General features: G+C 33.0%; 6 protein-coding genes across 10 annotated transcripts; 4 read left to right on the forward strand and 2 right to left on the reverse strand.

The window, feature by feature from the left end:
• Positions 1–2,236: 2,236 nt before the first annotated feature.
• On the forward strand, positions 2,237–12,861 carry LOC105319135 (ethanolamine-phosphate cytidylyltransferase). Its single transcript, XM_066066826.1, has 15 exons — positions 2,237–2,377; positions 2,778–2,820; positions 2,930–2,975; positions 3,828–3,913; positions 4,300–4,375; positions 4,836–4,902; positions 5,276–5,323; positions 5,548–5,629; positions 10,748–10,885; positions 11,058–11,135; positions 11,345–11,422; positions 11,760–11,825; positions 12,031–12,096; positions 12,204–12,292; positions 12,564–12,861. The coding sequence occupies exons 1-15, from the start codon at positions 2,286–2,288 to the stop codon at positions 12,646–12,648; spliced, it is 1,140 nt and encodes a 379-aa protein (XP_065922898.1). The 5' UTR covers positions 2,237–2,285; the 3' UTR covers positions 12,649–12,861.
• Positions 12,862–16,091: 3,230 nt separating this feature from the next.
• On the reverse strand, positions 16,092–20,959 carry LOC105319133 (5-demethoxyubiquinone hydroxylase, mitochondrial). Its single transcript, XM_011416540.4, has 7 exons — positions 20,811–20,959; positions 20,334–20,624; positions 19,864–19,978; positions 19,591–19,675; positions 19,191–19,245; positions 18,404–18,472; positions 16,092–16,354 (listed from the first exon to the last, which is right to left on the reverse strand). The coding sequence occupies exons 2-7, from the start codon at positions 20,517–20,519 to the stop codon at positions 16,277–16,279; spliced, it is 588 nt and encodes a 195-aa protein (XP_011414842.1). The 5' UTR covers positions 20,520–20,624; positions 20,811–20,959; the 3' UTR covers positions 16,092–16,276.
• A 171-nt stretch (positions 20,960–21,130) lies between these two features.
• Positions 21,131–34,052, forward strand: LOC105319134 (uncharacterized). Of its 4 annotated transcripts, none has more exons than XM_011416544.4 (5): positions 21,131–21,431; positions 23,869–23,982; positions 25,061–25,152; positions 25,744–25,927; positions 28,680–34,052. In XM_011416544.4, exons 4-5 carry the CDS (start codon positions 25,780–25,782, stop codon positions 29,777–29,779), a joined length of 1,248 nt encoding a protein of 415 aa, XP_011414846.3. In that variant the 5' UTR covers positions 21,131–21,431; positions 23,869–23,982; positions 25,061–25,152; positions 25,744–25,779; the 3' UTR covers positions 29,780–34,052. The 4 variants fall into 4 exon arrangements, with proteins under 4 accessions (XP_011414846.3, XP_011414843.3, XP_011414845.3 ...); XM_011416541.4 differs by having other exon boundaries at positions 23,869–23,977; XM_011416543.4 differs by having other exon boundaries at positions 21,142–21,238; positions 23,869–23,977.
• A 6,100-nt stretch (positions 34,053–40,152) lies between these two features.
• Positions 40,153–52,428, forward strand: LOC105319131 (epithelial membrane protein 1). 2 transcript variants are annotated; one of them, XM_011416538.4, is made up of 4 exons: positions 40,153–41,008; positions 50,036–50,116; positions 50,673–50,810; positions 51,876–52,428. In XM_011416538.4, the coding sequence occupies exons 1-4, from the start codon at positions 40,768–40,770 to the stop codon at positions 52,127–52,129; spliced, it is 714 nt and encodes a 237-aa protein (XP_011414840.3). In that variant the 5' UTR covers positions 40,153–40,767; the 3' UTR covers positions 52,130–52,428. The 2 variants fall into 2 exon arrangements, with proteins under 2 accessions (XP_011414840.3, XP_034313893.2); XM_034458002.2 differs by lacking the exon at positions 40,153–41,008 and adding an exon at positions 43,448–43,568.
• Positions 52,429–58,296: 5,868 nt separating this feature from the next.
• On the forward strand, positions 58,297–60,659 carry LOC136269858 (uncharacterized). Its single transcript, XM_066065287.1, has 3 exons — positions 58,297–58,645; positions 59,223–59,343; positions 59,670–60,659. The coding sequence occupies exons 1-3, from the start codon at positions 58,616–58,618 to the stop codon at positions 60,101–60,103; spliced, it is 585 nt and encodes a 194-aa protein (XP_065921359.1). The 5' UTR covers positions 58,297–58,615; the 3' UTR covers positions 60,104–60,659.
• Positions 60,660–61,300: 641 nt separating this feature from the next.
• On the reverse strand, positions 61,301–68,163 carry LOC105319129 (transmembrane protein 178B). The gene is made up of 5 exons (XM_011416536.4): positions 67,772–68,163; positions 64,475–64,582; positions 64,144–64,281; positions 63,634–63,734; positions 61,301–62,268 (listed from the first exon to the last, which is right to left on the reverse strand). The coding sequence occupies exons 1-5, from the start codon at positions 67,986–67,988 to the stop codon at positions 61,960–61,962; spliced, it is 873 nt and encodes a 290-aa protein (XP_011414838.3). The 5' UTR covers positions 67,989–68,163; the 3' UTR covers positions 61,301–61,959.
• Between the last annotated feature and the right edge of the window lie 3,926 nt (positions 68,164–72,089).

Raw genomic sequence — 72,089 nt, forward strand, 5'->3', positions numbered from 1 at the left:
AGTAATGATGAAATCTTTGGATATTATGAGGTAGGATACGGTCGGGCGTGATCAAATATATCATATATTATAGCCCGAAGCGCTTTATTAAATTTAATCACCCCCGACCGCAATTGATCACCATATAATACTCAGAGAATAAATCCTTATTCCTTAATTACATTCAGTGTGTATTTTCTCCTATATTACTTGAGCAACCCGATTGTACTTCTACGTTGTAGAAACTGACAGAGCTAAATTTTAAACGATCGAGTTCTAACCAGTTTATCGATTATTAGAAAGTTAACCTTCAGCAACCAGAGAAAAATCATGGACTGCATGCACGAAATAATCATGATGATGCAAGACTGAAATTCCCATTTATGAAGACTTGGCTGTTTCGTTTATGTAACGTTCTGATGTACGTTTTTATTTTTTAAATACATGTTTCTGCATAATATATTACATCGAGTACCTATATACACTTGAAATACACCTACAGTGTACATGTAATCTGTGTACAGAAATGATCGAAATCTATCAATGATATGAGATAACTCGAGGTAATTCTCTTTGAAATTTCATTCTTAAATAATTATCAATGACTTTGGAACACATGGCTGTCTTGTAAGCAATATAAATTCTATGTGTATTGTATCCTTAGGCTTTTGCTCACCTGGCTTAAAAGGGTCAATTTTCATTAATCTAGTTTTATGTATGACCACTTTTCTGCCGTCATAGCCCACGGGGTAAAATTTTCAAAATGTTCTTCAAAACTACTAAGGAAACTTTATGATTTTTCTCCTAAAAACGACTACGGACGTTATATTTTGGTTTTCGTGTTTATTGAAAATTAATTCTGCTATTACTATACATAAGCGCACGTGCATGGACTCGACATTTTTGGCTGACACACACTCTGAAAAAAAGCATCCTAATAGACCAACCAAACGTCCAGGCGATCATTTACGGCTTGAAAACAGAACATTGAATGTTTAAAAATTAGCATTAGGCCACATTTTGAATATAATATTTTCGCCAATATGTAGAGATATCATTCTTGAAAAATATCATTGCATTTTTATTTTATTTAATTAATCATTTTGACTGCTAGTATTATTTCGAATATATTGAATCTACAACCTACGGCGCATGTTACTGCAAATTGCAAACAAACATTATTTAGCAAAAGATGATCTATGAATTTTTAAAATGGTGTCATTATGGTGTTGAATGGTGTTGAATTTCATGTGAATTTTTTTTCATTTGTTACGATCATTTAAATTCGATCACATATATATACTGGTAAAACATTACTGAATAAATGAAAAATATTAAACGCGCAATGTGAATACACGATTTCCACAGCTCACGTAAAGAATTTTCAGCTAACATTTTTTTCTGTTGAAAGTTATGTGGCTGTGTTTGTTTTGTTGATTTTTGAAAAACGATATTTCATAAACTATATGAATAACAACAAGGATATTGAAATTAATACCTTGGAATTCAGTTCTTGTTACAGTGAAGGGTCTATGCATAAATGATGATGTTTAGAAATATGTATCATATATCTATAATTAAATCATCGGGAATATTTGATGGCAAGAATGAAAAAAAAAACTTGATATCAGTTTTCAAATAGGCCTATTGATTTATTTTGGGGTAGCAATCGATAAACAAATACACATGCGCGGATCTAGAGGGGGGGTCGGGGGGGTCCCGACCCCCCTGGAAAATGAAAATTTATTAAATTTACATAGTAAAATTATCGCGAAAATATGCCTCGGACCCCCCCCCCCCCCCCCCTGGCAAACACAATTATCCTTCGGACCCCCCCCCCCCCCCCCCTGGAAAAATTTTCTGGATCCGCGCATGAATACACGTTATATAGTTTGTTACGTGCTAAAAACAAAAATTACAAAATGTTATATGGTAAACGTACATGCATGAAGATTTTATATATATAAAAATAAATTGTTTATTTTTTCAAAAGCAAAACATATCATAAAAAATACAAAACAGTGGTTCAATACATTCTTAAACCCGCATTGTTCTCAAGTCATTGTGCGGATGCAGAAAAATTTCAATGTGAATTTAGTACGTTTTAAATTTTGCAGAGGGTGGGGGTTTTTCAATTCTTTATTCGCTCAAGACCAGTTCACTGGTATTTGAGGTTCAAAATCAGTATATACAAATGTACACCGATTTCAGAGCCCCTCCCCATACATGTAGATCCGCGCATGAATCAGTGTGTATAAACTGGTTCTTGTAAAAAAATATCGCCTGATAAAGGGAACCAATCAAGCATGGCTACGAAGCGTGTATCGGATGTTCAAAGTTCAGCAGAGATGGCTAGCGAAAAGAAGCAGAAGCAAGTTAGAGTGTGGGTCGATGGATGGTGAGTGTGACTGCCATGAATTGAACAATCAATTTGTTTTTTCTTTTCTGATTACGCTTTTGCACGTTTTCTCAAAATGATTGTGCAGTTACCGTGTACCTTACTCAGTTACTCGATTATAAAAATTGTTTTTGAAATTATATTTTTGTGTAATACAAAATGTACACAAGAGCATGATGAAAATTGATTTCTTGCAATGATATTTAATCTGTTTCGATGCATCTTTGTTATTTGAATTGAATGTCCTTCGAATTTAGTTTATCGATTTTTGTGTTTCATACATGATTGTGTGTTACTCGACAGATGACAGCAGGCAGGAAATTCACCGGCAAGTTTTTTTTTAATAAAGATATATTTTGTTTCACTATATTTTGTAACCCCCTGTTATTTTTTTTTACAGTTTTGATATGGTTCACTTTGGCCATGCAAATGCCATTAGACAGGTAATGTATACATCTCTCTCTCTCTCTCTCTCTCTCTCAGTAATGAAATTTAACATATTATACAGTGATATATTATCATGTTAATTGTTTTATTAACTGTATAATTTAGGCGAGGCAAATGGGAGATTATCTGATAGTTGGAGTGCATTCAGATGGTATGTATTACATGTATTCAAAACTCTATATAAAATTTTATTACTACGAAACTCGAATAAAATGAACTCTGATATAGCGAATTTATGGCTATAACAAATTCTTATTCATGTTACAGCAAAATTCTTATATAATCCTTTAGAAAGTTGCGGTACATACTGACTATAATGAATTTACAGCTTTAACAAAGTAATTTTAACCCCCGCTGGCAAACCTTTAGCATATTTTATCATCCATATACCAAATTTTTTCACTTACAAATTTCATTGAAGACTTCATATGATGCATATCTTAAATATTCAAATTAAAAAATAACACAGTGTATTAATCATTAAAAAAACTTATGAAAATGTTATGTTAGTATTATGATTTGTATATGCGTTAATCTTGATTTTATAAATTATGATAGTTTGAAGTACTTTCAGCTGATTTTTTTAAAATGATTCGCTATAAGATTTTATACAAATTCACTATAAACGTATAACGAATTTTGGTTATTGCAAATATTTTTCTACGGTCCTATGAAATTCACTATGAACGAGTGTTGCTGTAAATCTTTTATTCTAAACTGTTCATCAATATTTATGCAAAAGTAAAGATGAAAAATGCTTTGAATGTTTTAACGTCATACAAGTTAGAGTTAATGTAAAACAACAACAAAAATATGACAATACAGTGGCAAAGGAAGTTTGTGAATGTATGATAAAATAACATTTTATTGGTGAGAGTTATTATATAATGTTGTCAACTATAATCAAATTAATGCTCTATAGTAAACATTGCACTGGTTTGATGATTGTTGTGCTGTTCATTATTAATCCATATGTATTAAATTATGTATATTTGATTCACAGAGGAGATATCCAAGCACAAGGGTCCCCCAGTTTACAATGAACAAGAAAGATACAAGATGGTTCGAGCCATAAAGTGGGTAGATGAGGTATATATACAAAATTATGGAGACTGTTTGCCCTAATTATGATAATTTATATCATTAAGATCCATATTATTGAGACCCAGCATATGTTATTGTTCGGTAGGATATTGACAAACTCTTTTGTTGTCTAATTATCTTGCATATGTTACAGCTAGACCTTATTATTTTTATTAAAAGAATTATCCATCACGTGTAGAGCTTCAAAACTCAAGAGTCTTGCAAATATTTAAAATAAAACTTCAATTAGTTACAATGTTTTACTTCTTTTTGAGCATATTTATGCTTATTTAATATTCATCAGTTCTTATTTTGATATCCAGTTCATCATTTGCAGAAATCATGATTTTTCCTAAATATGAAAAATAAACCAAATAAATCTATGTTGACAGGTTGTAGAGGACGCACCTTATGTCACCACATTAGAAACACTGGAGAAATATAACTGTGATTTCTGTGTTCATGGAGGTATGTTGATTGTTTACTCATGTATTAGTTTTATGTGGTGCTTTTGAAATAAATGATAAAATCAAGAATAATTCTTTAAATTTTTTCTTTTGTTAAATTGTTAGCTAACATGGATTATAGCACAATGTATAAAAGCATTGACTACAAATTTGTAAGTCTTACTTGAGTTCAAATCCCACTGGGGTTTTTACATTTTTTAACCTCTCCAAAAATTTTCAAAACATTTTTTTTGGTCAAATATTGACAAATTTGACTAAACCAGTGAAAGTCTTTTTAATATTAAAATGTACTTTCATCCAAATGGTATTGTTTGAAATTGGTCTAATGTTCTCAGAAAGGCAGGTGCAAACTACAATATACAAATGATTTTTTACTGAAATGAAAATATCTTAAAATGATCAGATGTAATGGGGGATAATGATTCTTGTCATACAGACTTTCAACATCTGTTTTGTTTTAGATGACATCACAGTGACAGCTGATGGAACCGATACTTACCATCTGGTAAAAGCAGCAGGAAAGTACAAGTATGTCTTCATTTATCTTTCTTAAGTGAAATTGAAAAATGTCCACACCTTCTGTTGATTGTTCATGGGCGTGTGGATAACAGATGGCTAGCAAGAAATACTTCCATACAAAATCTCTTTTTTAAGCATATAGGAAATCAAAAGTGTTTTTGGCTGTCAAATCAGATCAATCAGAATTAATTATAGCTTCCCTAGTATAGATGTAGTTTTATATTAAAAAAAAAAAAGAATTTTCTTGTTAGATTATATTTCATATTGATCCAGTTTTACCAAAAAAAGAAACTTCAATGGGGCTCCTTCAATTGTGTAGAATGTAAAACGCTATTTAATAAAAAGTTTACAATATTTTCATTATTGTTTCTAACTTTTGTAGAGAATGCAAGAGAACAGCAGGAGTATCAACTACTGATCTTGTAGGAAGGTACATTCTTTATTAGAAATTTTTGATATGGGAAAAGATTTTAAAATCATAGTTACTGTAAATTTAATATTAAAAAAGATATTTTTATCTAATGATTGAAACTGATTAGATTGTTATACAATAATGTTTATACATGCCATATATCCCAAATTTTGTGTGATTCTCGCAATTTGACATCATAAAAAATACGAATGACGTATAAAGTTTTCAATGGACTACTGTAGGATGTTACTGGTGACCAAATCACACCATGAAAGAGACGAAGAGAAGGCTGTGGACAAGAACCAAGCCGGAGACATTGGATCAGTAAGTAAACCTCTCGGCTTATGTATGTTCAGTTTGGTTTTCCCAATGGACAGTATGAGTACTTTCTTGTTAAAATATCATCTATGTATATGGAAAGAAGATTTTGTTATATATGTGTAATTTGCTTTGCTAATGCACATGTTAAAGAACATATTCTTTTGTACCAAAAAAATATTTAGATATTTTATACAAGTATTAAAGCATTTTATATGAACCACATCAGCGCCAGCTTTGCTAGAGCCAAAAAAAATTATGTCAATCATGTGAAAAAAAATACTGAATTGTCTCAGTAAAAAGTTTTTGAATTTCACCCATCATGCATGGACATATATATAAACTCAAAAAACATTTCTTTATTCTATTTAGAGAAAAAAAAACAATTTATTTAAATAAGAATATAATAGCTATAGCTATATAAAATACTGGAAAACTTTTTTAGTGCAAACATGGATGTAGAAAAAATTGCTGATGTTTAGCAAAATATTGTTGGAGCCTTAGCAACATTCTTAACAACTCCCTTTTATGTACTACTGGTGATCTACCAGGACTACTGTCAACACATAACAACTGTTTTTATTATACTTTCATGTTAAATACTGAAATCTGATCAGTTGGTAATCCGTTCTATTACCCTCAGCGTTAGCAACGCACTTGGCAACGGGTAACACAACGAATTGTTACATGCGCGTATTTTATGTGTGTACGGTTCGCCGTAGAATTCACTTCATTTGTGTAAAAAAGCAGTAAAATTTTCTTTAAAATTAAGACATTCAGTATAATAAAATAAATAGTGTCTGTTTGGGAGGGTAACTGTTGAAATTGACACCCCTCGAAAACCATTGTCAACCGATGTCTCGGGGTGTCAATTTCAACAGTTACCCTCCCAAACAGGCACATTTTATATAGTGTGAATATTGTCATTTATTTTTGACAATTAAGAAAATAAAAACAGACTAAAGGGGAGGTCTTGTAGTGAAGTCATTCGATACTGGATGTAGGATCAAATAAAGTAAGAAATGTGACCTCTCCTGTGCAAAACCAAAATGTGTAAATTATAGACAGCATATTCATACAACAAAATATTAATAAAAACAATACATGTTTGCTAATTTAAATAAAATGGTATCATTAAAACAAATAGATATAACCAATTTAATAAATTTTTGTCTCTGAAATGTTAAGAATATTAAAGTTTCCTTAATCCCTATATCTATTTAACAATTTTATTATAAACTTGATAAACACAACAAATAAAGTAAAGTTAATCTACAGATCCCTAGGCCTTTGCTATAAGTGAGTTAATTTTACTGTAAGTTTGTTTTAATTATAATTTAACAGGTATTTGATAATACAATGTAAAGAAAGGGAGGGTAATTACTACATGTACATGTATTTTTTATAATAATGCTTTATTTTCTTATATATTGTCTTTTAGGGAATGGTAACGTTGACTATTTTATTTTTTAATGCCTTTTAACTTTCATAATACACATGTATGAAATCAGTGCAACTTTCAAAAATTACCATACATAAATATATGAGTATATACACATTGATGCTGCATTTAAATGTTTCAGCAATTTTAATACATGTATCTTAAAATCCGAATCTTTTTTTTTTTTTCTTTGGGGAGGGGGGTAGTTACTTATCTTTAATACAATACCCATTAATAGGCATGTCTGTGGTCATTGAGAACTGAGTTAAACCCCCTTGTCTTTCCTTAATGAGAGAAAGCACTGGTTTTGTGCAAATACTTCTACTTTGTTTGAATCATATTGATTTGTGGGGCTTATGTACATGTGTAGTAAAAAAAAAATCATTGTTTTATGTGGCTAGAATTTTTATCAATAACCTACCCAATTAAAATAATAACTTCAGTGTACATAATAGATGCTAAATTTAAGTTTAAATCCGTAGGTAAAATGTATCCATGAATTAAATGAACATTTTTAACCACTGCAAACAATGATTTCACAGTAGTTTTAAACCAGATGGTGCACAACTATCCTTCATTTCATATAACTTGCACGCTCGTTTTATTCAAAATAATAGGTTGATACAGACATGTACTATGTACACATGTGGATTTATATATGGAAATGAATATGATAGCCCAATTACCAGGGACAGCATTGTTTCACATTTTTTTTTCTGTTCAAATTTTTATTGATCAGGGTTGTTCAAGTTAGAAAATCCATCAGGAGATCAATATCTTGTGTTGGTTTCCTTCCCTAATTAATGCATTGTTAATTAATTTTTAAGCTAGAGCAAGGTTTTAAATTGAATACATTTTCTTGCTAGCAATATTGAAAATTAAAAATTGTCATCTCATAAAGTTTCAAATTGTATATATACATATGTGCTTGTATGGTAGTTTCATAACTGAGTTGTATATGCTTGTGTATTCATGTAGAAATTTGATTTTTAAAGATACTTAATTTGATATTCTACTTTGTATGCATTTTATGCATTTGATAGTTTGTTTCTTTTGCTTTTTACTTTTTTTTGGAGGGGTGGTAGAGGTTGGCCCAGTCTGAATATTTTGTACCTCTCCTGAATAAATTAATTACGGTAAAACGGAGTTCATGACATTAAACTAGACAACATTGAGATGGTGACCTTGCATCTCAAAAGGCCCCGCTTCAATAATGGACAGTAGGATAAAAATAATTTCAGAGAATTTTACTTTGACCTTGACCTTTAACTTAGAAATGTTCCAGCTGCTAAAGAACCAAATCAATCTCATAACTCCTTACATACAAGCAATTTTGACCAATCTGCACAAGATCAAGCAAATGGGAAATAATCTACGGTCTAAAAACTGATTATAATGAAATCCGCCATTAACCAAAAAGCTCTGTTTAAGAAAAGTATTCGCTGAAAAGGGCTGGATAGTGGAGAGGATATATATGCTCCAAAGGATTTTTCATCTTCGCTAGCCAAGGATTTTGGTCCACTCTACTCCCCATAAACCCTTGGCAGATCTCATTACGAAAACTCGGTGATGCGGTGGCGCTATCTATCTTGAGTTGTGCCCCTTGCATATTTACATTGTAATCAAATAAAACAATGGTTAATATACACGCTACAGCATAAATACAACTTGAAAAACGTGGACTAGCCAGAATCGGAACATAATTAACAATGCTATCAAATAGGAAAGAAGATATAACCTAGAGAAAGCAAGGAATGTTTTATTTATAGTGTTTGTAGGGACCTGTACCAGGCGTGAGAAAGTCACTAATATATGAAAGCATTCATGCAATAAAACCAGGTATCGTCATGAATTCTGTGGATAATAATTACTTAAAATACAGCTCATTGAACATTTAAAAGAAATAACCATAAGCATAAGGGATATATTAACGGGATAGGCAACTTCTACATTCGCCAGATTTACTTCCCATACTATCACGAAAGCCTTGCATGACAACTTTGTAAATCTCTGTTCAATCCCTTGCAGTCAAATATATTGTTGTTTTTTTAAGTGATCCAGTTAGACCATCGTTAGAAAGACACTGTACTCGAGCACTTGTGCCTCTATTTGTTAAAAGCACCACTTGTTTTTCCAAAGATCACACGTGACACTTGACCTATAAATATCAATCAAGGTCACTGCATACCCTTTGATCAAAGGCACCATGTGGGTGAAGTATGTGGGAGAAGTATGAGACAGATTAGGCAAAGGGAGAGAAGATATTCTCTGGACAAGGATTTTTCATACACAACATTATTTTGTTATGACCTTCACATATGACCTTAAAAATTGGTTTAAGGTCCCTACACACCCTTTATTCAAAAGCTCTGTTTATGTGAAGTATTAGCCAACTAGGGCTAAGAAGAAAGTATATATGCTCTGAAAAAAAGGATTTTCACATGGTCTGACCTACAAATGTCATTCAAGGTCACTGCACACCTTTTAACAATAGAGTGAGTATGAGCCAGATTGGACCAAGTGGAGAAGAGATATGACACTTTCTTCAATCAGCTGTCGCTTGCCAAATTTATTCATGCACTCTCATTGGTTAATTTTGTTGATCAAGATAACTCGTATTTTAGAGGGATATTCAAACGATGAGTGAAGAAGTTCTTATAACATTGTGAGTATATATGTGTTCATTTTCATATCTATGTAGAACCATTTTAAGAAGACCTGGGACATTCAGTAGGATGTGACTGTATTTCTTGCATCAAAGCAAGTTTTAATATCATTTGAATATCCCTCTAAAATAAGAGTTTGTATACATGTTATCTTGATCATGCAACATTAAATTGGCCAATGAGAGCACAACAGATGATCGAAGAAAGTGTCACTGGAGCGCGTAAAAACTTCTAAAATTGTTGCTGATGTTTAAATTTTGCAGGACTGGTATTTCTAAAAACTATGGTCCTTTACTGATATATTGAAACCTAAGAGTGCAAGGTTTAACATCCGAGAAAAATTAATATGTGGTAATCGAAATCGGGAGTTAGCAATTTTTTTTTTTTGAGTTTTCATTCCTCCCTTGTGTATTTTATTGTATAGCTATTGTGGTAGATATAAAAAAGTGAAAAACTTTGTGACCACCTGTGGTATACTCCCAAAAATGTAGATCAATTATATCAGGGACAGACATACATGTACATCCCAGATTATATGCATAGTATGTTAATTGCTTCTTAAGATACCCCCAGTACAAGTACTTAATTTTGTTTTGCTTGATGATTAAAGTTTTGGCATCTTTCATTGATCTTCTGTGTGCATTTGTTATAATGCTTGTAATAATTCACATAATACAAGTCATGTGTCTTATTTAATCAGATCGAGTTATTTAATGTAGAAACTTGGATTACCCCAGTGGTGTTCCGAGTTTAAAAAGATTCAGAAGGAAAATAGAATGCCACCATTGAATAGTTATGATGACCATTCACAATGGGCAGATAACTCAATAACTATTTCACAGTTAGATAGGGTATTATGTTCATTCATTGTAATTTTACATAGAAAATAATAGCAGAGGTACAAATGTACTATAAAACAAAATATGACTCCCATGGGTACAAAAAGTTAGAAAATGAGATAATGTGATCTGATATCATGATGTTGATTTATTTACATTATTGGTTTTCCCTTCTCAGGGTAGCACTGCCTCGAGTCCCTGGACTGGTGTGTCACAATTCCTCCCAACCTCCAACAAGATCATCCAGTTCTCCTCCGGAAAGGAACCCAAACCTGGCGACAAAATTGTCTATGTGGCAGGGGCTTATGATCTCTTCCATATCCTTTTATTAATGAATGGGTTTATTTAAAACTGAAGACTTTTGTGAAATCATTATATTTTGGGATTTTGGGATAAAGACAATCAATTTATATTACCGGTAATCAGAAGTTCATGAAGTTGATAAATTAATGAAGTTAATGTACGTTGCAACCTTAACTCATTGTATACATCTAGGACATTTAGATTTTCTAGAAAAGGCCAAAGCAGAGGGGGACTTTGTGATAGTTGGACTACATACGGACCCTGTAAGTAACATTCATTCAATTTATAACTGTAACAGTTGATACTTGATATTAATTTAATATCATTTGGCAACCTTATAATTAAAGGAAACCTCAAAAAGTGATTGATTTTGAGGAATAAAATGCCTATATGTATTGATTAATGGTTGAATAATAATTTTGACAGTATACAGTTTTGCATGTAAATTTATTACTGTTTTCTTCTCTCGAAGGCTGTAAACAGATATAAAGGCTCGAACTACCCAATCATGAACTTGCATGAAAGAACGCTAAGTGTGTTAGCTTGTAGGGTGAGTCTAAGTACAGAGTATACTGTAAACCAACTTATATTCGTGTGCGAGAAATTCTCGCAAGGTTAGCGAGAGCCTTGTTGTCACGAATATTTCTCGCCGCAAACCAATCCTTTGTCTATAGTTTTTATAACAATACAAGTCTGGATAAGGCTTGGTCGTGAACATTAGTAGTCGCGAACCAGCTTATCGGCAGTTGATTGTGAAATAAAGTCGCCGCGAATAAAAATTGGTTTACAGTAGTTCCAATTTCTTACAAATAAAAGGTGTGGGATTTGTAAGAAATATTCAGTAAAACCTCTGCTTGCATATCTGGACTAACATGTTCTATTTACAGTACGTGTCAGAGGTTGTTATTGGGGCTCCTTATGCAGTGACAGCTGATCTCATGGACCACTTTAAGGTGACTTTTCACAGATATTCCATTTTCAAAGAATGTTTTTTTGCCACATGAATATATGAAAGAGAAAATGTTTCTGAAAGAAGAATATAGCTCATTTATTAATTGTAATAGGTACATTTTAGTCTGACTGAAAAAAATAGATTGAAAAATAGAATCCAGTTGTGCTTTTTTGCTCTTAAATAAAAGTGACAGGTATTATATACAGGTTGATGTCGTCTGCCATGGACAAACTCCCATCATGCCCGATGTTGACGGTGCTGATCCTTATGCTGTATGTACATTGTACATTGTATTTTATATTTCTAATTCTACTGACAGTGGTTGTTGTAGTGCCAACCTGTTATTATCATTTTTGAGGGGTTTTTCATCTTTATTTAGGAGCCAAAAAAGAGAAACAAATTCAAGCTGTTGGACAGTGGATGTGAACTGACAACACAGATGATCATAGAGAGAATCATTTCTCATAGGTACGAAATTGTTGATCATAAAACACCCATTTAGGCTCATTTTACAGCATAGAAACTGATTTTGATAATACGTGTACCAAGTTATTATTTGTTGAAAATTGCTGCTATGAAATAGAAGATCTTCTATTTCTATCAATAAAACATCTTGTGTCATTTGATTAGTATCAATGCAGGGATGGTACTCATGACAGCTTGTTATCTCCATTGGTTAACTTTGACACATTCGCACAAAAATGGTTTAAATCTAATCGTATTGATTGATATCATACAGGTTAACATACGAGTCCCGCAACAAAAAGAAGCAGGACAAAGAACTGAAGATTCTTGCCATGTTGGAAAGAGAAAACAGTGGATAAAAGCCATAAAGGAAAAGTGCTCAAGACTATTTTCTTGACTGAATTTAATATGTAGATTAGAGACAGCAGACCTATCATTTTACTAAATCAACGGGGTCCTTTTCTGTACTTAGAACTTTTTAAATAGATATTGTATACTGGTAATGATGTTAAGGCATGGTAGATTGTAAGACAGTTTGATTTTGTTTGTTTAATAGTTTAGATGTCTCAAGCTTCAGGGGTGTGCAATTACAAAATTTGGCCACTAGCCCAGGGGCTAGTGGGAGTACCAAAGTTACTAGCCCAAGATTCAAAGTTACTAGCCAGACTATTTCGGACATGTCAACATTTCATTTTATAAAAAACCCTGTATGATACTAGTATATAATTATTAATATACGAAATATTTATTACTTGCATGTTTTCTGTGGTAGACTAGTTCAAAAATATTCAACTTCATTGATTTCTCACATTTTAGCTACACAATTGGTTTGGGTACCGTTTATATAATAAAACCCAAACGTAACATTGTGAATGTGAACAGACTCTATAAAATCACTGCAACTATCTATGTGTGCATGCATTTTATCCTGTTTAATTTCCATTTACAAAATACAACTATGCAATTAATTAAGTAATGGTAAATTTTAATTTAAAATAATGGAAAATGCACAAATAATAATATGCAAAATATGAATTTTTTTTTAATTCACCAAGCAGGTCACTTTAAAATGTGTTCATGAGAATAGTTAGTGCAGAAATTTATAATATCTCTGTAATGCATCTCTCTCTCTCTCTCTCTCTCTCTCTGTAAAAAAAAAATTATATTTAAAAAAGCCAATGAATACATATTAAAGAAAAAGGAATCATTTTACAGTGATGTCACTTGAAACAGCTGCACAGGTAACTACGGAAGCCATGTGCAGTGAGGCGTGATTATCTCGTCTGGCCACTGGTGAGGTCAACACTGTCGGTAAAACTTCAAAGTGTGAAACTTACAGCAGAGTGTTTAAGAAATTTTTAGGCTATCATGACTTAAAAGGAGCAGATATCATGCCTCTGTGATAACAATGACGATACACTTTTCCTACTAGGACACTGCAAATTTACCGGCATATTTTGCCAACTCTGGTTATGATTTACTAGCCCGACGGGCTACCACAGTTAATGTTTTTGCTAGCCCGACCTCTAAAATCGGTAGCCCCGGGCGTCGGGCGATGGTAATTGCACACCCCTGAAGCTTTTTGACACCCGACATCAGTAAGTGTAGAATATTGATGCATATATTAATAAACATGCCCTATCTAGTAGTTTTATGCTGCTATTGGTTCATCCCATTTATTAGGAAGATGAACTCAAATAATGCTGATCAAACAAAAGAAACCACATGTACATGTATGACTTAGCAGCTTTGGATTTTATTTCACTATTTTGAAAACCAACTCAGTTTTTATTTCCTATTCTGTGATCAATGTTATTATTTATTGCACTTGTTTATATAGTATAAACACTTATTGTTAGGTTTTACTTAACAAATAAGAACACAACTTCATATTGAAGTAAGTTTATATATGATTTCCTTTGTTTTCTCTCTGTGAGAAAGTTTCTACGTCAATTGAGATTTTAGAAAGAATACTACAATAGCCTGAGAACAAACATCCTTGCTGTAATAATCTCAGACTGTTCTTTTCTGTTGATATTTCACATACATGTAATTGAGACTACAAATTTTGAGTCATATGTATTTGCATTCTCTAAGAGAAATATTATAGTTAGCAAAGATATGGCAGTGCAATTATATGTTATAGTAAATGTTAGTATTTATCTAATATGTGTGTTTTACAGGATTATGTTATTTTTATTTAACATTTTTATCAAATTTCTTATACTTGTGTGCTGCTGTGTAAAATTTTTATTCTGCTTGACAGGAGAGCTTGTGATACATACTATATATATTTGTAAATTTTTTTTTTTGCGTTTAAATACATGTTGTTTCAATGTCTCTGTGAAATCCGGATTCTTAGCATTACATTAGCATGTGCATCTATGGTGGGAAAAGTTTTTATTGCATTTTCCTTATGTGTATTTGCTTTACCTTAATTTCTAGCATTCTTGGAAAAGCATTATTGCTATGGCTTTAAAATGTCTGTTTATCGAGCTCATTTACACATGAAGTCAAATTAAATAGAGTCACAAAGTAATATTTAATATTATCTTCAAAGAAAGTGTATTGTCTCATTTATCTTCACTTATTTTGACAACATTCGATCATTCCATTGGGTAAATGTATTTTGACAATCCTTGCATAATACTGAAATAAATTTTGGGTAAAAAGCAACTTTGTTTTCTTATATATGTAAGAAATTTTCATAATGAACATGTAGGGCTAAAGTGCAATCAGTTATGGTAGTTTGTGACAATGGAAGTGGTCTTGTAAGACATAGAAACCTTCTGTCAAGTTGGTACACAATATATGTGTATTTATATATGTGCCTGTATTTGCAGCAAGCTAATGCATGTACCAGGTACATGTATACAAATTTGTGCAGTTAATTAAGAAGGGAGAAATTGCAAATTATCAGGTCAAAGTAAAGTTTTATTTTGAGAGCGGTCGAATCAGGGATCTATTCAGCGAAGTCAACTCTCACAAAAATTAACATAGTACGGATAGGGTATCTTGGCAAGTGCTTGTGAGCACTAGGGCCGGCTAAGCTTATCAATAATTTTACTCCTCACCACTCATAAAAGATTGAAAGAGGAAGGGGTGTTCAAATTATGGTTAATACCTGGTACCCCCTCTTTCAATGGAGGTAAAAATGTTACACTTTTATAGCAGATAATATGTTGCAGCAAAGTTGTAATCATAAGCTGATAAGGAAAAAGATGTATATTAATATGAGAATATTTAGAAGCTGGGTTTCAGTACTTTACATGAGAGTCAAAACATACTTTAACATCAATGTCTCATCGTGCATTATTTAATTGCATGTACCCTTAGTATAGGAAAATGTACAATGTTTCAGATGGTGAAAGTTTGAACAATCATCCAGTGATTCAGATATGCTCTAAATCACTAATAATAAGAAATGCAGTCCTAGCTGCTACTTTGTAACACAAATGCCTTTTTAAAAATACAGTCATGTATTGCTGTGTACTGGGAAATATTTGCCCCCATTTTATTTTGCTCCTTTTGCCTTTGTTGTCAGTGGGCGAATTTAAACTGGGCAAATGCCAGTATCTCAGATTTATTCTCTTTAAACACCACTATGTCTGGGCAAATTCAAAACGAGGTGAAACTGTTTGCTAGTGAAGAAGGGCGAAAATAACCCTGTATACAGTAAATGGTTAAAGCATTTGAAGTGCTAAATTCCAAGCTATGATCAATTTGCATCAAGCCAATAACATGTAAACTTATGCGAAAAATATCCTTCATTTCCTTATTAAGAAATTGGAGACAAAGAAAATTTACATATTGATTGATTTATTATTATAAGTTCACATATCACTTCAAGATACATGTAATAATGCTGTTACTTGCATCTCTATGAAATAGTCCCACTTGTCACATGTAATACAGTAGCATCCATTCATATAATGAAGATAAAATGCACAATATACATGTATGTCCAAAACATTGCAGATAATGGATTTATATTCTCTCTGATAACCAGATTGCTCCTATGCACCCAACCTTGATCACTTGTGAAAGAGCATCATACATAGGTGCCTGAAAGATGAAACATAAACTTTAAGAGTTTTAAACATTTAATTCAAAATGCAGTTCAGTACCATTTCTAAACTAGATATTATTGAGATGGTGACTATCTATCTTTAAAAAGGACATTATAGTTTAAAAAAAACAATTTAGGGAACTTTGCTTTGACCATAACCTCTGAATCAGAAATTTTGTTTAAGATCACTGCACATCCTTTATCAAAGACTGATGGATCACAGGGAGGAAAATTGGGTCTTGACAAGAATTTTACAGAGGTCTGCTCTGACCTTGACATTAATCATAGGAAACTGCAAGTCATCTCCTACAAGCAGTCTTTAGGTAAACTCTGAGCAATGTTGAGCCAATGGGAGAGAAAATATCCTACCAACAAGGATTATCCAAGGAGATCTTCTAAATATAGATCTAAAACCTTGGTCCAACATCACTTCAAACCTATTAACTACAGGCAGTCTTTTAGTAAAGTTTGAGTAAGGCTGGGCCAAATTTAAAGAAATTATGATCCAACACTAGATCTCAAAGACGTCTGCAATGACCTTTGAAATGTATTTCTTAGCCTTTACCCACAAGTGCTTTTTTTTATTAAGTAGATAGAGGTAAGGGGGGAGAATATAGGCAAAGATTTTTTATAGAGGTCTGATATGGCCTTGAACTTTAACATAGAAGCTTTGTTCAAGGTCTCTGCACAGCCTTCACCCAAAGGCACTGTGTGAGTGAATTAATAAGTATGAGCCAGATTGGGCCATGGAGGGAGATATATGCTCTTGAAAGACGGATTTTACATATATACATGTATATTTACATTCTCTTTCTTTCCCTCTATTAAATTGCATTGATTGATTTGAGCGATATTTACACATAACACAGAAGACCCAATCACCAAATCTGGTGCGTATGAATACATTCAGTATTCCATCAGTATTTCTCGAAGAACATAACCGACTTCAAACCGAATCACGACCTGATATTATACTTACGCTGATTAAAGGGACTTGGACACGATTTGAGATCAAAAATTTTATTTTTATTTTTTATGTATAAAATGGTTTACTGGAACATTTTAAATGATTGACCAAAATATTAAATGTTAAAGTCAAGTTACAAGCTAGATACAAAGGTAAGAATTGATAGTTATGTAAACAAAGCTCGAGTCTTATAGATGTTTACAAAAAATGTAATGTAGAATTTTACCATTTCTTAGACAAAATGACATGTAAAAAACAATTTAAACTAATTCAATATCTTCATGAATACTATTATCAACAAAAGAAAGATACATTTGATTGAAACTTACACCAATACAACACATATGTAAAAATGACTACATTCGAGCTTTGTTTACAAAACAAAGAATTATGAACTCTGTATCTTGCTTATAACTTGATATTTGAGTTTTAAATTTTGACAAAGTATTATAAACTTCTATATTTATCAGTATAAACATTGAAAATGGGAAAACAAAATTTGAAAATCTTAGGTCAAATCGTGTCCAAGTCCCTTTAATATATCATTGATGTAAATTTATTTTGACGGTTAAATGAATTCAATTGATTAACTTCTTAGTGTACCAAAAGTAAATTCATTAAATCACAGGAAGAAAAATAAAATTGTGTTATTAGAATTTAAAACGCTGTGCACTTTTTTTGTCAGCATAATTCGGCTGTTCCAATGGCTCTTCCGTTAATTTCACATTACTTGTTGAATAAGTCAGAGCTTTTTAAAAACAAGCATATTTGCGGGAAGGAAATAAATGTTTAAAAACATAAATATAAGCGCGCGTTATTCAATTTGTATGCACACACCGTTGCAGTTATGAGACCACATCTTTCAAAAAATAATGATTCAATGATGTATAATTTCATATACAAAGGTCTTTATGCTGACAAAATTTTTGTCCCTCTCCTTTCTTTGATGAGTACTGTATTTGATTTTGTGGGTCACTTAATGATTTCCACAAGGTTGTGGTTCAACAACTAATAGATAGCTCACTTAAGATAGAAAATATCTTCATAATTTCTTTTCGTAGCTCAATAGGCAACTCACCTTTTCTGCATCATGTTCTAACCCTGTATCGTGGTGATGTAGCTCATCATCTCGAAACTTGCTCAATTTCTGTAATTTAGGAAGTAAAAGCTAGATATATTTTTAAATAGACCATGAATATAAAGATTAAAGGTCCAGTACTGGTAATTGTCATGTAACTTTTTTTATGATATACTTTTTATACAGACAATAAACCAAGTATTATATATATGTGAGTGAAGAATATCTCAAGAGATTCATGAGCATGCAACCTTTGCTCTAACTAGGATTTTGTCATCGAGAATTATAACAGTTTAGCTTTCCACTAGTCATTCAAAGCAAAATTTGATTAATAAAACTTTGTTTTCAGTCTATGATATGTACTGTAAACCAACTTTTATTCGCGTGCAAGTAATTTCAGCGAGGTTTGCGAGAGCCTCGTCGTCGCGAATACTTCTTGCTGCGAACGTATGGTTTTTACAACAACACGGGACTAGATAAGGCTTGGTCACGAAAAGAAGTCATCGCGAACCACTTTATCAGAAGTGAATTGTGAAATAAAGTTGTCGCGAATAAAAGTAGTTTACAGTATATGGTAGTTACAATATGAACTATTTGATTTAGATTTTTGTTTTCAATAACTGCATAAAAAATGTCAGAAAATTTGAAGAAATGGGCTTTAAACTAAAGTTGTTGTATAGAGCATCAATAAAAACCTCAAAATCCTCAAACAATATTACAAAGAATCTTTGCCATCCTTTTCTAATAAAAATTTCAGATTGCATCAAAAGTCTTTACTTTAACTTACTTTTATAAGTTCTTTGTGTTTTTCAGGGTCATCTTCCATCAGGTCCCGAATTTGACTGTAAAATAAAATTGGAAAAATTTAAACCATAAACCACAATTACAGTGAGCAAAGAAAGTACCTAACCTAATAAAAAATACATGCTTATAACTTTTCCTCCTCTACACATACCTGTGCATGCAAAGGTACAATACATTATAAAATTACTTCTATGTGACAAGCAGAACAAAGTTAATCCACAAGTGAAAAAACACCCAATGAATACCTTTGTATTTGACAATTCTAAACAGAAAGTTACCCATTTGCAGGTTTGATTATCAAAATTCAAATAGGATGTATTTGGGTGAGTAGTTGACTATTTATGTCTATTTTTATAATGGACAATGTAAGATTTGACTGGTACCTGTTATAATGTTCCCCAATGACTGACTCCACTGCCACTGTACAGGCCATAGCTCCTTCCTTCCCAAGCAAAGCTGTACCTGCTCCTACAAAATATCAAATCAATGTCCAGTTAGTTAATCTATTTATAGACATACATGTAATAAATGCCTGTAAGCATAACTTTACCTGCTTCTATGAAACATTTAATCAATCTTCAGAGAACTAATCTACATACAGACATACTTGTAATAAATCCAATGTCATGCAACAAAGACCTCCTAAATATTTGTACCTAAAGCAAATCCAGCAATGTTCCAAAGTGGTAGTAATGCTGTGGGCCTCACTCTCTTCTCTACAATCAGCTTGTTAAACGTCTCAAGATGTTCTTGTTCTTGCTCTTTCATTTCCTTTCAAAAAAAAAAATGTGGCGATACTTGTTCTGATTCAAAATACATAAACTTTTACTACATAATACTGCATGAAGGGAATATTGAGTATCTTTCTTTCAATGTCTACTGTAGTTTAACCCTTGAGCTTTGATATTGTAACTTGAAAATCCATTAAAGGTCCTCTACCAAGTATATACAAGTCTAATTCAATGGAAAAATAGTACTGCCAATATTGGCAGTTGCCAAAATAATATGGATAAGTCATTAAGAAAAGCAAACTGAAAGTTTCGATTCAGCCTTGGGTGATCGAAAATAGATTAGGGGCTAGTGTTAATTGACACTTCCCATAGTTCTAACTTCTACAATAACATACCTGTATAATGGGTCCTACAGGAGTATTGCCCAACACTGCAATTTGTCCAGCATAAATTCTATCAGCTCCCAGTTCTCCAGCTTGATCAACCCTAATTATGCGACTCAATAGTTTTCTTGTTTTTTCATCTTTTGCTCGCTGGCTGATGCGCCTTATGCTCATTTGACATATTAGAGGGAAAGACATTTCGTAATATTCAGATTTCTTTAAAGTTACAAAACACGTTTTCTGCGTTATGAAACTCAAACTGTCAATCAGAAATGGTTTGCGACAGGTTCATTTATCTATTACCTGTAAGCAAAAAAATTAATCATCAACACTTTTCATATATTTATAATGATGTTAACCTGCATCTCTTTATGATTAAGAATCTTATGCAACGATAGAAAAAAATGTTTCGAATTTTCTCGATGACATTTTGACCATATCGCGTGTAAACCGAAGTATTGCGACAAACATACATTATTTTATGCTTACATTAGATGACATGTCACCTTCCAGATTATTTATCCATGCTTTTTCAGTGAACTAAAGGTCACAGGCACTGCCAAACTTGAAACGCGTCTTCTGTCACGCACACAACTTATGTACTTTCGGTCTTGTGTCACAAAACCGAAAGTACGCAGGACCGCACAGAATATGTTAAACATAAAAAGATTCGGTATTTGACTATATTGCCAATTTACATTTAGTGTTATTTCTAAAAGATTTCTGGCTATAGTTCTGATATTCAATCACCATTATGTTTTTTCATTCAAATGTTTCTAAAATAATGACCAATGAAATTCTTTGTTTATATTTATCGACCCCGTCATAACAGAGTTGACAGGTGAAAAACCCCCATCTTCGATTAACTGAGGTCTTTAAATTGGATTTCGTCAGCTTGAAGGACTTCATTGTCATTCGTAAGACTTTTCTTTAGTGTGATCATTGATGAATAATTGACAGATGTGGTGCATAGAGATCCTGTAATATTTGTTTAAATCATCAAATATGCTAATTAGTTGAGCGATTCAGCGAGGTCATACTTTATGAATGGACAGAAACAGCTGACTTTGTTCTTTAAAAGAACAAACACATGACCTAGAGAATTTGAGGGTAAGTGAAATTTCTTATTCCGATTGCATTTTGCGCTTTGTCTAGGTAATGGATTTTGTGGAGCATCCAGGTAATGAGATATGGAAGTACATCAAATTGTATACATTTTTTTAAAACCGAAAATGCCTTTTCATTAAATTCTTTTAACTATAATTTTTAGAAATGTCCTTTTCTTAATTGTATATTTTCAAAACATGAACAGATGGTCATGGATTGATGTTGTTAATGCATGTGTAACATGTGTAAAGGGTGGACTTGATTGTCAGGCAAGATAAGAATTTAAATGTCCAGCATTGTAGCTGGACAACCCATAAATACACTATAGCTGGGCTATAAGGTCAGTGACATAACTGTACAATCAGTGCCTTGGGATTGCATGAATAAGGTATGATTAGATCAAGAAAGAGAATCTAACATTGTAGACAGCACACATATAATATGGGATGGGCCAATTATAAAAGCTGACTTGTATATTATTCAATTCTTGTGTGTGCATGGATTTGGTCAAAGATATTCAATATTAGGATTTTTTCCTAAATTTTCTGAATTTCAATGCTTTTGTAGGGGTGACAGCATTAATCTGGTTAAACTTCTCTTTATACATGCAGTCAGTACTGTTCATGTTTATAATTCTTATGCATATTATTCATAATATATAGCACATATTACTTTATCAACTACCAGTACAAGAAGTCATAAAAATAAAAATGATATCGTCTAAATTTGATGATCTACAAACTATAATGTAAGTAATAGTTACAGTTCTATAAAACTTCCTGTCAGTAAATGTTTCTAATTATCTAAAATCTAAGCTACATGATAAATTTGAAGGGAAGTTAAAAGGAATATTTTTTTTAAAATATACTTGCAAAACACTGCCAAAATTTTAGTCTTAAACTCCCATGCGGAAAAGGCTATATGCATGCATTGTCTGACTATGAACTTATATGAGCTGTAAATTTGTTTTAAAAAACCTGATGAGATTATAAAAACTTGCTTGCATGTATTCATGCAGGGTTCATTCACAATTTGCACATGTATGATTTGGTATAATTCACCTACAACACATATCAATTTATATGATTTATCTGTTATTTAATATATATACAATGTATATATAAAAAAGTAGGATGTACATGTATGCATTAATATACAATGGCCTTTGAATAACTGGCTGAGATGCTTATTATGAAAATTTATATAACATGTACAGGTATTTACATAATCTGATTGTAACATGGGGTTTACTGTCATGAATAATGCAAGTGTACAGAGCATCCTCCGAAAGGAGATGATGGACAGAATATGTGCCTCACAATATGTGCCTCACAAAATGAGAATCCATAAGGGTTCTGTTTAACATGGGGTTATGCAATGAACAAGCTGAAAATCAATAAAAACAAAGTTAGCTATTAGCTGACTTTAGTGACAATGTAAATAAAAACTTGTAATTAAGCTAACTGCAGCAGAGAAAATGACTTTCAATCGATGCAGCTTTAATTTGGGCAGAGCAACGCTGCAGATAAATTGTGAAAAGGAATCTGATTTGGGTAAATCTGTGCAGCGAAAACATCTGAAGCTATTGACATGGGACGTCGTGTTGTTATCTTGCAAGTAATTTCCTCTTTATTTCCTGTTAATCTCGATGTCCATGTCGCAATCTCTTAAATCATGATGCCTGTTCCTGGTTACTTAAATTCTGTACGTGTGTTACATGTATATATTATACAGGATGTTTTTTTCATGATGTTATATAAATTGGCACATGCTTTGCTATTGTATTAAACGAGTTGTAAAAAATGAATTGTACTAGCTGTTACAGTATGAGAATATTTTAATTATATAATTTCATGTGCAGCTGCTAATATATATTATAATTTTCGCATCATTTATCACCAAGTACCGGTAGTTAAATTTTGATGTTTCAAAAAATCAATAATTAATATTTGTCATGATTCAAAATGATTTTTTTTTTTTAAATATGCAGTATCATTTTAAGGAAATGATTATTCTCAGGTGGAATTATATGCAGTTATCTTTTAAAAATGTATCCTGCTATTGGTTTTTATCCATGATTTAAAATTATATATATTCATGTCAGTTTTCTTGATAGAATTATATATATTGTTGCTTAAAACTCAGCTTATATATTTAAATTGAATGATCAAATGTGGCACTTAGCCATTTGATTTTATGTTTATTCAAGCTCATTTAAACCTTAAATTTACTTACATAATGGTTACATTATATAAGCCTAATGGAGATGAAATTTATTTGTAAAAATTCTGTTATCGTACCTGTTGACATGAAAATGTGGATTAAAGCCTCGCAGAGATTTAAACATTCCAGTTTCACTCACTATATCTCCTGTACCTGTAAAGCAAATAGATAATGGTTGATCTAACATATTCCCATGGCTTTCTGCTTTATTTGACAGGGATAATACATTTGGCAAACTCACTGCATAAAGATTTGAACACCCTAGGCCTAAATCTGAAAATGGTCAGGAAAAAGATATCCGAAAATTACACCTGTTCATGTGGATGGTAAGGTTGTTACATTTTTTAATCATTATAACACCAAAAGAAAGTAATGCATATTTGTTTCTTTTATTTGTAAATTAGCAATGCATATTTTTGATCAAGAGTAAAATCTCAATAAAATGATTGCACAATATTTCTATATATACTTTGACTTAAAATAAGGCAGTATAATTTCCATCAAGCAATCTTCTTTACTACTGAAAGTTTAATGGGTGGACTGACGTGAAAGTAAAAATGAAATTTACAAACATACAATTTCCAATTATGCATAGTAAATAGATGTATATTATGATAATAATGTATATTTAGTCTAGCTAGTGTACATGCAATTAATTACACGCACATAAACACGTACTGTACATGTAAGCTATAACACTAATTGGGCCAATAATTGAATTATACATTTCATTACTTTTACATTACTATAGTCATATGTGTAAATATTTACTATCATAACAAATAGTACATGTTCATTGTAAACTCCAAGTTATGCAGACAGTCCTGGCGCGCATTTGATTTACATGTACATGTGTATTATATTGTCACCATATACTCAGTAACTGGTGACCTTATTAATTAGCCTTTAGGCTAATAATTAAGCCTAGGAAACGTGTTGAAAAAACTTGTACTTGCAGTGCAATATAACAGGATGTTTTTTATATATAATTTCACCTCTCTGTATATAGTCTAAATCTCGAATTATTAATACCCTAGCTATTTCTTGCAACAAAATGTTCATGCCAATTATGGTCAATATGACAACAATACATGTGTATATATTTATTATTAGTATCTACAACAATAAAATGATGAATTGATGATGATGATGATGATGATGATGATGATATGATCATGATGTGACAAACATACTGGTCTGAGATTATCTTAATTGATCCTTAAGACTATATTTATATCACCCCTCACCCAGAATGGGTTGTGAATTGATCCAACGCAACTTGGTTTTACTTTTAAGATAACTAACCTCAGATAGCTGTAACTGATGTACATGTAGATCTATTTATAGTGTGCTTTTTATCTAATGTACATGTTTGATGAAATTCTTTTACCTGTATAAATTTATCATAGGTGACAATATGTCAATGAAACTTGCACTGACTACAGGATAGAGGCCTTTTGACACCTAACTTCACCACCAAGCCCAGAGATAAAGGAATTTTGTAAGTATAATGATTGTTATTTATCATATTATAATTGAAATGCATGTACATATATGTACATTTCATATTGCAAGTCTGTCCATCACTAAAATACCATTATCCTTAGTTATGACTTATGATTATAAATTATGCATTTATTTTCATAAGACAAAAGTTTGAATTGTGACAATTAATTTTTTGAAAACTTTAATGATCGAGCCGCTGCATTTTCTCATGCATGATCGACAGCAAAAAAGTATGGAGGAAGACTTAAAGGAATCAGTTGGTCTTAATTTAAGTGGCCTATAGTTTCTACCTATAAACGTTTAAAGCAACCTTTATGAAAGAATTAACAAGGCAATATATTTTTCTTTCCTGATAGATATATCATACAATGAAGAGATATATATATATAAAAAATAAGTTTACTTTGTATTAAGGCCACAGTAGAACTGCTTCTGGCTAGTTTATTATTTACAACATACATGTTCAGTGTTAGATATATCATGGGTTCAGTGTCATCTAGTAGTGCTCCAAAGATTAAAACAGAAGATTCATGAATTAAATTCACATGCTCTAGCTGCAATGTTTTGCTATCAATTTGCTCATCAGTTATTGCAACAACGCAAGACTCTTCAGCTGCAAAGAATGGGTGCGGAGGAAAGTAAAGGAGGGAACTATGGACTGATGGGAGCTACCTCAGTGGAATCTAACATGAATAAGCAGGCTACGGCAGCGAGGCCCTGGTCCTTGCTTCACATGTGTTCACTGGAGCAGTGGAAGAATGGACATGCAGGTTTGTGGCTATGTAGAGTTGTGGCCCCTTGTTCATTTTATTTGCAGGTTCTATAAATTTATATAATTTAATTTAACTCTCTGCCGTACATTTATGTCAAAGCAAAATTGTACCAGAATGTGAAATAATGTGAATTGGAAGGAAAAGATGAGGATTCATCTTTAAAGAAATTTGAAGTAGTTTTACACGTGCATGTTATGAAGACAGATGCATGCATGTTTTTTATCTTCCCTACATTAAGCTTTGTGGATTTTGTGGTTTTGTAAATCTGATGTAATACCTCATTACTGATTTTCGACTTAGTCATCAGTATAACCATTAGCGTTAATTTGATGTATCAGTTAGTGCATCAAACTCGCTAGATTTATTGAAATCCAGAATATACCAGTATTTTGTATAATGATTGTTAGGAGGAGGATAGGTATTATCTGCCATTCAAATTTTCAATTCATTTCTTTCCAAAGATATTTCAAATGAATAAATTGTACATTATTGTCACTATGTTATATGTTTGAGTGGTTATGTAATTGCACAAGGCCGAGTCATCACAACTGCAAAAGCAATTAAAGTTCTGATTAACTGTAAGCGTTATATCAAAACGGGCTTTGATCAATATTGATTTTGAAAAATATGAAAAACTGAACAGCAAATACAAATAATTTCAGTTGTTGTGGAAGAATATCTAAGGAAGCAATTCACAACCCTTTCAATGTGTCAGAAAGATAAATTGTTTCAATATACATGTAAAATAGGCATGTCATGAAATCACAAAGCAGCAGGAAATATGGCCCTTATCTGCTTCATGTTTACTTTGTTTTGACATGACTCTCACCATTTAACAGTAATACTGTAATAGCCTTGACCTATATTCAATTTAAAGGGTCGTGGTCACATAGTTCAGATGATAAAAACAAGCAATGTTTCTCTTTTTTGCATCGTCAACAATATCGTCAACATTATTTCTACTCCCAATGTTATTGTAGATACTCTTATAGGGTAGCTCTGGGTCTTTGATTATCAAGGGGAGGCCGAGTCGGGGTTGGTTTTCAGATGACACTAAGGAAAGAGTCGGGGATAGATAATGTTTCCAGAAATCAATGCTACTGTTGGCCAGCAGTCTTGGTTAACCACTCTTCCTTGACTTATCTCCAACAAACACATAACAGTCTCATTTCTTCAGGGAAGGCCAATCAGGCAGATAGAAGCTTTTACTGAGAGACTCTTCCTTGAGATTTGTCTTAATTGCTACAGCCTTATGATAGTTGATTAATTGCTAGACCTGGCCCATCTTACCTGGCAACAAAGTCAGACGTGGTAAATTGGATTTTTGTTATTGAACAGGGAAATGTTCTAGAGACTTTTTCATTCATCAGTATATGTATATGCAGTTATTTTTTCCACACAAAACACAATGGACAATTGATTCTTATAATCATTACCATCCAATCTTCCTGTGCTAATGGAATATTCTATCCTAATTTGTACTATAACTGAATGAAAATGTGGTGTGATAATTGTATATTCCAAAGGAAAAATTGAATTTCATAAATAATAGAAACTGCATGCTAATTGGGTTTTGTTTTGTGTCCAATAAAGAACATTTCTCCCATATTCATCCAGCACTAGAAGAGGAGAACCTTAAAGAATTACAAGAGCCTAAATTGGCCCTTAAAATAAACATTGTTATTTTTATTTTACATAGAGGTCTGCCTTATATAGATATACATTTACACTTTGAGTTGATTCCTGATTTTCTATATTGTCTAAATCCTCTCTGTAGCACCATGAAACAAACCTTTTCCCAGAATGTATGTAATTTTTGTTTGAAAGTGTTTTTTTTTCAAGGGGATGTTTCCAGAAAATATTGAGCCAATTAAGGCCGTACTTGAACAATAATTGCACTTTTAATTTCATCAAACATTTCCCCCTCAAATTGACAGAAAAAATGTCCTTACCTTGTTCATCATTTGAAGTATGACAGTATTTTTTTTTTATTAAAAGTGAACCGTTTCCTCATTTATATTGATTTGCACAAACTTTGTCATTTTTGACATTTTGAGTTTTTGACTCATATCAAGACTCAAAATGAGCGCTAAATGATAAAAAGAATGAGAGCACTGGGTAAAATATGTTATTTCAAAGTAACAAAACAATCTTACATAATCGGTCCTAGATTGATATGTTAATTTATTCGAGCCAAAATTGACTCCTATCATGTACTCATATGGTCTTTTTGACCACAGAATGTCGTGTTCGGAAGTGTTGAGCTTTTTCTACGTCCCACAGCGAGGCTTTATAGTTCTGTTCTTGGTTCTGGGTTCTATTATCACTGTTAATTAAGAACACGACAAGGAATACGTACATGTAACAGTTACCCGACAGTTTATACATAGACTAAGGTTTAACTCATATTAAGCAACTTTGTTCCGAAGCATAGAAAGCGAGTGTTCTCAGTCTGCCGAGGTTGGGACGGACGTACAGGCTATGGACCAACTTATCAGGAAAACTATAACAGAGCAAAGATTTATAGACCACTATCGAATGGTGTATTTTAGGTTCAGACTTACTGTAACACAGTCCTATAGCACCCAGTATGAAAATAATGCAAGCAATTATAGTTTGGCATAACATGAAACAGTTGATAAGATTCTGATAAATGTGCGATACTGTCTTTTTTGTCAACATTTTGAGTTATGTAATCTGTAATACATCTATTAATTGTTTTTAAATTCTATTATTTGTTCTTTTTTAGAGGCTGCCGGATTCAGTGAAACGTCCATGACGTGCAGTGGGGCGGTGTTCAAGGATTGCAGTCCTACTTTTTGTATGAACAGACAGGGCATCATCAATATCAACAAGTCAAGCTCCGTTTTCAGCTTCCGCCGCAAAAACAAGTTCACAAAGATGGCAGAGCATTTTGAATACAATCATATTCCTGCGCAACTGTCCTCAATACAGAATTTTCACGTTAAGAGTGTGTTATGCTACCATGACCAAACGGTCATTTTACATCTTGTTAGAAATATGATGACGCAATTTGGTATCATAAATTTAAGTGATAACAAATTCATCGGAGTATTTGGAAAACAATCTGTTGAATTTGTAAACGAAGCATTACGAGGGCAAATCAGTCCGGATGGGAACTATTGCATATTGAAGATACCAAGCATTCGGAATGACAATGCGAGTACCTATGTGTACCAAATGTATGACTTAAAAAGCCGGGAAATGCTGCATGAAATATCCCTCGCATTTCACCACAGCCTCTTTGCGTTTGACCCTCGTTTCACATCTTCGCGTATTGCAGCGACAAGCTTTCAGAAAGGGGAAGACAACAGTCTAAGTTTGGTCCAGACCTCGAACTGGGAAGTACTCGCTACAAATTCAAAACTCGACGATACAAGATGGACACTCCATCCGACGCTGAAAGACCTGTTCTATTCAAAAGACGGTAATCTGATTTTTGCTGTCATGGTTACTGACGGATGTCATTGCAGAGAGAGGAAGGCTCGACGCTATCCTCCTATTGACATCAGTGTTTATATTTTCAACTCGGACAATGCTCAAACCCTTAGATGTGTGCAGTACAGCCGCTACACCTGCGGAACGCATTCATGTCCCGTGAATTTTCTACCCGTTTTCTCGAATTGTGGAAGCCGTATGGCTATCGTCCTGAATGAGGCTGATTCTAACGTAGACCATTTGCAAATCTACAAACTGCCTACAATGGGTTCGCTTCAAAACAGGTGTAGAGTAAAAATCATGCAAGTTTTTTCACCGGAATTGATTCCAAAACTCCCCCTGCCGGCAAGACTTATCCACTTCTTGCAGTACAAACCAGAATACGGTTAAAACAAAGGCGAACCTATCGTGAAACAAGAGGAACGGAGGCGTTTGAGGATTATTACATGTTTTAAGAGGTATACCAAAGGCTGTCGGTACTAGTCAAAATGGCCAGTTTAGAATATCCAAAAAGGGATTTTCACCCTTAGAAAATCCCTTAGAGATATTCAAAAGGACTATCAAAGATCTGCGAAATTTCCCATTATTACAAGAAAGATCTAACATAATATTTGCATCTTGAACGCATAATGTTTCTAGTCAAAGAAAAAGAAATTACTTAGAAGTTTACAACTGTTCTGTGCTGCACTCATACATGACTACATGTTATTACATAGTGCTTGATGTTCTTAAAGCTTTGAGTTTTTTAATAGCTTTAGAACGTGCTTACTCATTGCTTGAAGTGCTGTATTACCATGATATACATCTAGGAATTTGGAAGTGCTTTATATTTATGAGTAGTTGCATGGACAAATAGTGCATTGAATAAATAAGGACGAGAAAATGATGCATGCGTAACTCTTTTATTTATAAAATGCAAATTTGCAAGTATCAAAAAGCGAAAAATCTGTGTTTTGATGACAAGCCTACTCCATGCACTCAAATTAATGATTGTGATCCACCGTTCTACCAGCCATTGTCCTCATCATCGTGAACGTTCTGTGAGGAGTTTAAGATGACCACATAACATAGTCAACATGAACCCCGGGACCATATTAGCCAACAAGTAGATTCCAATATGTGATATACTGCCGTTTAGAGAGAATAATTTTAACGGCATGTTTTTGATTGCACCTTTTACGATCTTGTTTAGATGACGTAATTGGTTAATTTGCTAATTTTAGATGCAGATATGAGATAATCTGTTGAGATAAATGCACACCAAGCGTCACAGTTTTTAACACAGCATAGTTTCAATATACATTATAGGTGGCAATTGATGTCGTTTTATTATTGAAAGGGCTGCATAGCAAATTACTCCAACTTTCAATATCCGGTGTTATGAGTGAACTTTATGTACAGTTGTGCCATTAGTGTGTTCATACTTTTGTCAAAATCTTTCTATAATCAGGATTAAACCAAGATACAATGTAGACGGATTTTGTTGTCAGATAATCATATATACACAATTTGTTAATTTTCCAGGGTTTTCAATTAAGGTTCATTGATACTCTGGTAACAAACTACATTTTTGTCACTGTCCAACAAAGGTTGTCATGTAAGATATGCTGAAAATTGTGTCCATTTCAATCGTATAGATTTCTATTGAAAATGGTCTCTTTATAAATTCTATACGAACAAACAAGGGATGGTGAGCTTAACTTGTGTTTCAACCGTAAAGAAATTATCATCAAAAATCTCGTACACAGATTGTATGTTTTGATAAACAGACGGATGGAAACACGGTTGCTCTTTGGATGAAGCCATTTTAGATTTATCTGTGTATGTACATTCTATTTCATCCTAGATGTTATAGTTTTAACTGAAAGTGAAAAGAACCATTATACTAATACTCGAAAAGTGGTTCTTGATATACTCTGAATTTGAAGCCAATAACATACGGGTTATTTTAATGTAACTATCTAGTCGCACTTGTACAATCTTTAAGGCGAGCAGCGCCGTATATTTGACATTCAAGCTTCTATTTACGACCTGTTTACGTACGAGGCTTTAATGTGTTTTCAGTAAAGAAAACTCGTGTTAGATTAAAAATCTATTGAATTTATAAGTTGTTATATCATTGTCTTTCTTTTCAAAATAAGTGCATCATCTTGCTCCATAACATGTAAAATATTAATATAATAACTTGTGTACTGATAATTGTTTTGTTTTTTTTTGCAATTAAGTAAGATTTTTTTGTAATCACGAGTTGCATTTTTTTGTCAAATGTACATACATTGTATGTTGAAAAAGAGAAACCAAAATAAACGTTGCCAAAGTATTTTTTATGGATGTGTGATTTGAAAAAAAATCGATAAGTTTATTGTTTACAATTTTCAAAGAATAGTTTCAAAACAGTTGACAATATACTCGAATCAAGCTTCTTTCGGTTTTTATTCATCCTGTTTTTTTAGAAAAAAAGATATTAATATTTGTACAAGAAATATATTTTCTCATCAAAAAAGTATTTTTGTATTCCAAACAGAGAAATTGGTCGACTGGTGTTAACTTTTTCAAAGAGCACCATTTTTCGAAATGTTTGTTGAATCTTTATTAACTTGATCTTGGCATACTAGTTTTTAATGAAAATGATTGTGTTCTCGATTTTTATATGACCTAGGTGACTTTTGACTTTCATGTATGTAGACGAATATTTGTTGTTTTGAGGCATGCTTTTGTCGAGTACAATGCTTAATATATAAACTCTAAGATCAAGGGTAAACTTGAAAACAAAAATATATACTGTTAATAATAAGCGGCGTATGCACTTAATTGTTAAATATCTTTTGAACCTTGATCTACAAGTATAACCTTTACAACGGATATGAATTATTGGTTTGAACATTGTTCATAAAATTATATACTCTACGAGGGTTGTCCCAAAATAATGTAGACAGGACACATAATTTATAATCTGTTCACTGCAATTTCATTAGACTTCTATGTTTTCTTCAATGACCCTTTGGCAAACAATGCTGAAAAGTTCAAATCTGTACTTTATTTATTTCTCGAGAAAATGAATAATTAGTAACAACAAGTTTTGTCAGGCGGCGCAATGTGCGACGTCAAAAATTTCCAGTTTTACGTTGTTGCTAAACCCTCCACATCGTTCACGACAACATTTACGTTTTATTTCCGAAAATGTCTTAGAAAAAATATGATCTTTGAACATGTACTCTGCGTGCACATTCAATATATATTTCTAGTTTGTTTTGTTTTTAAATATTTTCTAAGTACAAACGATCTGTCGGCTCCAAACTTGCCCTGTAATACTTGTTGTCTAACGTCCGTCTTACCGAAATGTGTCGTTCAACATTTTGACGTCCATTGATATCGTTCGGGGTTTCTTTTTTCCACTTATTGTCATCATACTTGTTCAAATATTTTCAATATTGTTTAACTAATTCACAAAACGCATTTCTCATCGATTCTGTTAATTTCATTTACTTCCAAAGCCGCTTAGGATTTATTTGATGGTCTTTACAAAATTGTATCAGTTACTGCTGCGCCGTCTTAAACGCTGAAAACGTCATTTTATTACCACTTAATTTTCAACTTGTCACAAAACGCGTTATAAAATATTTAAAAGTTTTGTTATAGCCAAAACATTTTCAGAGTAAATAATATAATTATTATCAAATATCGGTGTATATTTTATTTGAATTTTTTCATTCGAAAAGTACTTTTCCGCCCAATTTTCAATTCATTATGTTGATTTTAACTTTTTGTTTTTGACATTGCGCCGCATGTAGAATTTCTGATCTAACATGCTTTCATTTCACTAATTTAATCTCAAACAATATTCGATTTTAAAACATTATTTGAATGCAAATTTCTTGAACCCTTTGTGGCACAAATTTCATCTTCCTTTGTCTTCGATTAACTGAATAACGCCACTTGTCTACGCTATTTTGGGACAACCCTCGTACAATGTCCTTTGTAAATGGATTTTTGATCATTTTGATTCTTTAAAAAGTAAATCAAATTCTAAGTTTAATTGGATGTGGACCGATTTTGAATACAAATTTTTGGTGATATTGTAACTTAAAGCAATATGAGCTATATATATCTTTTTAGAATTATATTTTGCTGCAAAAACTTACTAGTATATAATAGGTCTGCATATAACTTAAACTTTTATGATAAAAAAGACTTGAAAAAATCATTGATTTTTGTTAGAAGAAAGTTCCTCTTTTAAATATAACAGATCAATTTTTGTACAGTACGAAAATAATTCAATTTTGCCCCGATTAAGGCTTCTCAACGGCTTTTCCCACAAATAATATGCAAACAGAAATTTAAAAAAAACATGATATTTTTTGTCATTTTAGTAGAAAACAAAATTTTCGTAAAAAAAAAAATTTTCAACATGAAAATTGCAGCTCATATTGCTTTAACTATTTAGCATAGATTCCACATAGCTTGACGCAACAATGGGTGGAGACAGTTTGCAATGTGCATGCGCAATAGTTACACCACTTATCGTAAATATTATACTCTACAAGAGTAATCTCCCGTTTGGTTGTTTTAAGAACTTTATAGCGAGTTGCAGAACGCAATATTCTTTGTTTTTGTTGCTTGTTAATGAAAATAAGATTCGTTCCCAATAAAAGGGGAAAACCTTTATTGCCTTTCTTTTTTTACGTGAGTTGTACCTTGCAGCAAAAGTTTGATTGCTAAGGAAGCTGTCCTGCAAAGTAACTAAGTCTTGCAAAATACATCAACACTTTTGTCTTGAAACAAAAGTAATACTGAGTGTATGGAAAATAGAAAGAAAAAATATAATTAAGCGAAATATATAAATGTTTTTGTGTAACTTAAAAAAATATGCTGAAATGAAGAAAAGAGTCTACATAATGCACTTTATTTCGGATCAAAGAAAGTTTTCCTTAGAATTACGTTTGACATGTTTAAACAGTTTATGATTTCTTTTCTACAATTTGGCATTAATTTTGTCCGGGCAATTTCAGATAAGAAAACATCAAAGACATTCTCTCTCAAGAACAATTGAATAGAATAAATGTTCTTGACATTCTTACTGTGTGGTTTACGTAGTCACTGCTTCAAAATAACCTTCCACTTCAGTTGATATAGGAAAGATAGATGATCAGTGTTTCTCTTGTGGTGCCAGAAGAATTTGAAACAGTTTATTACTTTTGACAAGGATGGGGATTTCTCTAGAACCTGTATATGATTCAATTAAACAGTAATTCATTTTTACAGAGAAGATATTAAGAGGTATACTAGTGCAATGGAGATGTTACTGTCGGCTTGGATTATTAACTATCTTATATGTGTAATAATATTATGAATCAAATGGTGACGATGGTTAACTTTAACACATGTCTTGATTGGGTAAATGTTTAACAGTGCAATCTTGCATTACTAATGATTCTTTGAACTATTTTTTTTTAAAAATCCGCGATTGGAAAATGTATAATGTTTAATAAACTGCAAATGGGATGAGGTTTTTTTTTTTTAGAGCAGGCAGTGATAATATGGACATTTTGATATATATATATATATATATATATATATATATATATATATATATATATATATATATATATATATATATATATATATATATATATATATATATATATATATATATATATATATGTGGGTTTTTCACTCGAACAAGCCATGAATACGCTAACAAACATGAAGGCTACAATTAAATGAATTCATGAATTTGATACGGAAGTTGTTTGAATTTTATTTCCTGGAAATGTTTCGAAAAGACTTAATATTTACACGTGTTGTTTGACAAGTGCAAACAATACATCTAATTATAATAATCAGATTTTTGTGACAATAAATCATTTTATTTATCAGGGAGGGATGTTGAATTTGTTTATTTTTTTTTTAAGATCAATAATATAATGATAATTAAAACTAGACTCTTTCAATTACAGTTTGTTTTAAAAAGGTCACGGCCGGGTGTTTAATTATAATTTACCGATTACGTTTTCCGCAACACAACCTTTAGATCCCTCAATTGTCATGCATTATTCACATACTACAATCAGTTGTCCCTGGTACCAGGTGACTACTAGTAAATAATGGGGAAATGTCCCCAGGAATATGAGGGTTAGCAAACAGTTCATTAGCCTATATGTCATTATCTCCTTCTTGGATCATACTCCAGAGGGAATGTTTTGATGTGTAGAATGATGATAGCAGATATATTGTAATATTGTATTTATTTATCTGCACTAACGACACAGTTAAATCTATATACAGATTGGCTGATTAAAATCATTACGCGTTCTCAATATAAAGGCATACCTTTAGATAATCAATAACGCTTTCTAAAACATTTGAACAAATTGTGGGTTTCATGGACATGATTTTCAGAATTAGAGGACTGTGGAAAGACATTGTCACATTGGTAATGAAATTATTGGCTTTTGAGAAATATGAACCGATATACCAGATATGTGTTGCTCTACTGAACAAAATCACTTAAATAAAGTGACTTTCGTGTTAATCGATGTAGCCACATTTTGCAGTCATCTGAAATAATAAAAAAATATAAAGTAACGCAGTGTAAAGTTATGATATTTTTGTTTTCCTTGAAAATGGTTTATATTTTACACTGTGGTACATGTACGTATCTGATACATACATATTAAATTCCCGGAGTTTTAACTTCAATTCTAATCTAGTAAAAAGTGAGAGCAATCGAATTGATTGAAATTTTTAAACTGTTTTATAACAATGGATTAGAAATGTTAGGCACACTGCATAATGTAATTACCTCGCTACATGCGATTTATTTTTTAAAACTTTCAACCCCTCTTATTAGCAAGAAATTCGTGCACCCTGTGCAAAACGTGCTACGTGTAGTTTAGGTTGAAAAAACAAAACACGATACTCATGAAATGAAACTACATTCATAATTCCCCTAGAGTTATATGATGTCAGGGCTCAAAATGAAAAATGCAATTATTGTATGGATAGGTAGTAAAATTATTCAGAAGACAACAAGTGCTCAGAAATTAATTTTCAATGGACAACAAATTTTAAACTTTTGGGTATTTTCTATAGCTTTCCATACTTTTTAGATCTTTGTGGAACTCGGATGCTGATACAGTAAAAAGATTTTTACATAAAAATATTCTCAGGTAGAGTCAAAAAATTACTCAGTCTACTTAAAAGAAAATACATGTATTAACAATGATTTTTGGAAAGAGGCTATTATAGCGTTTAAAAAAATCAAAGACAAAATCCAAATAAGTAATTGTTATATTAATCCTCAGTCTTTGCTCTATAGGCCTCCATGTGCAACAAGGACTAGTTAGGTAGGCAAATCACAAAAAATCAAATACATAATTTTAGTAGTATAAATAACATGTATTAAAGTTGGCCATACTCTTAGAAATAAGTACATCGGCAATGAAGGTACAATATTGACGTGTGTTCTTTTATCAGAAGTTCAGGAGACCGGATGTGTAGTGTTCACTATGGGTATCACAAGGGTCAATAATCAGTTCGAGTGTAATTGCCATGTGAAATGTTCCAAGTAATGATTTGTGTGTCACCGATCCATTGGGTATGGCAAAAGGAATAGTGTTCACTGATTAGGGTGTCCCTAGCCCAGTGAGTAGTGTTCACCAATCAAAGCATACCCTGGTTCCCAATGCCTTCCGAAATGTTTGCACAATCGGAAGGCATCGGGAACTAAACTAGATCAGGAATATTATGATCACCGATCGAAATGAGTAGTGTTCACCGATCAAGCATCAGTCGGCAATCCGAGTACTTCCGAGTGATCAAGCATACCATACTCTGGTTATAGAGTTCTTTCGATGTGCTTGCACAATCGGAAGGCATTGGGACCAACCCGAGATCAACTATCTTATCTCGATGAGAAGTGTTCACCGATTGGGTTGTCCCTAGCCCAGTGTGCAGTGTTCATTAATCAAGCATACCCTATTTTCTGAGGCCTTCCGATGTGCATGCACAATCGGAAGGCATCGGAAACCAGGCTAGATTGGGTATCCTATGTCTAGTGAGTAGTGTTTATTGATTACCCTGGCTCCCGAGGCTTTCCGATGTGCTAGAGCAGTCTTCCCTTGTTTATTGAAAGGTGTTTGTTAATGTATATGCTATATTTGATGCATTTCATTTTGTATAGATTTCAGTTAAATTGTTTTGTTTTGTTTTTCATTTAGTAATTAAGGCAATGAATACCAACATTTTAACACGACAACTGTTGACAGTAAGTAAAAAAAGATATACAACGGTGAATTAATTCCGATAATCTTACAGAAATTTACATCAGTTGATGCCAGGTTACCAAAATATTTTAGCTGGCTGGTATTATCTAGCACATATCATGTGGCCTTTGCAAGATAAAGATAATTTTCTTGCACATCTGATTGCAAGCAGCTTTCGTAGAAGTCATCCTTTCAGGTCTTTAATTTGACGATTTTTTTTAATTTCAGAAATTATTTAGAGTTATCTCTCTTCTTAGAGAGTAGATGTCACCTTAATGTTATAAACGTCCTATCTTCCAGTAATTTCTATTTTATTTACTATCTCTGCAATGTGAAGATTTCTAATAAGTAATTTCCAAATAATATTTTTATTTAATTTGATATTTTTCTCTCTGGAAGTATAGTTTAAATTGAAAATATATACTATGACTTTTATTTATACTAGTAAGCATTCAATTGCAATAAGCATGATATTTAAAGGAAAATTTCAAAATGTTCTAACTCCAAAATAGCCTGATAATGCACCCTGAATTTTTGTACATTAACACGTCTAAAAGCAAATGCACGTGTAAAAAAGATAATCTGTCAAGGAAAATTGTATAATACTGAGGAACGTTGCGTGCGTTCTTAAAATGATACTATGAAGAAGCTATTTGAGTTATAACCTTAAATTTAATAATCCTCGAATTCTGGAAACTCTTGAAATTACTAATGTAACTATATGTCCCAAACATACAAAAAATTTCAAAACAGGACTTGATCCGCACGATGTTTAGATAGTTTTAAAAGCGACTATTAGACAGCTAAAATGTATTTTTCGAATAGCTGCATGTCAACAAAAAGGGTTTTCTGTACAACACAAATGGTGATAGAACTAAATTTTCATTAGGCGGAAATTCTCTAAAGACCCATTAAGACCATTTTCCACCGGAAATTTATATCCCTAATGGGGATTTTATTGCTTTTTTGTTTTTGACTAAAAGAAAAATAAACATTCTGAATGTTAGCTCTCATGAGAAGCATCTTTTAAAGTTAGTTTATAAAGGGCATTGCTTTAAGTAAACCAGTCACGAAATTAAGACGAAATCCCATGCAAAACTGATTTTTATATTTATAGATTACGAAGAAATGGCTTTTATTTATTTACTATTTTTAAGAAGGGGGGAGGGCTTCGGAGTTCAAGGTTAGCTTGAATATTTTGACATTGATCGGTAAGACATCCTTTAGCATTAGTTTGAGATTTCTGTTCCACTAATTTCAATAGGACATTGCTTATGTTATATACATGTTCTAAAGTATCAGCGATTGGAATGATGCTCGTTAAATCTTCGTTTAGACAATTCGAGATAATTGTACATGTAATACTTTTTTTGCAAATGATATCGATAGTGTTACAATTGCGTTTACGTTTACTTTCATATTGAGCTGGGCGATGGTATCTGCTTACATCATCAGATAATTTCATATTTTTACTAAGCTAATAATGGCAGATATTTTTCTGTTCATTTTCTAGTAAATGGATTATATTTAAAAACAATACAGTTTCCGAAATAATTCATGAATCACTTTTTTTTCTGCAAGCAGAGTAACCCAATGCCATTTTACAGAACCATCCATCATTTTATGTTGCCAACTCTTCATGAAGTTTGTGAATTATTCACTTTTATCGTGCGTTTAATTCAAAAATGGAAAATACAGCAACCGTTTGATCGAGCTATTGGAAGTGCTTATATATATACATGTATAATACTAACGGTTGATTTTCTTGACCAATTTATAATTTCTACCAGATTATATAATACATCTAAAAAAAAGAAGAAGATCTATTCGCGCATGTTATTCTCTCTCTCTCTCTCTCTCTCTCTCTCTCTTTCTCTCTCTCTCTCTCTCTCTCTCTCTCTCTCTCTCTCTCTCTCTCTCTCTCTCTCTCTCTATATAATATGTATTTACTGATTAACAATTGTAATTGTTCACATCTCCATCGCTTTTTTCGCGTAAATAAAAACAATCTGAGTACTTTGAAGAATAAACAGTGCAATGTAAAAAGTAGTTCCAGTGAATCTGTGCCAAGGGTAGCCAAACTGGAACAATTCATCCGACTTTGTTGAGACGGTTTTATTGTATACAGTTTCCATTTTATTTTGAAAACTTATAAATGAACACAATTTTTAATAATTATATGCTTATTTACATAGTTTCAGATTTGCCATTTCTGAGAAAGAACTATATAAGGTCTATGTAAATTTAATTGAGCTACTTAAAATAAAAAACTTTTACAAAAGCATTCATCAACATTGCAGAAAATCGCTCTGGGCTCTGCTTTGGCATAGCCGTGAAAAGCCGAAACCATCTGCTGGAAATCCGATCATTATACGGCTTACGGCAAAACTTTGTCACAAGCATTAATTTTTTTTATCCCTCAGAGAGACATCTGTTTATCCTATCGAACTGTACTATTGAAAGCGTTGATGTAATGTGAAACCTTCAGTATTACATTCCAGAAACTGAACCATTGCGCTCCGGTATCTCTTGTTTACATACTGCTAAATTTCATTTAGAGTTTCTATATTTTATTTGAGATCCATATAGATTTTTCGTGTTCTCTCGCCGTGTATGTGTGCGCGCGTGGATGGCAAAGGAAGAAAGGGCGATGGGTTATTTTTGTAATCAAATGAAATATTAAATAAGTAAGATTGGCGAGAGATTTGACGATAATCCAAATGGAGCATCGGAAGAGGCCAAATTGCTATAGTACAATTCACAGCGTAGACGGGTGAGGAGAGAATTTCGCCTGTGGTTTTCATTAGAACTCGCGAGTGTTGCTGCTTTTCTACTACATGTAATAAATGCTACTGAAGTCAAACGCAGTGTGCTAGTGGGGATAGCCGCTCCGATAAAGCATCTGGCCGTGTGCTTCCACGTTTATTTCTAAATATACTCTGTATTGAGTTTTTTCCCTGCTCTTGTACACGCCCGATTGGAAGACTGGTCAGTAGTGATAGAAAAATATTTCCGTTCAAAGGGGAGATTTTTTTCCTCTCTTGTGGAAAGCCACGCCTGATGTGAGGGAAACTACTTTGACGGTCTTCTTTCAAATCTAAACATCATTTAGACATGGCTGCCATGCTTATTTGGGAGAAACGGCTAATTTTCGGGTCAACAGCCGCAACATTGCTGGCATTTTTGTTTCAAATTATAGCGGTTGGGACAACGAGTTGGATACATATTCAGTTTCGTTCTGCGTTTGTTCGGAATGCCTCAGGAATGGATGTGTATATTACAGGATATAGTGGGGGGTTGTGGCGATCCTGTGAAGAGGGATACACTGTGGACAGCAGTGGGAAAAAAGATGATTGTAAGTATACCATGGACAGCTTCATTCATTCGTTATGGGCAACACATGCACTAGCAATGGTGCTAAAGTTGCAAAGTTGAATAATTAAAGATATCTCCCAATAAACACCCATTTATATATTGTAATTTCTTTTTTTTTTAAATACACCCATTTATATATTGTTATATGAGATAATGTCTGTAAAGATTAAGAAAGCTTACTCTAAGAAATAGAATCATATAGCCTATGTGCATGGTTTGGCCTTCATAATGCAATAAGTGTCACAAAGATTCACGTGTTTACAAATGTGGAAACGTGTGTAATGCACGTAATGCGTGCGCTTCTCTCACGATCACTTACAAAATTGGAACAGAAATATGATCAGCTATACAAAAAAAGTCACCATAAACAAGACTGCCCCATGTGTGTAAAAGATTTCAATTATGATAAAACATTTACCCAGATAAAAAAGCATACTTTAGATAAACTTTCAAAAACCCCAGCACCGTTAACGTTTTTGTGGGTTTTTTTTGTTGTTCCTTATTTTATTATTTGGAATTGATGACTTCGGTTCCGCATCAAAAGGATAGCGTTTTTTCTATTCCCCGAGGAAATTTGCTGTGGGTGATTGTTGATAACTGTTATTTCCTATGACAATTTTACCTCATCCATAAAATCAAGAAAAATATCCCAAAAGACATTACATGCATAAATAAGCCTTATCAGTTTTGTCATAATTTGAACTGGAACAAAGAATCGTTATTTTATCATCATATCAGTCAATTTTGTCAACAATTCTGAATCAATAACTGAGAAGACTGGCAAGTGGATGAAAAAAAAATAGACCCAGTTTATATTTTTCACATCACGCAAGAGAGAACACTGATAGAATTCTAAATCTAGAATCTATTATCAGTTGTTTGTCTCTCCCTGGTTATATTATCAATTTATTGAGTATTGAAATCGAAGGAAATACCAATACGGGGATCTCTCTCTCTCTCTCTCTCTCTCTCTCTCTCTCTCTCTCTCTCTCTCTCTCTCCTCTCTCTCTCTCTCTCTCAGAGCTTGCATGAAATACACGTACATTACTTTGTTCCCCAGACAATGTTGTCTGAGAATTGTTCGCAATATAGGAGCTGTCTCTTATTTTGCCAGACTCTAGTGCGTACTGCAGACATACAACTATTATTGCAACACGTTCTACCACAGAAATAGACGAACTTGCAACAGGATTTGTCATATTTCTAACTTAATGGTCAATCATGCAGTTCTTTGTATCATAAGATATTTTCCTTAACAGCCAATCATTTATATTTCAAATCTACAGGCGTCAGTTCAATAGCTTTTTAAATTTAAGAGCTGGATGGTATTTTTACGCTATCTAAATCACCTTCAAAATTTATTGCAAATTTTGAATTTCAGTGCTCAAATATATTGATTTTTTCTTTATTTAATGATAGTTTATGGCATAAGATTTCGAATCTAAAATTTAAAGGTGGTATAAGTCACTGCCATATTGAGAAGTATTTCCAATCGAAATAAACAATAAAATCAAGTATAATTTTATAAATGTCTTCTTTCCCATAATTAATACCTAACAACTTAGCGCAATGGGTTAGAGCGCAGACCACGGAGCTGCAAGTCATGAGTTCGAATCCCGATTGGGCTTTTATAATGCTATTATAAAAAGAAATGTGAAAAGAGAATTTCTTTTTTATTTTCGTCAGAAATGATTAAGTTTCATGCTTGATTTTTTTCAGCAAAATAAAATTTAAAATATATATACATATTATTTTGTTTGAATCATATTTATACTTTCACAAATACCCTTCTTTTATTGTAAAGGACACTATCAATCAATCAATCGGAATAACTGAAGTTTGAGAGAGAGAGAGAGAGAGAGAGAGAGATTTTTACTGTACGTGAATATATTTTGCTACACCCTTTGGCTTTGTTTACAGTTAATGAATGTAAAATCAACAGGAGTGTCATGTATCAAGCAAAGCTGACGTAAGCCAAATGACAAAGCCCACAGGCTTCAGCTTTTTTCAATTATACTGTTAGACTTTATGCCCAAGAAGAAGCGATCAACAGTATTAAGAAATGGCGAAATGTAACGAATTTCATTTATGCATGCGCGTTTTGCACGCAAGTGCCTTGCAAAAGCTGAATGAGATCTGGTCGTAATGCTAGAATATCCCCATTGTCTCCAACATTTTGCATGAAGTATCTATTCCCTCATGTAAAGATTGACGGATGAATTCGGCTTAAAACCGTAAACTACGATAAATCTAACAACCCGCGACATATGCCAGCCATGATATATAATTGATGGTATGATTTCAAGTCTGAATGAGCTTGATATTTGCTAATTGTAAATACAAAATATAACGTGCATCTATGTGGAACACTGTATTTTACTTTATACTGTAGTATGCACGTGTTGGCTGTGCGCTTTTGTCTATAGCCTGGTCGAGAATCAGATTAGAAACGTAATAAGTTATGGTACCACTCGTTTTTTACAAAAGTATTGTGATTGTTGTAACACGAGATGTTGGAAGCGGCATGTTAAAGGTCCTGGGTATGTTTGACTGCAATTTTGTGCAGTCATCTGTTTCCTATTATTTGATTGCTATTCACTTGCATTCCGAATCGTTGCCATTGAGCATCACTAAATTGCTCTCCCTCTCTCTCTCTCTCTCTCTCTCTCTCTCTCTCTCTCTCTCTCTCTCTCTAACTGCCCGAAGCAGTGCTAGGCAGGCCAGTGAGATTGATAGGGATTCATATTTAATCAAAACATCAAGGGCAGAATTCCAAACAGGCGTTAGCCTTTCCCTGAAATTTTTCTTGTTGTGTAAACAGACTTCGAACTCCTCTCAGTATATTAGTACGAATTGCATTAAATTGAATGCATTCAATCACTTGAAATTGACAAATATTGATTCCTCATCTTGTCAAACACGCTAGCAATGAACTGTAGAGTACAAAGCAAATGACACAAAAAGAACACGAAAGAGAAATTAATTTCCCCACAAATGTAGCATCTGGATACTTTTTCATTCGGCACGCAGGTTCACGTTATTTTAGCCTTTCTTTGAAAGAACTTCGAAATGCTATCTGTATGTACTTGTTAGATCGATACTCTTACAGTTTAGATAAATCTTAATAAACCTCTTTACCATTAGAATCTCAGATGAATATGGATTCTGATTGTGTATTTATTAAGTCTAAGCTTTAAGACAAAGCGGAGCGATGGACTTGCATATTCTCTATATTTTTTATATGCTTCGTTGCTGCGCATTTGTATGAAGGATTTTTGAAAATAAGTCATTGTCATATAGAAACGATCAATAAGAAACAATCAGTATTATTGCTTTACCGATATTTGTTGTCTTATTTAAAAAAAACAGCAATTAATTTACCGTTGAAGCTTGAATGATAAGCCAGTCAAATCTCTCTTTTTTTGTAAGCAAGTCCACATGAGACATATATTTTATCATGTTGTTTCAAAAATTTCATCCATGCCTCTTATTGGCCTTGGGATCGAAATCACTTAAAGGTGCTTATTAATTGATAAATCCAGTTTATTTTCCCATGAACTTTATGTAGATTAAAAGTATCACGTGACTACACCCCCACCAATCCCTCGTGTTAACTTATAGAATTATATGTAACGTAAACAAAGAATATGGTGGAAAATGAAATATACAGCTTCTTATTTTTCACAAACAAGGTCATTATTCGTTGAATTATTATCATTAAAAGTTTTATCTGGTCTTTAACATTTTAACATTCAAATTACATGCAATGTTCAAGATAAAAATATTTTTTGGGAGGGGTGGGGGTGGGTTGGGTTGGGAAGAGCGTTAAAATTAAAATTTAATTTGATAATTGCCGTTCATTCAGTTGTGTTATTTTAAGTCAGGCGATATTGAATCGTCGTATCTTTGAATAAGCTGCCATATTGTTTATAAGTCTTTAAAACACTTTAGAAAGATAATACTGTCTCCACTGAACTGTAATAAGCACGTGTTCATATGAAATGTGTATACCCTAGTACCAAGATCACGAATAAGCCATTTTGAGTTATTTATACAACCATGACATTTCTTTCGAAAAAAGAAAGAGACACAATTATTCAATTAAACTAATTATATCTGAAAATATGTAATTCTTCGATTAGCTGTTGAACGAGTAACCATGGATACTGATGTTATATGAAGTCGGCTAGAAGAAGACCAAATATGGATTAATATTACAGTATAATCAAATCTGGAAAGACAAAAGCATATTTGAGATTTTAAAACACTACACCATTAGCAATACCTTAATTTTTATCACTTTAACTTTAGCTAGATATTACCAAGGTAAAAATACTTTTAATTTAAAATACATTTAAAGGTATATGTGGCGTATTTTTTCATGCTAAGAAATATTTGATTGATTGATTTATTTAAATATGTTATATAAACTTAGATCTTCACAATAAATTACACAGTTTAAAACAATCGGGTTAAAAATATATAGAAATTAATAAATAATTTTTATAATTATTGTGGAGTCCACAATAAATACGGCATTTGAATAAACCCCGCCTTAAATCGGTTACCTTATACCACGTTCAGTCTATCACAACAACAATGGCGACGACAATAAAGATAGGTAAACCGTTAAGTTTGACAGATTTGGCTAACGAAGACAGAAAAAAGAGACAGACTGACAAGGATAGGAACAAAGGGAAGATTGTCATCGGAGACCATGTAGATTGATGGAATAGAAATTAAAGCCGAATTAAACTTAAGTTTTTATCATGAAGTTGTAGGGGTTTTGCTAGTCAGGTTCGTACGTGCTCCATGTGTTCCATGTCTTTACTTTATGAGTTATAAATCACAAGTGGATTTTCGTTTAGGGGAATTTTTTAATAAAGAATGAAAAAAACCACTCTCAATACATGCATCCCTCCGGGAGAGGGGGTATTCACCCATTTTACCGTGTCGTTGATGCTAAAATCGTGTTTCATCCTTTGGAAAAGAGTATCAATTCATTTCCCATAGGATTCAATGTTAACCTAAACCCACCTGGTTAGTTTGCTATTATACTTACAGACATACCCTTGGTCACATTTAAAGTTCATTCCCAGCACTTACAAATCAAAGTACTGAAAGTACTGTTAGACGGTGGCGTCGTTTGAAAGTGGCATATTACATGTAACAATGAGTGATGTATGATAATTATTTTTGTAGAAAACCGCGGCCAGTATCGCATTCATGTACTAATACTTAACGCTTACTCGCACAACTAGTCGTGAGTTTCCTACATGGATAACTCTGTGGAAATCGTAGCTGTGATCTCACTCTACACTTTACAAATGCTGTGTCTCTTGGTCGTCATCTTTTGGGAAAGACCCAAAGATTTATCACAGTAGTCTTTGTCGTATAGAAGTTTGTATCTATATTTTGTATCAATATGTTTGTATATATATCAGTTGACATTAAAACCCCGTTTGAATGGTTGCCACCACATATTGAATGAATAAATCAAATCCAAAGCGATTTCATCACAGTACGCCCAAATATTTGATTGTTTGAAGAAGGGGAATTTTGGTTTTTTCCTTTTTGACCTTTGGGTTGACCCCGCAAATGGGAACAACTTTTGAAAAGTGTGGATTGGACTATTGTGCTTTAAATATATTGTGGATTTCTCAAAGTAACGAGAACAAATAAAGCTTTGGTATGATAAAATACTTATTTTTACTAACTATTTGGGCATACATATAGTATGTTAATTGTCCCTCTCGACAGCATTTTCCCTCATTTTCTTCACGGGGAAAAAGTTGCAGTCTTGTGGATCATCACATTTGCTTTTTTCCCCTCATAGTCAGTTAATACATTAAGGTGCAAAGAAAATGGAATGGGTTTACAAGAACCTGTCTGATAAAACTGGTATTGCTTTTGGATTGCACGTCATCATGAAACAGAAGAGTAAATCAATATTTTATCTTCGACTTTAGGGGATTATTTCCATTTGCTCACAACGAAAGTGAATGAAAATTTAAAAAAATATCATACAGCATTCGGTCGCGGCAGTTTCATTAATCAACGTTTTAAACATTTGTTCTATTGTATTTAGCTATAGATTTATTCAAACCATTTGAATGAATTCGGGAAAGTCACATGTATATTTTATCGCTTCTCAGTACACTTTAACACGCATAAATTACTTGCTACATTAAACTTTTCTAGTAAACTTACAACAAATATTGATTAATTATACAAAATAAGTTTTTAAAAACACCAAACAAACAAAATTCAAGCTGAACGCACGTTTTTCTGACCGTATAGCTGTGTATATAAAGAAGATGGGGGGGGGGGGGGTAAGATGGCGCAACTGCCCTTTTGGTTTAGTTGTAAAATACAATTTCAAATTTAGCATTTTTTCAATTAAATATATTTGATATGTTATTATACAAGTTTACAAAATGGTAATTTCTAACTATATTCAGTTTGAAATATTTCAAAAAGATAAGAAAAAATAATAAATTTTTAAGTTTTGATGGTATCGAACCCAAGTTCTATAAAGTTTCCTAATGGCTGGTGCTCTAACCACTGAGCCATTTCATTCACAACAAAGTGCGTTGTTTAAATGCTATATGAGACAATGACCACGAATTTTCGGACTTGTATTATATTTCTAAAACTTTCAATTGTTGAGCTACAAAATGACATTTTTGAACTGTAGTGGGTCATCTCTCCACATTTTTGTTGAGTCCAATCGGTTTATTAAATTCCATTAAACCACATTTAGACTGTAAAAAAAAAAATATTGAGCTCAGACCCACTCTATGAAAGAAAATGAATTGAAGTTAATCTGATCTCTCTAATCAGTCCTCATATGGTCATTTTACACGCCTTATTCGCCCATCTTCTTTGATTTTATTCTTTGCATGTACTAAACAATAGATCTAGGGTTCGCAAATCCCGGCAATATTTTCGGAAAGCTTTATTTCTGTAGCTCAGCAGAATTCTACAGTCATCTATGAAGCACATTTTTTTGCCTTCATGTTTCATTATTTATCGCAAATATAGCATGAATGTATACGCTACGGCCGATGTAGCATTGTGTTAAGTGATGACACTTTCTAACCGGTGTGTATTTCAATTGCGAGTCGCAACAAACTGGCGCATTTATATAGGCCCGCCTATTTGTAAATGCATGTTGACAAAATGATGCTAACACTTGAAAACAAATGTCGAAGAAAGTTCATAATAGAGTTGTACTCGCGAATTAAGAATCATTTGAGAACAAACGGGGCGATGTTTACGTACATATGTAAATAATGTTATCTGTTAGTGAAAAAATGCCCCCAAACCAAAGAAAAGATGCTCTCTTACATTACCGTTCATTATGTACCATAAATGTATATGGAATATCGCATGTTTTTTCTCACAAAAAAGCTAGCGTTTGCTGCAAATTAGAGATACACGAGCTGACACGCCGTGAAACCCATAAGACGTTTTACAGCATATGTAAAAAAAATCTGAACTAAAAATCTTTGAAACATCGTAAAATGTAGTTTATTAACATTTAAAATGGCGACTCGATTTGCACGTGAATTTTACAATCCGACGTCGATTAGCTTGTTTGAGAGAAAGTCAGCAGCAAGTAAAGCGTCAACATCTGCAGTAAATATTGTTTGATGAATATCGAGGTGCCTGTAATAAAATTTATGTTTCTACAGACTGAGTGAGGTACAAAATAAGGTACATTGTAAATCATAGGTCAGTCGAAAATTTAATACATTTGTATCGTAAATTTAAAGTTTTTGTGTGTTTGAAAACACATGCACACTTGTAGAAGAAACTGTGCCATTGATCGGTTGAAGTTCAATAAAATGTAATTTATGTAATATTCATTGTCAGTATCTGTTGTGAATTCTTTGGAATAAGCTACAACAACAAAAAATATACTGCTCAACTAAAACTAATGCGTTGAAAATGGCTGAATTTATCGATGAAGCATAATTGCTGAAATATGAAATGGCAAACCAGTTTAAATAGTGTGTTTCTGACAATTATTTATATCATAAAAAACAAGAAGCAATTATTGTGAGATCTCGATCTTGACCAATTATCGCAGTGATATAGTTTATATGCAGTCCTGATACAGAGTTAAACGTCAAAACTGGCAGTTTGAGCCTTATATTATTAATACCGCGTAAGCAGATAGGGTAACGGCTCATTTAAAATAAAATACAATTTCATACATTATTTAAATGTATGTACAAAATAATTAGCAGCTATAATGCTTAAAATATCTGATAAGATTAAAATGAGTTCTCATACTGAAATCGACACGTAGATAAAACACTGCATACATGTACCTAACAGAGTTATCGTTCGTTATCCGCTAGGGTCCCCGTGAGAAATACCCTTCCGGTCAGGACCGTAGCAATAGACAGTGGCTATAAATAGCCACCGTCTAAAAATCATTAGAAATACATAGGGTCCCATGGCGTTTATAGGTCAAAATTGAGCTTGTTTATAACTTACAGCGATCCGCAGCAAATAAATCCAAGTCTCAAAATTGACACCCACCCCGTATTTCAACCCCTCTTATTTCTTTACTTTCTGCAGAACTTCTTCCATCCATCATTGAATTTAAACAGTGATAAATTTACTTAGAAATAATCATAATTTCAGCAATTAATTCAGCAAATCACCTTAGCCATACCTTTTTTCCGCGCGGCTCCATCTTGTATTAACACTTCTCTGAATCATTCATATCAGACGTGTAGCAAAGATTAGAGACAAATAACTAAAGAAAGAACATGATTTAAGGGCATAGAGTTTGTGAAACGTCTAATTATAAGAAGCATGATGTATATTTTTACTCAAACTCATGTTAAAAATTTTACTCCCAATACGCCACATATACCTTTAAAATTGAAGAAAAAGAGACAATGATGTGCTTTACCTGAATGCACTTCTACAAAATGCATGTGCATTATGTACTCTGTATTCTTGTTAACACTTGTTTGTTCTGTTATAGACGAGGGGTGCAAATCACACAAGTTTTTCCCCGAAGAACACGAGCTGAAGAAAGATAAGACTACTGATATACAGATTGTAGGTAATGATTTATGTAGTATTACATGAGGATGTTGATTCAAAACAACGTTAATGACAACATGTAATGTTTACAAAGATTTCAAGGTCTAGCCCTAGATTTCATCATAAAAACTGCTTTTAAACCCGATTTTTATTTTTATTTTTTATCCAATGTCGTTCAGCTGTCTTTCACAGGAAGGAACGAGATCAAAACGTCAAATTGTTTTAGATGCAGTATTTGGTCTTCAAATTAAGTTTCTTGGTCGTAACAGTTTTGTTTATAATACAATGTACATGTATGTCAATTTATGTGAAGTTGTAGGAAACGTATGTAAGAAAAATGAAATAAGCAAGTTTTATATTACTTGCTGCAAAATTTTTAATCTGTAGCTCAACCCTTATTTTTACGTAGAGCTACGATTACATATAAAGATATAGATGTTTTATCAGCCATTTTATAATAATTAGCTTAATTAAAGAAGACTATTATATAATAGAAATTATGTATTTGCGTAAACCAAGTACAACTGTAGTGAACTACCTTGAGGCACAGTTATCTTTGATCTTGTTGCTTTTAGATTACGTAAGGACGGGGTCTGCCTTTGCCATAATATCTCTGTTGATTATGATGCTGGGTCACATCTTCGCTTTCTATACGCTGAGAAGGCCACGCTACATTGTCAAGCGTCTGACATCACTGATGCATTTCATGACAGGTATGAAAAACATTACGCCACAAACTATAGACCCAGAAAGAGCAACGATATGTATGCCTCGTTTAAAAAAATGACAATTAACACGATTTATATGGTTACAGGTATTATAAATAGAATAAAGGCTATCGTTTTCAATATACAACACATATACATTTCCAGCATTAATTGATAAAATACATACGAATATTTTGTATACGTCACATATATTTTTTTCATTTAAAGATATGAGTCAAATATGGCTGATGTCATTGTATTTCATTAAAATGCCTCTCTATTAACAAACAGCAAGAAGCTGAAATAAGGAATAAGGAATCATTCTTTGAGTATTATGAGGTGATAATTTCGGTCGGGGCGTGATCAAATCCAATAAAGCCCTAAGGGCTTTATGATAGATTTGATCACGCCCCGACCGAAATTATCACCTCATAATATTCAAAAAATGATTCCTTATTACTAATATTTATATAATTTTAAGCCGTTGTACGATCAAATGTAAAATTATAAATAAACAAACCCCACTGGCGCCTCAATTTGGCGTCATTTGTATTATGGGTTTTATAGTACAAAATCGATACGTAGTATTATCACAGGCAAAGACACTAGAAAATGTAAATATAATAAAATAAAACTAATACGTATTACAAATTATCGTGTATTATTCTACCACACAAATAGGCGAATATAAGGTCTAAAGTAGAAGTCCGTCTTAAAGTCATTTGAAATCTTGAATTTGATAATATTCTTAATTTCCGTGAAACATATATTTCAAAGAAACTTTAGAAGAACTGAATTTTAGAACTTTCTCAGTAATTGTAAACACTTGTGTCAAATAATCTATGCCAATGTATAGCTTTACAAATCGATATAATGAATTTTTGATAAACATTTTTTTCCAACAATTGCAGCAGATGTCAGTTTCATCGGCAATTCTTTTTCAATCTGTTAAATACTCTAAAAATCAATTTATTTACCCATACAGTATATCAATTAACAACTTTCTAGACTATTCACTTTTGTCACTTCCGAAAATAAAACTTAATTGTAACTAATGCCATTTTCTTGCAGCTGCTTGTGTATTAGTTGAAAACGAGGTTTTCATCAGAAAAATATCATACACACAAGACAACCTTCCCGACCGCATTCCTGCAGGCGCAGAAACATCTCATGGTTATTCGTTCGTTATGTCTTGGATCTCTTTTGTGGCGTATGTTATAGCTGGTGCAGTGTTCCTGTTTACCTCGCACAAAAGAAAGGCAGACATGGCGGATGAATTTGATGAGTGTGTGGAAGAAGACGACCCTGTTGTCATTAGGCGTTGACGTCATCAAAGCAACAAATACACGTCATATCCGTTTTAATCGAACAGTTCTATGTAATCGACTGATCGGGTGGTACCACACTATACTTGTAAGAAAAGTAATTTGAAGACAATTCAAGCCTATGTTAACCTTGTGATAGAAAGCATAAACTGACAGCTTGTATTTTTCAAGATATCAGCTTACAGTGCATTCCACATGACATCAGATATCCGAAGGAAATACCCGGCAATCAGAAAAAAAATAACTCTAAAGAAGAATGGCAATTTGTTACTTTTGATAAATAAATGTTGTCTGCGTAATTTGCTAGCTTTCATAACTTTAATATTTGCTCACTTCTTTAATCGAATTGTTCATTGCACGGTGCATACATAGTGAAATAGTTATAGAGTTGAAACTGTTACTTTGATTATAACTTACATTAAATATTGTTAATGCACGATAAAAACCTAAAAGAATCTATTGTGCTTTATTTCAAACTTACATTTAAGATGTAGCGTAGCCAACTTGGTTTTTTTTTAATTATCAAGCAGAATTTTTACTGTTTTTCAACAGAGACAAAAGTATGAGATTATACCATGATTTTTATTTGGTTGCAGAGTCCTTGTTTATATCATCGTTTGTTTACAGTAGAATGAATTGTCAGTAAGCCAACTGGTTAGAAGGTTTTTTTTGTCTTTTTTTTTTTTTTTTTTTTTTGCAGTTGTAATATAAATTATGTACACGACCCTTCTTCCAAAATGTTCTATTCCCAAAAAATGTGTTCACTTTTTACATTTTTCATAATTATTGTCTCTATACCATTTTGTTTAATTTTATCCACTCAGTGTAAGTACACAAATGTTATTCTTTTTTTTTCAACGCGCAGGCCCAAACGCCTCTAATGTAGATTAATGAAAGGGTTTTGTCGTCAATGCGGAATTTCATGTAAATATAACATGATATTAGTACAAGTAGAACTCGATACTGCAGTAACATGTAGGCCTATAGTTCTTATTTTACATAAACTGAAATATATAAAGAGAAAAAAAGATTAATGAATTCCACGACATTGTCATTATAAGTGTTTTTAGCTGTATATCATAAAAAAGAAAAAAATACAATTTTAACGAGACTATGCAAGCAAGGGCAACAACTAGCAAAATGTATTTGGCTTGAGTTGAAGCTGTATGATATACTAGATGACTGTCAGGGTGCATTGAATCATCACATGTTTATCAGAATCTTCCCACTGCCTTTTGCACTTTGTAAACTTTAACATTTGTAAAAATAAGAATCGTTTTAGATTATTAAATGATTTAAATATCCATCAGCCATTTAAAAACTTGTACTTCCTATTGAAATCCGAACTGGTTTTAGCTCACCTGAGATGAAATCTGAAGTAAGCTTTTTTGATCCATTTTTGTCCGGCGTCTGTCTGTCCCTGAGTCTGTCTGAAAATTAATTTTTTTTTTACATTTTCGACTTTTTCTTAAAAAAAACTACTGTGCCAACTTCAATTAAACTTGGCTTGATTAGGTAAATGGAATTCAAGTTTGTTAAAACGAAGGGTCACACACTCGTCCATGGGGAGATAATTGAAAATTATGAAAAATTTGTTGGTAATTTTTAGAAATCTTTTCCTCAAAAACCGTTTGTCAAAAAAAGCTGAATTTTTTGAGGAAGCATCCTCAAGTACGGCAGAGATCATGATCTCCAGGAGTAGGGTGGGATCACAACAGGGGGTCAAAATTTTACTGAATAGTATATAAAGAAAATGTTTTAATAATCTTCTTCTAAGAAACCGATTGGCCAGAAAACCTGAAACTTAATATTTGTATAAGCATATTCAGGTTGGGTATATTTAAGTTTGTTCAATGATAAACATAAGAATATCCAGGGGAAGAATAATTAAATTTTTTATACAGGACCTATTTTCCTATATAGTCCAGTTATTTTGTACATGTTTATGACTTCATAATGCTCAGATTTCACTATGTCTATTGTTGCTCAGGAGAGCGATGTGGCCCTTGGACCTCTTGTGTTTTTTCTACTGTAGTGTATCTTTTTTTTTTAAACAACAGGGTATTTGTTCATACATGTGTATTATAGAATATTCCAATTTGTACATACATGTAGCTGATAGATTTTTTCACTTTTTGTACTTAGATTGGTTATTCTTAATCGTGTTGTTGAAAATATGCGTACATGCATAACTGCATGAATATCACAGACACCTGACGTCATATAATTTTCTTATAATAAGAATATAGATAAAGGGTATTATAAATTTTATTATGAGAAAAAATATGTAACGCCAGGTGCCTGTGATAAATATGTACTTGATTTCGCATGAAGCTAAAACTATAAAATGAACAATACTTAAAATAAATAAAACATATTTTCGCTCTGTCATTGAATGTCCATATGTAATAGTTACATGTACATTTTGACTATGGTTTACTTGACGATAGAAAATGAAAACAATTTTTTTTTCTTTGAAAAGAATCCCAATTTTCTCATTGTTAAGATGCATTTACCTTTACCTATGTCTGGATTGAATAAACCGTCAATGAATCAAATAAAGTGTTTTTACATTGCACCAAAAAACGTTGTTCTTTTGGTGGGTCAGTAATTTTGCATTTTGTTTGTCTTCACCGCACGTGAGATAACTAAATGTGCAATTCAACAGTCATGATCTTTTACATGAAGACATGTCGAGCTAGGATCCAAAACGTGGGGAGAAGGGCTTTTTAAAACTCTTTTAAAATAATCATGTTCAAATTTTGATTTAAAATCTAAAATTTTCACGATTAAATCAATATCACTGCATGCAAATACATGTGATTATTTGATTTCAATCCTTATTGAGAACCTAGGAACATGAACATAAGAACGTCAATCTTATTTTCTCTATTTTTTATTATTGTCAACTTTACGACCACAGGCGCTCCCAATCTAAACCAGACTATTGTTTGTCAAATCAAAAAATCATTTATTGTAAATAACATCTTAATTTTGTAAAAGACAATACCAGGTATATTACACGTAACAATGATAAAGGTCTTATAAACCCCCGCTGATCCCAGACACTCCTCTCTTGTCATTTGTATGCATTTAATGAACTGAGGTGCGGTGTTGTCGCATCATGTAATCCATAGGGTAGTACAAAACAGATACTAGTTAGCTAAACTTTTCCCATAGTTCAATTTTTTGTGAAATTTTAATTTTTTGTTATTTGGAATGAAATCTATTTGAAGAAAAAATTCTGACTGACAATTTTTCCCCACATCGCCTCAAACCTACCGTTTGAATCTCCTTTTAGTGGAGTTTAAATGAAATAGCCATTGCTAGAATTTGCTTCGCTTAAGTTATTTAAAAGATATAACAAATGCTTCTACTGCTATTTATACCGGGGACTTTTTGTTACTTACAGTCATTGAAATAAATTCTAACTGGTACTAAATGTATTTTCTTATGTAATATAAGATAAATATAGCACTTGTTAATCATCTTTTGAGACGAAAATTTGCAACAATTAATGGTCTCTAAAGAAAAAGATTAATTGAGGTATAATTGAGTATATTTGACAGAGGTGAAAATTGATAAAAATCATAAATGACACGTCATCATATTTGACCTTTCGATATGACCTTGAAATTTGATTGTCATGAATTCTAAAAACTGGTGATGATTGAGTCAAAATTTCAGGTCTTTACCATGAACGGAACACAAGTCACACTGTTTAAATGATATAGAGCTAAACTGCACAGAAATCAAATGAACGCCGTTCAAAAGTAGGTTTCAAAATTATCAAAATACGCTGTATCTCAATCTTTTTCTGCCTTGAGTAATTTAGGTGTATGCAATGATTTATATTATTTTCCTAAGATAATGTATTAAGATTAACTTTTACACATTATTAAGTCATTATTTTGTGTATTTGAGAAAAAAATTCAGTAACTAATTTCACGGGTGTTTCGTACTACCTTAAGCTTTACAATTCGCTACATACATCAAAGTTTTTGTCTATGTACTAACTATAACAAAAATTCATAACTACATTTAAACAATTACATGTACAATCTTTACTTTGGTGGTTCATGCGGGTATGAAGAAATGATCGTTATTTTAAGAAAAAGAAATCAATAGCCCGCTGACGCATTGAAGTTATTTCTTATGCAATGACAACAATCTTCAAAGCCCTATACTTCTACATATAACCACCACAGAAAGCATTTTACTGGATATATTGACGTCCATCGTCGGATACTGTATATATTTCTTTTTTTACGCGAGTGATTCAATCGTTTTTCATCAAATCGCGAGAATATTTTTTTTCATAGTTCCATTCAGTTTACATGTGTCCAAGAAATAAAAGCGAGATTGAAAAAATCGCGAGATGTACTTCTCTCGATTTAACGCGGATATTAATTCCTCGCGTTTAGTTAGGAATCTATAGTAACCACGGGTGATAGCATCTTTCACTTCAAGACGCGATCATCCGTGGATATCCGAGGGTGGTTGACGTCTATGGTTGAATTTCTCCCATTTCATTCATATCTATCAAAAATTAGTAAAACAAAAAAAAAAATATTTAGATTACCGTTTAGTTGAGTTGCCATTGCTAACGCGCGGTATTCAATTTGTCTGCACGGCCTTGGTGTGTTACAGGACCGACGACATCCAAAAATAAGCATTCAATGCTTAAACATCTACAGTTGATCTATAGTTGCTGTATGAAATTTTAATTGTTTCGGTGTAATACCTTTACATGTTGTCAACTAATTATATGGCTTGCAGTCAATATTCGATCATATCCATTTCATCTGTAATGCTTTACTTTGTCGATGAATGGTGTTGCCATTATATAAATAGTGCCTGTTTGGGAGGGTAACAGTCGAAATCGACACCCCTCGAACACCATTAGGCACCATTAGTTTTATTATACTGAATGTCTTAATTTTAAAGAATTTTTTACTGCTTTCATATAGAAATGACGTAAATTCTACGGCGAACCGTACGCGCATAATTTAATTAACAATTCGTTGTGTTACCCGTTGCCAGGTGTGTTGCTAACGCTGAGGGCAATAGAACGGATTATCAACTGCGTCTAAATCAATCAGAATCAGTTTTTTACATGATAGTATAATATTTTTTTGATGTTAGTATCTCATTGTGTGATGTGATATAGATTTCGTAAGATATATATGTAAGTACATGTATTTATGCTTTGACTTATAATTATATGTGTTGCAATTATGTATAATTGTATATTCTGAAATAATCCTCATATCAGATAAATAAAGAATGAATCCAATTATAGAAACCAGTTTTATTAGTTGGAAAGGAGTATTTTCAGTTGTATGATAGAACGAAATTTCTTTCGAAAACAAACGCCCAGATTACTGTAAAAGTGGTTATTTACACTTGTGGCTTAGTAAAAAAAAGGTACGCCTTTTCTAAGGTCAGTCATTACGCGTGGGTATTGAATACGCAGATGAGTGATTTCCACACAAAAGGTTTGAGTTTTTTACCACGCGCGCGAGGGTATTTTACGTGGTTTTAAGCTTACCGCGTACGTAGTGTAAAGAACTATATATCATAAGAGTTAAATTCGGCCCCCATAATTCGCCATTTTTTAAGTGTTTCAGGTACAATAAAATGTTATCTAATTTTTTAGAACAGTTAATACAAAATACATTTTTCAACTATTTATTTGATTTATGTGCACTCACTGGCAGTATATGACGTCAGAAGTGACGCCATTTCTATAATTCAATCAAAATCAGCCAAAAATTGACATTTTCTTATCTATTTACGAATGGGAAATATAGAGCGCATGCTTGAACAAGGAAATTTTTTTTTGTCACTTATTAGTCTTGGCTAGATACATCTCTGATCAAAATATTTTTTTTGTTCAAGAATGCCCTCTATGTTTTCGGAAGGAAAAACTGCTTGAAAACAAGCTAATTTATGCTAAAAATGCAAAAATGGCGGGAAAAGGTTGTCTTTACAATTTCATATTTCTAAATTGTGGGCACTTGAACCAAAATGAATATTACGTAAACACATCACATACATATCTGTACTAAGCAAACAAAGAATGATGGTAAAATGATGATGTTCATTTTAGGGGGCCATTTTAGGCCCTTATCATATATAGTCCTTTCTTCCACGCGTAATCAACAGCTTTTACGGCAGTTATGTTGACATGTGGAGTCATAGAACCCGCGACAAGTGATTTTCTTCATTGAAAACGTTGACGCCAACTTGTTTACCAGTCACAGAAATACCACCTTCTTTCCAATATATGTACATAAGTACTAATTATCACCTGCAATTAATACGATACACTGTGACATATAACGATGGTATTAAATAAAATAAGATTTAAGTTTGGACGACACAGCTGTTGAGAATGATCTTCAAATTAACATTACGACGTTGGCTCTTATTGTGACTTGAGAGATTTCCTCTGCTCTTGAACATCGCATACTTGGATTTAATATGTCTTTCCGGGTACCAAAAAATTCTCCAGTATGTATAGTCATGTTGTACGATTGTCAACTTAAATTTTAACGTCTGTCGTCGAGTTACTATCAATATAAAGAACTAAAATTCTTTGAAATGTAAACAAACTCAGTTTGTTGTAACGTCTTAATCTGAGTGCAGAGTAGAAAATACCAGGTTTATAACAAATTCAAATATGACAAACACTGTTGTTCTTTGTTTGTCTTCATGACGAAAAGAAACATTCTGTTGTAACAACTTCTACCATAATCAGAAGCATCTCTCGGTGAAGCATTGTTAAAATCCAAATGAAGCATTGTTAACATAAGAAAGGGAAAAATGAAATTTTAAAAAAGTAGCTAAAATCGAATATGAAGAGGTCTTACTCACAACTTGTGAGTCACAAGTGTGTCATTGATTCTTATCAAATAAATAAATTTTCACACTAACAAAATCAAGCGACACTCTCTAAAATATTATCTATTCGAATATCTATTATTATTATATCTAAGTTATAGTGCAAGATATTAAATTAATTTAATTTGTTCAACACAGACTGGAGTAATCTGTCCTTATAAACATGAATATTCTTTATAAAATACAGCAGAGGGCCAGATCAAGCAAACGTGTAACAGGGAAGAGTGCATTTGACCAGGAGAAACAACAGTATTACAGCTCCCTTGGTATCTCAAACCCATTCCCACCGCGGACAAGGGAGCAGCAAAGTAAGACAGAGGCCGAGTGGTCAGCAAACTACAATCAAATCTAACTGTAATTTTAGAAATGAATTTTTAAGATATAAATCATCACAAATGTATTTAGTAAGGAAAAACTTCAGATTTATTTTTAGTTTAAAAATAAGAAAAAGTTTCAAAAACTTAAAAATGTATATAGGTATAAAATTTAAATACTTTACTATATATTTATACCTAGATCTTATATTAATCGTTCCTGCTACATGTACGTTTGACGAGATAGAAGACTGCTTAAACTGAACTGTTGGCTAAAGCGTTGCTGGCTGTTTGCAGTAATGTATGTCAATTTTTCACAGATAGACATGACGGACACATTGCCTTCACGTTGCCTCCCCTTACCTCCTCTCTTAGAATAACATCGTGCCATAATCACGCAGAAAAAAGACGGGTATCCATCGCAACAGTTCCCCAAGAACCAGAAGGTGTTCTGAAGAAACACTCGACTGAAACTAAACAGATGCTGCAAGAACTCGACAAAGAGGTAGGAGAGACCGAGTCGACAGAGCAAACAATAACGGAGTTACCAGACAGGACACCGGAACCGGAAATACTGCATGTCTTTCCCGAGTTGCGCAATGGAGCCGCCTCCAAACCAGAGCGTGTACGTCGTCATTCATCGTACGAGCCTCGTTACTGCTGGTGCACGCGGTGTCAGATCATGTACAGAATGTACAAAGAAAACGACCACAGCTTGGAAGGATGGGGTAAATATCCTTGTTTCCACTTGTGAAAAATGCATGAATGGGCGTTACAACGCAAGTCAAATTTCCAAAATTTAGAATTCAAGGCCGACAACTGTCTTAGGAGAAAAAAAATTAGATGTGCATTAATAAATAATCAATATACGTGTAGAGAAATGACAGTTTAAAAAATATTAAATTCATAAAAGAAGAGAAATGCAATCCTAGAATTGGAATTTAAAAGTCAACAAATACACGTAAAATCACCGTTTAAAATTTTCGTTTTGTATAATATTTGCGAAAGATAAAGAAAATCTCAAAAAGTTTCGATCTCATAACTAACGATGAAAAAGATAGTCTTAACATGATTGTACTAGGCTGTTTCTTAGCATGGTTGTGAAAGTTCATATAATGTACACAATGTATGAAATCAATTATTGTTTATTCAATGGTTTCTAAGGAAAACGTACTACAATGTAGGCTGAGAGGATTTTTGCATAAAACTTTGCGCTGTTTAAAATTGAATCCTACATTTCATAGATTGTTATTACAAATTTATTTAATTAATAGGTTCTATTTTATTGCCCTATTAAAGCAAGAGATTTATTATGCCATATACGCCCTGTTTTTATTAATTATATGATATATACATGTAGTTTAATTCATAGCTGTGCTTTCATCAAATGAATAAATGAGATGAAAAAGTAATGGTTTTGTTGTTCTGCGAAGCAAGATCTCTCTCTCTCTCTCTCTCTCTCTCTCCTCTCTCTCTCTCTCTCTCTCTCTCTCTCTCTCTCTCTCTCTCTCTCAGCATATATTGAAATACTATAATAGATAGATGATAATATACCTACTAGGAAAATCAAGGCTGGCCTCTGAAAAAAATAATTTCTTTGCGCGAATCCAGAAATTTTGGAGGCCTAGTTTTGGTAAATTTAACTTTCTGATTTTAGATTTAGTAGTTTGAATTTTCCCAAGAGGGGAGGGAGGGGTCCGGGCCGTATATCTCCTCCACCTCCCGCATGCAATTATTTCTGGATCTGCGTGAATGCAATGTATATATTTCCGGCTCTTAATTTTTATCAAACAACTAAAAGCTGTGAAGAAAAGATACCAGTTGTAGCATTATCATGCGATTTGTAGCAGTTTCTTTCACCGACTCACTATGATCTGCTTTATCCTTAATAAAGTTTGATTTAAATTCTTTTTGTATAAATGTGAACGTGAAAAAGAAAACAAGAAGGAACTAATATTGTGAAAATAATATAATATTCAATTTGAACGTTTCACAATACTTTAGAAAGATATGTTTTGTAATATATGTGAATGATACATTGTAATGTAGATTCATAATATCATATATATACACATACAAATGTTTATATATATATAAATTTATAAACGACTCCAATCGATAGGATATAAAGCAAAAAGATCTTTTCAAATATCATATACATGTAACAACACATGAAATACACAAAGATTACTTCCCATACAATGCGCTCTTTCGTACAAATGTACAATGGTTATCAAATGTTTCGTGATGAAGTTATATCAACTATACCTAAACAAGTAATTGTTAAATTCTACAATCTTTGATCCAAAAATTAATAAAATTTCAATCTTCCCAATGACATCTTCGGATCTTCGACTTTAAAAAAATCATGGAGTGAATCTTTAGTGCGTATTTCCCTTTCAAAACTTATGAAAGCATCAAGATGGAATATATTTTTCTTTGATAGCCTATTGTTCTCAATCATACACTTGGCAGTAGAGAGTTCCAACCATTCAAGTCCTTGTGTCTTTTACACAAACAAGCAAGTAATATGTCAAAATCCATTCCTTTACTATAATTAAAACGTTAGGAAGATATTGAAGGTTTTGAGATGCCTAGGACGTTTACTTTTTAGCTCCATGAAACATACGGGTCTCCGTATCCGATGGCCGGCAGCTGACGTCTTGTTTCCATGTCATAAACATAGGGTCCGATCATAGCGGGTTGTGGGTAGGGTCTGCCGTAATAGTAGTCGGGTCCCATCTGGGTCTCCATGTATTCCCGCCTTTTGTCGAGATATTCTTTGTCATCATAACGCTCTCCTCCAATGTAGCATCCAGCCACCGAGTAAAACGTTGCAGAGAGTGCGGCGAGGATCATGCCGACCCACCCCAGGACGTACGACCAGCCGTAAGATCGAGTTGTAGCGTTTTGCAAGCCCTGGAAATAAAGGTCAAAAGTCATTCTTTAACTTATCAACGAAAAACAAAACATCCATGATATCGTGATTCATTTGGAACTAAAATAATTAGCACCCTTGGATACATAAGGTACTAGGTTACATTTAAATATTCATAGTCCTATATATGTAAATAACCTCTTTAAATAACAATGCATAAATCAAATAATAAATGATATGTTTATAAGGACAAACCTTTGGAATGATATCTGAATGACCTTTACAGAAAAACGAATATCTTCTACATTCATATTTTATATTCAAAACATGTTTGCCAAGACATCGGTATAAACAAACAAACCCCCGCAAAAACTTAAAACTCTAGAGAGTAGACTAATTTGGGCGGCTTTTTGATAGACGGGCCTTTGAAACATGTCATAAAAGTGCAGAGTTTAAGAAAAGAAACCGGTTTGCCGACAGAAGCCTATCAAAAGTTTAAAATGCAATGAGGAACAAAACCAGAAGAACCAGAATTACTGGCCATGAAGGATACTTCAGGTTCACGCACGTGCATGCATGAAATAAAGTGAGAATTAAGCCCAGATCATTAATTTATTTTATGAAAGACACTTTGGTGGCTTTATATTTTACGTTTTCATTTTTTGATAGTTCGAAATCTTTCAAATCTTTGTACAGGTAGATGATTCTAAGAAAGGAACATTATCTAAGATATTGTGAAATAGCAATCTTAATATTGTGCACATATTGTTTCATTCTGAAGAGGAATTTTTGCATTTTAATAAAAATTATGATTTCTTACAAAGTGTCTGAGAAATACGAATTTATTTATTTTAAAAATATATGCTGCAAAGTCTAGTAATATTAACGTTTTATAAATTTGATTTTTGACACAGTATCCCGTAGATGAAAATTGCATTGAATATTAGAGAACTGTTTGATAAATACTGTAATACAACAAAGAATGGGTCAATCAAATTAAATCAAGTTCAGGTAAAACAAGTTTAGAGGTAAATGAAAAGAAAAACATTTAAGGTGGTATATGGGACACCTGTCCATAATAATTTGGATAAAAGTAAAAAATACTTATACCGGTTTAGAATTCTTAATTTTTACAGTATTTGACCAAAATATGTTTTAAATTTTGTATAGAAAGGTAAAAAAAAAAATTATAATAGCCCCAGTGGGATTCGAACTTATGACTTACAGATTTATAGTTCACGCCTGAACCAATTGCACTACGCTGTTAGGTAACAATTTTGGAAAAGAAAACATTTATAAAATTGTTCTTAATAATATTTTCTATTTTTATCGAAAGTACGTCACAATCTGGAAACCCCATACCACCTCAACATGGTTGGGTTTTTTTTGTCCACTATCACACTTACTGCGCTCCACCTGGAGTAGAATTCATTAGTATCTTCAATCTTGTTCCTCTCGAGGTACTCTGCTCCATGGAAAAAAGCGATGGCCGCCGCAGTCGCAAATGCTATGGAGGAATAAAGAATAAAAGAAGTTAAGCTGGGTTTTTGTAACGTATATATAGAATGCTCAAATGTTATGAATTTTTTTCTTTGAATGTTACACATCCTTATTCAAAACCAGTTTCCATACGTGGTGTCAGTAATTTATTAAGGGTTCGTATAGCGTATGATATAAACGCTGTTTTTGATTATGAATAAATGCTGTTTTTGATAATTTTTAGATGTCAATTCTTTCATGAGGAATAGCTACGAAATTTTCGAAATGTCGAACCATCCAAGATTTGTAATATTTCTGCAAAACTAGTAAATGACAACTAGAGACTATTCATTCTTTCGTTAAAAAAGGGAACAAATAGTCTCGATCTAAGTGACTCTAAGATAAAAGATGGGGAGCATGCCTGATAGTATCGTTACCTGCAATGTAGGCGCACAGGCCGGCGATGTACGCCCATTTAGACCTTCTCCAGCAGCAGACGACCAGTCCAAATATGAATGCTAGCAAGAAGACTACTAGCGCCACCACGTAGAAGGCCAGGAAACAACGGGAGAGATCTGAACATGAGAAAATCCAAATCATTTTGAATTTAAAAAAAACAAACTTTTTAAACAGGCTTTACTCATTAATGTGTGGAAATCTTCTAAGCAGCACGTGCGGTCACAACAACTTTGTAAATTTGTAATATTATAGTTTGTATCTTTAGATTGAAATCATTTGTGTGGTGAGGTACTTTTTCTTCCGACTTACGGATTCTGGCCATGAACTCAGTGCTAAGTGTGATGGAGGTGGACTCAGGAACCTCATAGTCGATGTTGAAGCAGTAGTTGTCTACTACATCCTTGGCCGTCAGTAAAACTGTCAAAAAATTAAAACATTTTATCAGTGTTGGTTTGAAGTTATCATATCTCAACTTGTGTTTATTTGCAGCAAAGTTCTTGGATATACATCTAAATGATACAGAATGGACTCGATTTCTAGCTGTCTAACATAAACTTAGATGCATACAACCGTTTTTTAAATGAAAATTGATTATAATGCACAAATAAGTATGTCGTATAACTATTTACAAAAACAAATGAAGATTTAAAAAGACCAAATGGATTAAAAAGCACTTTAAGACTGTGATAGAAATTTAACCCGTAACCCGTAAGATTTGTCTTAAGTGTATTGGGATCGATGGCCGACAGTGATCGTGTTCCTAGAGACTGGGAATATTCTGTCAATAATTGATAGCTTACGTCCACCAAGGTGATAAAGCCCGAGAATACTTATAAATTAGGGACAGGTTACAAGATCCTTGCATAAACATGTACGTGAACTGTGCACGATATGGCTGTCTCGCCTATAAACTAGCAAATATATATATTCTTTACTCGATGTATATTCAAGAGTTCACGAAGCAATCCTTTAAGTTATCATGTATTATATGTATGGTGCACCAATAAGTTTGATAGATAAAATAACCTTGGTGGCAATACTTTTATTCAACAACAAAAAAACCAACCAAACAAACAAACCATTCATTGTGTAAATTCCAAAATATCAGTTTGAATAAAAAATATCTGAAATTCAGCGAGTTCAATGCAGTTATTATTTTTCTTCAAATGAATACACCACAAAAGCTAGTGAATGCGTGTCAAATTTCAACTGGTTACACTGTAAATAGAGGAAAATTATCCATATTCCCAATTAAATCTATTCAAGCTTTTAAAATGGAGTTCTTAAAACTTCGTCACATGTTAAGAAAGATGTTTTATTTGAAACGTAAAATCAAAAAATATTTTATGTACATTTTGCAACAATATCACACCCATGCTGCTGTCATCTGGGATAATTATACACGTTTGCATTGGGTGCAACAGAACTGTTTAAAGCGTCTAGTTAAACTGATAAACACATATTAAACCAATCTATAAAAATACTTCAACATATTTCTATTAGAAAATATATTGTTGCAAGGAAAACAGTTTGCAATAATGAATTTAAAAATTATTCACCATGTAATGATATCATAATACACTTTAAGAACTAGATTTACACAAAAAACATTGTTTTTCATCCCTAAATTAGTGTCCAATGAAGAGAAGAAGGAAGAGAAATCACAACGACTGGCCAGGTAAAACTTCAGGAAATCTGAATAAGGAAGTATTACAGGTAAATTAAATACATACGGCCTAGAATTTCTTAAGCCGATTTACTTTAAACCAGGATCGGCCTTTATTTTAATCCAAAGAATGTACAGATATTCGTGTTAGTGTTGTTGTTGTTTTTAAATAAATGCAAATGTTGGTATATCAAGATTTCAAAATACGTAAGTCACGAATGGGTATAGGCCGAAAATGGTATGGGCGCGGTTGTTAATGAACTATGACTAAGTTTGCAAGGAAGCGTTAAAATTTTAAAGTCTCTTTTTCACTTTTGAAACTACATGTACATGTGCCTTAAAACTTCTCTTTGACTTTCTCTGTGATAGGTCAAACTAGCATTGCCCGTTTCGTTTTTATTTACATGTATCCTGAGTAGCTTCATCCATTAAGGGAAATTGTAGACTAGCGAGGTACTGGAGCATGATTTATTGACTGTAAATATACGGGTCCACGGGAAGGCAATACAATACGCTTCAGAATTTTCTGTAACATATCTACCCGATTTAGTGCCAGATCGTTATGCCTTGGGGTATCACATTCATATTCTATCCGCTAACTTCATCACTTTTAAAATTACACATACCTACACCTGAACGCTACAAAAAGGACCATATACTCGCATAAGAACTTTGCTTGTGTTTTTGATGTTTTCAAACTCGTATCAACATTAATGTTTTGTTAGAGTCTTATATTATATTTTGCAACATATTGTGAGTGTTGAAGTCCTAAAAACGCACATTTCATTTGTTCAAGCGGAAAAAGAAAGAGTCGTTCACATAAAAATAATGAAGTACCTAATTGACGGTATGTAATGGAGGAAGTGTATCTGCGATTTAATTGTGTAAATGTTAAGTTAATTTATGCAAATTTCTGTGGTCCAACATTTTCAAACCAAGCGTGAGTAATTAGAAACACGTCACATGTTGCTCTGTAAAAGTGAATACGTTATAAACCTCCTGGTAAAGTTTTACAGGCCAAAAAATAAAATCTTGTTTGAAAAATACATGAGGTTCTTAATACAGGGTGTAGGTATAAGGGGGTAAAAGGAGGAGAGACATATTTTTTTTCAAAACTGAGATTTTGCAAAAATCAAATTTTTTCTCCAAGTTAATATAAGTTGATTGTTGTTGTTTAATTGTTAAGATCGTATATTGGTGATTAAACCCCCCTCCGTTATGAGGGAGAACCACATTTTAATGTAATTTGTTAACATTTGCCACAGAGAAACCCAAAACCTCGCCTAGAATCGGCAATAGCTTGAATAGCTTTGTATAAAAATCGCTCATCTTTAACATTCCACAAGCACACCCCGAAATTTGATCCTACAATGAAGATGGCTATGTAGGTCATGCGGTCATTTTCTCCTCTTCATCAATTAATTGTTGAAATTTTCTTTGAAACTTTTGACGAATACTGAGTAAAACTTTCTAAAGCGTAAGGTTTGGATGCTGTTAGTTTTTATTTTTCAACAGTTTATCAATATTTAAGAAACACAAAATGTTCATCCATTAAATCAACTTTTTATTTTAATAATGAAATTTCTTAAATGAATAGATGTAATAAACCACACACTGAATTATGATGTATAACCTGTTTGATATGGAAATGACGCGAAATGTCACATGTGTTGTCACACAAACAATTCACAGTCCTACGGCCAGAACTATTGGTCTATACAGGTAGGATCAGGTATTCAATCAATAAAAGTGGTTTGGAATAACACCGAGAGTCTTTTACTTATTTATATTTCAAGCAAATTTGGAAAATTCCACCCTTGGACGCATCGTGATTTTGATTTTGAGTCGGCCATTTAAAGGGTGGGGCCTCTGCCAAATACCTGTTACAGGTACGCAGTGTGATCAACCTTAGATTTAGATTCCGCTAAATAGATACTCACATGCTGTGTCGTTCCCAGGGTAACATTCCCGGAATATCCCTCTGTGTCGGGTGTGGGACACCCGGGCATTATCCGTCGACAATCGCGTGTAACCGGGGTCCACCTTAAATTCCAGCCAGTAGTCTGTCGCAAACGAAACTGCCAGAAAGACGATGGTGATGGGCCCCAGAATGGTGGCACACACCAGCATCACTGTCCCACAAGTACTGGTCCTCATGGTTGTCCCTCCTCTGTATCTCGCTCCCGGTAACCCGACAAAGTAACGACCCTCTGGTCCGAAAGAAGAAAAAAAAACAACACAACAGGCCAGGGACCCACGAAACAGAGCCGTTTAGAGCAAGCTCACAGACTGTGAAGAAAATCCATATATTGTTTGCTCACTGATCAGTTTACACTGAGGCCCTTGCAAAAGTTCCGGACCAATGATTTCACATAAAGGAGAGCCCTATTAATATGTTCGCCGTATTCTGTAAAGGTAAATTCTAACTTGAGGAGGCACTTGCAGTGCGAAAAAAGTTCGTGTTTTGAAGAAACGTAACCATTTCGAAGTCAAGCGTTCTATAATTTGAAAATAAACGTATTTTATATGAAAAAATTTAGCCTAGGAGTAATTGCAAATAAATTTTTAAATAAAGTATATGTTCGGTATGTATTATTGTGTCCCAAGTTTTCCATTATGAAAACACGTTGACTTCGCCGACCGCTTTCGTTTGTTGGTACATACCTTTAAACAATTATTATTTTCGAATTGAATATATTTACATGAATATACATGTGTAACTTGCTCCGTTTTGGAAATACAAGCGTTCGCGCTCAAGCTACACAAAGCTTTACACCAACTGGCGCACCGTGTCTTTTCCCTCTTATTATAAAGTTTTTTGCAGTTATATGTCGAAATGAACTATTTTTTTTGACCAGGCATTTAAAACATGCTGACGGAGCATATATAGTACCAGTAACCGTTTAGATTCTCAACTCTTTGCACCCCCCCCCCCCCCCTTCACTACTAAACATGTGCAATTTTTAGGCTCCATGTACAACATGCATTTTAAATCGATTTCTTAATTTCATGTTATTTGTAAAAATGGTTTACAGTCAGCAGGAGACTTAAAGCAGGTTAAACATTCATTTACTTTGAATTTTATGATAAAAATCTTGAGAATGTTAATACATACTAGTATATTATGGCAAACATCTAATTAACATGTCTTTGTTTTGAAAAAAATATGTGCATTTTATCATTAACAAGGCTTTTCGTTTTTCGAGGCCCCTGTTTCTGCATGTTGTTTATGGCCAGTTAGGCAAATTTGGAACGTTATGAATACGTAGTTAAATAGATAATACATGTCTGAGCTTTGTTGTTGCTGGCAGCACTTCGGCACATTTTGTCATTCATTGGTACCTTGAGTACTTGAATAAATCTTCTCCGGCTACAAGTCCTGTCACTGGCGATGAACTGTTCAAACTAATATGGTACATGTATAAATGTAACATAAAGATGCATATTAGTTGTTCTGGTTATGTAATCGATATCGAACTTTTCCGTGAGAGTGAATCATCGATCAAATATCTGCAGACCAAAATACCAAATTGCATTTCGTAAGACAACTTTTCGATTGAATGGCGCCAATGACAAACTGATATACATTAAAGACGAACCACTTGCCCAATGCTCTGATGTTACCATAGAGGAACCTAATAAGATGGGTGAATGGGTTGTGGGGGCTTATGCTATACCTAGGTTGGTTTTTGAGCAAATCTCATGTCTATAATTAAGTTTACTAAACTTTCTTGGATGGTGCAAATGATGTTACTCTAGACTTGGATGCTGTGAGCCAAAAATTTCAGATGTTGGAGGAGGTTACAGTTTTAAAAGCAGCGGCGTTGATGTCCATATGGGAAAAGAGTACCAATTCATTTTCCATAGGGCTCAATGTTAACCTAAACACACCTGGCTAGTTTGCTATTTTACTTACAGACATATCCTTGGTCACATTTGAAAGTTCATTCCAAGCACTAACAAAAACTCACTAGAAACATACATGTATAGGGACCCATTGCGTTTATGGGTCAAAATTGAGCTTGTTTACAACTTATAGCGACCCGCAGCAAATAAATCCAAGTCTCAAAATATTAATGACACCCACCCCGTATTTCAACCCCTCTTATTTCTTTACTTTCTGCAGCACTTCTTTAATCCATCATTGAATTAAACAGTGATAAATTGACTCAGAAATAATCATTATTTCAGCAATTAATTCAGCCAATCACAATAACTATACCTTTTTCTGCGCGGCTCAATCTTGTATTTTTTAACACTTCTTTGATGTCAACATCCGGTGCATTGGTACTCTCATTCCATATATACAAACTTATCTATACTACTTAGCTGCAGGTCTGTAGCTCCCGGTCTGAAAAATTCGGATGGACAACCTGGGAGCTACAGGGCCACCCATTGAAAAATTTATTGCGCAGAAAAACGTGCGCTAGTTATCGACTAATTTACCTTATTTATACGCAAATTCTGTGAAAACAATTAGTACCATTAAATTCTTCATGCAATTTACTACAAAGGTTTTTTTCAATGCTGCTTCATTAATTTTCTCCAAAATCGTTTCGGAGGCATTTTAACTGTGGTGAAGGCCTGTCCCGAGACACAGTTAGTTTATTCTAACTAAACAGAGTGTAGTGAAATTAATAGCATTGTTGTAGGCTTAAAGCTTGGTTATGTAAATGTCAACAATACGGTGTGTTGATGTATCTATTTTGTAAATATCCGATATCATATGCAATGTCAACCCGTGCACACACGGGGCAAAGTCTAGTCTTTTAAAAACATTGGTGAGCTAGCGCTGTAGCCATCATAAAACACAGAATTAAGCAGATTTATAAAACATTGGTTTAAATTTTTGAATCGATTAATTAACGATAGGAAGGCACAGTGGTGAAGTGGAATTATGTTGGAGTGGGGTTTCAATTTAGAATTGAGTCCAGAGTGGGCTTCATAACGGCAATGGCATAGCTCATGGACTGTGCCTTAATCATTATGTATGTACTGTAATTTCAATATCGATATGAAAATTTTCAAAAACCATTGGTACTGATTTTTCGCAATCGTATCTTCTCGGGCCTTTCCGGCAAGCTCGGAAAACATATCAGAAATTGTTTTTCGAGCTTGAAGGAATTTTAGAAAGAGCTAGCTATCTATTATAAAATTAAAATAACTTTGCATTATAATACCCAAGCTACTGTAACTTTTTTTGACATTTGCAATAAAACACAAAACTCCATGTGAAGATGATAAAACGAAATTCAAATGGTACAATTTATCTACAGTAGTACAGTATTCCCAGAATCCCCTACTATGGAGTCGAGCATGCGTATTCCAGTGAAAAAGACAAACGTAGTTGCTAGCGCTCGAGAGAGCACTAGCAATAAGTTTTTTGCCACTTTTATCTTTACCAATTTTTGTACATTGCAATTGATTTAAGTTACATTGTAAAGGAACGTAGCTGTAGAACTGTACTCTTTAGGAAAATCTGGGTTGAAACACAGTAAGTCATATAAAGCTATACATACATGTATGTGAAAATTTTCAATTTACGACACAATATTAAAGCGAGCGCTAGCTAGAAATGAGCTTAATAGATCGTATCACAGACACAGCATCGTTTTACAAGGTGTGTGGGGGGTGTGGGGGTGGAAGCAAAAAGCTTTAACAATAGAAAATTAATTTAAAAAAAGAAATAAAAGAAACATAAACAAAATACAAACTTCCCCGAAACTAAAATTCACAATCCATGGGTTTGGGGATGTAGACTTAAAGCATGCTTTCTTATATAATTAGATAATAGAATCTTCAGACATATTGTGAAAAAAAAAGCGCACGTTTTTGTGCACTTTAAATGATTTGTGAACGAGGAACTAGTTCAACGGTCTGTCGACCCGAATTTTCCTTTAGAGCTGCAAATCTGAAGCAAGCAGTTAAACATAAAAATCGAGATGTGAACGACTGATAGTTCACTCAAGCAAAGAGATGGTTTCTTTTCTCTGGCAATTCCACGTACTCCTACAGGTCGATGCGTCTGAAATCATCCATGATTCATCTAGATCTTTTAAACCATTATCATTATGATTTCACAGTTGAAAGAACGATATGATCGCATAATTATTTATTTTTATTATGGTTGTTAGTTTTTATTTTTATTTTTTTTTGTAGAAAAGGTAGATTGCTTACAAATGCAAATAAGGGGCTAAAAAAGCATATGATGAATATCTAATACAACATGCCTTTGACAGTCAGATACTTTGATAATTT

Source organism: Magallana gigas, chromosome 7 (genome assembly GCF_963853765.1).
Source record: "Magallana gigas chromosome 7, xbMagGiga1.1, whole genome shotgun sequence".
NCBI lineage: Eukaryota > Metazoa > Mollusca > Bivalvia > Ostreida > Ostreidae > Magallana > Magallana gigas.

Coding starts and splice junctions, on each gene's coding strand:
- LOC105319135 (XM_066066826.1), top strand. CDS start 2,286: ATGGCTACGAAGCGTGTATCGGATGTTCAAAGTTCAGCAGAGATGGCT. Junction 2,378..2,777: donor AGAGTGTGGGTCGATGGATG/GTGAGTGTGACT, acceptor TTTTTTTTACAG/TTTTGATATGGTTCACTTTG. Junction 5,324..5,547: donor ACTACTGATCTTGTAGGAAG/GTACATTCTTTA, acceptor GGACTACTGTAG/GATGTTACTGGTGACCAAAT.
- LOC105319133 (XM_011416540.4), bottom strand. CDS start 20,519: ATGTCTTTCCCTCTAATATGTCAAATGAGCATAAGGCGCATCAGCCAG. Junction 19,676..19,863: donor CATTGCTGGATTTGCTTTAG/GTACAAATATTT, acceptor GATATTTTGTAG/GAGCAGGTACAGCTTTGCTT. Junction 18,473..19,190: donor AACACAAAGAACTTATAAAA/GTAAGTTAAAGT, acceptor CCTAAATTACAG/AAATTGAGCAAGTTTCGAGA.
- LOC105319134 (XM_011416544.4), top strand. CDS start 25,780: ATGGGTGCGGAGGAAAGTAAAGGAGGGAACTATGGACTGATGGGAGCT. Junction 25,928..28,679: donor GTGGAAGAATGGACATGCAG/GTTTGTGGCTAT, acceptor GTTCTTTTTTAG/AGGCTGCCGGATTCAGTGAA.
- LOC105319131 (XM_011416538.4), top strand. CDS start 40,768: ATGGCTGCCATGCTTATTTGGGAGAAACGGCTAATTTTCGGGTCAACA. Junction 41,009..50,035: donor CAGTGGGAAAAAAGATGATT/GTAAGTATACCA, acceptor GTTCTGTTATAG/ACGAGGGGTGCAAATCACAC. Junction 50,117..50,672: donor TACTGATATACAGATTGTAG/GTAATGATTTAT, acceptor TGTTGCTTTTAG/ATTACGTAAGGACGGGGTCT.
- LOC136269858 (XM_066065287.1), top strand. CDS start 58,616: ATGTCTTTCCGGGTACCAAAAAATTCTCCA. Junction 58,646..59,222: donor GGGTACCAAAAAATTCTCCA/GTATGTATAGTC, acceptor TATAAAATACAG/CAGAGGGCCAGATCAAGCAA. Junction 59,344..59,669: donor GCGGACAAGGGAGCAGCAAA/GTAAGACAGAGG, acceptor AATTTTTCACAG/ATAGACATGACGGACACATT.
- LOC105319129 (XM_011416536.4), bottom strand. CDS start 67,988: ATGAGGACCAGTACTTGTGGGACAGTGATGCTGGTGTGTGCCACCATT. Junction 64,282..64,474: donor TGAGTTCATGGCCAGAATCC/GTAAGTCGGAAG, acceptor TCTCATGTTCAG/ATCTCTCCCGTTGTTTCCTG. Junction 62,269..63,633: donor TCTACTCCAGGTGGAGCGCA/GTAAGTGTGATA, acceptor CTTTATTTCCAG/GGCTTGCAAAACGCTACAAC.